At 44.1% G+C, this 72,089-nt stretch overlaps 1 protein-coding gene across 4 annotated transcripts; it reads left to right on the top strand.

Annotated features, from left to right (window-relative positions):
* Positions 1-18,403: 18,403 nt before the first annotated feature.
* RAD23B (RAD23 homolog B, nucleotide excision repair protein) lies at positions 18,404-66,449 on the top strand. Of its 4 annotated transcripts, none has more exons than XM_053297372.1 (10): positions 18,404-18,765; positions 42,185-42,266; positions 49,224-49,303; positions 50,734-51,008; positions 52,177-52,232; positions 55,542-55,663; positions 58,485-58,626; positions 61,683-61,810; positions 62,096-62,278; positions 65,106-66,449. In XM_053297372.1, exons 1-10 carry the CDS (start codon positions 18,700-18,702, stop codon positions 65,217-65,219), a joined length of 1,248 nt encoding a protein of 415 aa, XP_053153347.1. In that variant the 5' UTR covers positions 18,404-18,699; the 3' UTR covers positions 65,220-66,449. The 4 variants fall into 4 exon arrangements, with proteins under 4 accessions (XP_053153347.1, XP_053153346.1, XP_053153348.1 ...); XM_053297371.1 differs by having other exon boundaries at positions 18,406-18,765; positions 55,536-55,663; XM_053297373.1 differs by having other exon boundaries at positions 18,409-18,765; positions 55,536-55,663; positions 62,114-62,278.
* Positions 66,450-72,089: the final 5,640 nt, after the last annotated feature.

Genomic DNA, 72,089 nt, shown 5'->3' with positions numbered 1-72,089 from the left:
TTCAGGGGCTGCGTGTGCTCCCAATTTTCAATCATGAACTAGCAAACAACTAGGTAGGAGGAGAGGGAGTGATTGTGAGAGAGGAGCTGGGTAGGATGGTGCTGTCCTATCTAGCACTTGTACCCACCATTTTAATGAGGTAGGAGCCTCGGTGAGACATGTCCTCGCAAAGCAAGTTCTCTCCAAAAGGGTAAGGGGGAGAAGGGGGAGACAGCACCCCTCCCTCCCTCTTCCTCTCCTCCTGGCTAGTGCTCAGATTCAGGCCACCCCTCCCTCAGCCTGACTTACAGGCTTAACAGTGAGGGAAATGTTGCTGAGCATCAGCCAGTCAGCTGACTGGAGAGGAGGAGGGAAGAGTGCTGCCTGACCCTCCTCCCCCTTACCTCTTGAAGCAGAACAGAAGTGCTGCTGATGTTGTATGGATATATTTTGATTTTAGAAGGTATATATGTTTTGGAGAGACAGGAAATATGTATGTGTGAAAGCATCTGTGCATGCGATGAGTGTGTGATAATATTTGCATAGGAGCGAGGGAAAGGGTGTGGTGAGAATGTTTTGTTTTTCACCATGGCAGCAAAGGCGAGGGGAGGAGAATAAGTGGGTATTGGAGAGCAGGGGCCCATCTTCACTTTTTGTCCCAGGACCCACTCCGACCTGGCTGCACTCCTGGGTGAATGAAAAAAGGTTGACATTCCATTGGCTGTGAGTGCAGGTTCTTGGGTGCAGCAGAGTTTGATCTGGAATGTGACTGTGAATCAGGAAGCGAGAACATTGTAGTGTTCAACAAGCTGAAAGGGGAAACAAGCTGAAAGGGAAAATCAGGAGAGTCACCTTTTAAAAAAAAATTTGGACGTTGGGTAAAGCAATGTCAGCTGGTTGCTACAGATAAGACTTCAGTGTGGATACAACCACCATCACTACATGGTGCTTGGTCCACTAAAACAGCCCTAGGATTTTTGAGAGTGCAATGTGATGAAATAATATTCCATATTATCCTCTCTAATAAAACTCTTGGTGTCCGTCCGTGGACGGACACCAAGCGTGCGTTAGTGCCTGGCCTGTTCTGGGCATGCCCAGAACAGGGCAAGGGAGGCACGAACGGCAGGACCCGGCGGCCATGTTGGGGCCGGGAGAAGGAGAAGTGGCCGCCGCCTACGCCAGGAGGAGAGTGCAGGAGAGGCGGCGGCGCAGCCGTGGCCACGGCCAGAGGTGGCGGTGGCCGCGACGGGGCAACTGGCGGCGGGAGTGCGGGTGAGGCGGCGGCGGGGCCAGAAGCGGCCGCCGCAAATAAAGGAGAGAGGCGCCGGGGGAAGAGGCGGTGGGGAAGCTGGCCGAGGTGGCGGCGGAGCCGCTGCCGAGGCCTGGCGCCGCCAGTAAAGCCGGGCGGGGGGGGAAACCTTGGGGCCCGATCCCACCATTCCCGTCCCCCCGCCAAATTACTAAGGGCCAAATTGGCCCTGAAAAATGCCGCCGCCGAACCGCCCTCCCAGCTGCCCGATCCCACCATTTGTACAGGAAAGAGGAGCTTGCTAGCAGAGCTCCTCTTTCTGCAAAGGCTCTTCTCAAACTGGCGCTTTGAGCGGAAAGGACGCCCTTTCCGCTCAAAGCGCCAGTTTGAGAAGAGCCTTTGCAGAAAGAGGAGCTCTGCTGGCAAGCTCCTCTTTCCTGTACAAATGGTGGGATCGGGCAGCTGGGAGGGAGGTTCGGCGGCGGGGCCGAAAGCATTACTAGCACCCGTTTTTCAACGGGCTAAAATTCACTTGTTGTCATAATATTCTTCTAACAAACTACAAACAGCAGATCACATGGCACAACTTGATCTTGGACTTTATACTACTGCAGCTGGAGGATTAACATGACTGGATGCCCCATACTTTAAAAAAAATAAAATTCCTTGTATAAAAAACCCTAAACATCATGAAGTAAGTATAACTTTCTCCCTACACATTCAGAACAAGCATTTCGGAGAGCTTTTTTTTTTTTTAAAGGAGCATTGAAACATGGCTACATGCAATCTAAAGTGTTCTAGTCCAAAAGCAGGTTTTACCACATGATCTGCTGTTTCTGAAGACAGGGCTGAACCTCAGGATATTGTTGATGCATTGTGCTCCAAAAGACATGACAGGGACTATGATCTAGGGAAGGGATTGCTTTCTTTTAAGTAAGAAAGAAAGGACCAGGGAAGCTATACATTTCAGCCTGATCCCCGATGAACTCACAAAAATTGCAGTCCAGCTGGAAAACTACCTCTATGCTAAGAAAACCATCTATTTTAACAACTGCATTATTCCATAGCAGATGGTGTGTACTGTTTGTTTAATAATGTGAGAGCAGCCCTAAGGCACATCACATTGTTCTGTATTCTGCAGTCATTACAGCCATGATGTAGAAATATGGATGCCTAGAGCAGCACACCTATATCCATAATTAGGCTCCTAAATATAGCCACATCTCTCCCTCAAAGTTAATCACCCTGTTAGGAAATTTTGACCTCTGCATTTGCTCAGAAATACATATAAATAGCTTTCTTAAGACAAATAGATATACTCCAGGCATGTTTTTAATGGGCATTCGAAGACTAACATAGTCTTCTTCTTCTTCTTCTTCTTCTTCTTCTCCTCCTCCTCCTCCTCCTCCTCTCCTCCTCCTCCTCCTCCTCAATTTTCTTTTCAGAATACAGGCTGTTGCTGTGATCCTTGCACTGCCTGACTGTGTGCTTTATTGCTTGCTACCTGCTCAACATGCACATTCATAAAGACATCTCCAGTATTCTCTCCATATTCTCTTTATGAAGAAACTGACCCTGTAGTCTGTCTCTGAAAAATCCTAAAGTTCAGGGAAGTATGAAACACTAAATCAGTGTTTCTCAACATTTTTGGAGTCATTGACTGGTACATTCTTTGTGTGTAGTTTCTCGGACCAGTAGTTACTAAAGGAGTCACACACACCCTTGCACCCACCCCCAGACACTCCCTGAAAACAATTTTGAGCCGGTGGGGGCCACTGCCTCTGGGACCTCTCCAGAGCTCATTTCTAGACAGGCAGCCCTCGCTGCTGGGATTACATTCATTAATGAACATAAACCCAGCAGTGAGGGCTTCCTGCCTAGAAATGCACTCCAGAGAGCTACCGGCAGTGGCGGCCCTCACCAGCTTGAAATCGTTTGGTGGGCGGGGGGGCATAGGTATAAATTGGCCACCTTTTCCATTTAAAAAGCGCAAAAAGGCATATAGTGTGTTATGAGCCAGAGAAATACCGTGTAGCTGCTGCGATTTCCAGTTCAAATTTGATTGAAAATAAATCCCAAGGTATTTGAACTTGGTGACCTGTTCTATACTGGTCTGGTTGATCCTCCATTTATAAAATTTCCTAGAATTCGAAAATACCTTTGATTTATCAGTGTTAATGGAAAGTTTATTTGAATTACAATACTGGGCAAACACCTCCAAAAGTCTCATTAAATCAAGCCGAGACTGAGATAGAAGCTCCGTGTCATCAGCATATAACAACGCCGGTACTCGTACATCTGTCAATTTAGTTACATGCTGTAGTTACATGCCCTGGAGTATAACTGCAATAGCCAGGAAACACACAGCTTGGGATTCCAGTATAAGCAGAACCTGGGGCTATTCTCACGAGCAGCAAAAACCGGGCTAGGAGATCCTAGCCCGATTTTTGCTGCTCGTGTAAACCGCCGGGCTCGCAGGCGAGCCCAGTGGCTTACAAGTGGCTAGCCTGCTTTTGTAGCCCTCCCCTAAGCCCAGGTTTGCGGAGCAAGGGCTTCCTGATCTTGAGTAGCCGCGGCACAGCACCAAACAAGTAGGCCCCCAGAGGGGAGGTGAAAAGCCGCCTCGCTGCTCCGGGGATCTCCCCAGAATGCCCTGCGTGCTCGCACAGGGCATACTGGAGCTTCCAGGGGCAAGCTCCCCAGCCCCTGTGGCTCTGTCACGGAGCCAGCAATCATGTGGGTGGCCGATTCGGCCGCCCAGGGCTCCGGCTCTGATCATGAGCAGGGAAGAGTGGGCTTAGCCCACTCTCCCCGCTCTGCTGCAGAAACCGGGTCTCACTGATCATGAGACCCGGCCCCCTATATAATATCCCTGCATGAAGAATTGCATTCAGTTTGAAAGCTTCTTACCTTAGGTCCAACAAGAATAATCAGCACCTTTTACATTCCAGGTATAAGACTAACATGGCAACTCTTCTCGCTACTATAATTCTCTTCTCTTCTCGAATTATAGCCTGCTGTAACAATGTTGTTGTTACACAATGGACCGGGTCTCACGATCAGTGAGACCCGGTTCCTAGCGGTGAACAGGAAGAGCGGGCAGGGAGCCCTGGGCGGCTGGATCGGCCGCCCACACGATGACCGGCTCCGAGACGGAGCCGGCGGGGGTTGGGGAGCTCGGTGGCTGCGCAGCCCCCGGAAGCCCCAGTATGGGGAGACTGGGGAGACCCCCGAGCCGGGAGGCTGCTTTTACGCCTCCCGGCCGGAGGTCTACTCACAAGTAGCCACGCCGCAGAGCTGCGCCACAGCTACTCACAAGCAGATAGCCTGGGTTTGCGGAGCGCTTGCTCCGCAAACCCGGGCTAAGGGGCGGGCTACAGGAGCGGGTTAGCCGCTCCAGAACCACTGGGCTCGGCTGCGAGCCCAGTGGTTCTGACGATCACAAAATCCTGATTCTGATTTTCTGATTTTCACAAAATCAGGAAAATCCTAGCCCGATTTTTGTGATCGTAAGAATAGCCCCAATGTTGTTGTGAAGATGACATGGGATAACCCCATATATGTTCCCCTGAGCTCCTTGGAACAAATGTGGCAAATATGCTTATTCTCATTTTTGACAAGTAGATGTAGCAGTGACATCCCTTATCATCATATGTGCTCTCTCCTATTACACATTTACAGCCCAGGTCAGTTTTTAAATGCTTCCTTGTTGCTTTGAAATGCAAGTGCAATAATAGAAAATGATTTTAGGTTTGTTGTTGTGTTGTGCTAGAGTTCTCTTACGAGGAGATAGGTAAGGTTTGACTTGGAAGGGGCTATGAAAGGGCTTGCAAATGTGTCACTACTTTGTAAGGCTCTTCAAGATTCAGTACGAGTAAGGAAGATCCTCCTTGCCACACAAGTGTGTGCATTCATGGACACACACACACTTCTCCTGAACCAAGAAAAGGGCAAAGGAACTTCCCTCACTTGCCCTGAATTTCAGAGAAGATTGCAAAACAATAAGATGTCTCCTTGCTTTGCAAGCCTCTCCATAACTCCATGCTATAAGGTCCAGCTTGGAGCTCTAACACTGTGCCCCAAAGTTCCTCCTCCTCCTCAGAGATATCCACTCAAATGATACCCCCCCTTTTTCTGGTCTCCCTTGTTGTAATAAAATAAAATAAAATAAAATAAAATAACAATGGATTAGTACACTAAAGAAGTGCATTCATTAAAAAATAATAATAATTCACAGCAAGTGGTCTCTTCCATTATTTTTAAACAAAAACAATGGCTTCTTTTGTTTTGCATTTGCTATGAGGAGGCCATGGTGTGAAATTAATGGAGATATTGGAATATATTAAGGGCAGTGTGAAACCTCAACTATAATTCCAGCTGATCATGGAACAGTAATGCCTGAGCTGTGCTAAAAGGTTCTACTGTGAAAAGGATCTAAATTACATATTTCAGACTAGTAGGTCTGCTGGCCTGTAGCATCAATGTGGCCAAAAATACTGAGGTATCTTGGAGTTTAACTGATTAAAATAAATAAGTTATCATTTACAAATTTGCTGAGCTAGCCTGGCAATGGACTAGGCTCCCCTCAGCACGATCTGATCATTTTGTATAATCTTTATTGCCTGGTGTGTATGGTGACTTTGGGAATTTTGATCCATATATTGTAGATATGAATTTTGATCCATATATTGTAAATGTATATCAAGTTTGATACATATATTGTAGAGGCTGATTGCATGTTCTCTCTTTTCTCCTCTTATATAGGGATGTGCCGAAATGCGATTCGGCATCTGAATTGCCAGCACAATCCCTTTAAAAACAAGGGCTTCCACAGCCCCTTGAACGAGGAGGAGAGGAGGTCCATACCTGCTCCTCCTCCCACCCATCACCACTTCTGTAATCCTGGTGCTTCTCCCAGATATTTTCTTGCACTAGTGGGGCATTTCCTAGCTGAACCTGTATGCAATGCTGGTATACCTATGGCCTCTGCGCACGTGTGGCAGCCATTGCTGATCACGAAAATGGTCACCGCACATGCACGGAGGTCATGTGCATGCTAGAGTCACATGCAGGGGCAGCTGGGAGATACTCCGCTGGCGCGGAAAAATATCTGGGAGGAGTGCCAGGATTGTGGATATGGTGGCAAGTGGGAGGAGGAACAGGTATGGACCTGCCCTCCTCCTTGTTATAGGGGCTGTGGAAGCCCTCATTTTTAAAGAGACTGTTCTGGCGATTCGGATGCTGAATCACGCTTTGGCACATCCCTAATTCCATGTCTAGGTTGGATTGTTATATTCCAGCTGAGACTTCGGAGACTAATTTTCAAGTGCTGTATGCAGAAGATGAAGATCAACTAATTTATCATGAATTCAGTGTTGGTCCCTTACCTGACTGACCTCTTGTTATGGTATCCAAAATTACCAAGTTAGTAATTCAAATGAAATTGGGCAAGGCCCCTGGTGTTGATTATATTCTCTCTGAGTTGATTAAATCTAATAGTGAATGGTGGACTCCTGTTTTATCATCCTTATTTACACTCATTGATTATACTGCGTATCCCCAAGGATTGGGATCTGACTATTATTATCCTGATTTAAAATATATATCTGAAAGAGGATCCATCAAATTATCGACCAATTAGCCTCCTCAATGTCACTAGCAGGTTATATGCTAGACATATCTTTTGGAAATTGCAAGAGTAGCTAGACCAGGAAAACACATTGGCAAAGGAGCAGGCTGGTCTTAGACCGGGTTGCTCCACAATGGACCAAGGATTAGTATTACAGCATCTGGTTTAGAAATATATTAACAAGCCAAAATCGCTCTTCATGTAGGCTTTGTGGACTTGAAAAGTACGTTTGACTTCATTTCCAGAGATTGGCTTTGAATAAAACTGGAAGCTTCCTCAATAGATAGGCATCTATTCCTACTTATATAGTAACTTTATAATAATACATGCATATGAGTCAGGTGTAACGTGCAAGGGCATCTCCTGTATTTACAAGAAAGGGTGTCAAGCAAGGGTGTATTCTTGCCCCTCTTAATTTTTATATTAGCTCCCTAGTTGCACATTTGGATAAATCTGAACTACATCCCCACAAATTAGAGGAATAGCACATATCAATATTGCTCTACCTGGTGACGTGTTTGTTATCACAAACACCTATCAGGCTCAGAAGAGTACTTCAAGCCCTTGCCATGTACTGTGAGGAAGAGCAATTACTGATCAATTCTCTCTCTCTCTCTACCCGTTCAGTCATGTCCAACTCTTGGTCACTCTATGGATCAACGCACTCCATGCCATCCTATCTCGTACAGCTTCCTTTAATTCTGCCATGGTCATTCCAGTGTCATTTTTTATCATATCCAGCCAATGAGTACAAGGCCGTCCCCATCTCCTTCTCCCGCTGATCATTCCCAGCATAATTGTCTTTTCAAGTGAATCAGCTTGCATGACATGACCAAAATATGTCAGTCTTTGTTTTGTAATCTTCGCTTCTAGCGATATTATTGGTTTAACTCAATCTAAAACAACAACTTCCTTATTTGTAATTCTCGCTGTCCATGGGATATGCAACAGTCGCCTCCAACACCACATCTTGAAAGCCTCCATCCTTCTCCTATCTGCCTTCTTCAAAGTCCAAGTTTCACAGCCATATGCGGCTATTGGAAATATTATTGCATTAACTAATCTGTATTTGGTTAGGAGACTAATATCTTTGGTCTTCCAAATTTTACTCATGCTGATAATTGCAGTTCTTTCAAATGCTATATGCCTCGTGATCTCACGGCTACAGTCACCATATTGATCAATTTTAGAGCCAAGAAAAATAGATTGCTTTACTACCGCAATTATCTGATCAATTATCACAAAACAAAGATTGTAGTCTTTGCTAAAAGACCTAAGTTGTATAACTGGCATATTAATAAAATGAAGGTTGAGCAAGTTGAGTGCTTTAAATACTTATGAGTAGTATTTCATGCAACTGCCAAGGGGAAAGCCCACTGTGAATATGCAGTGCAGACAGCTCAAAGGAGTGCCGCAGACATCCTGAGATTCTACTGTTCTAGTGGAGGTCATGGTCATAAAATTATTTTAGGCTAAATCTCTTTCATGACTCTTTTATGGAGCTCAGCTCCGGCCATATTCTAATTTTAAATTGATGGAGATCACACAGACAAAGTTTAAAAGATAGATAGATTCTTTATTTCAGTCATTGACCAACAATAAACAATAACCGTAACTGTAGCAACCAATTAGATGGTGAGTTCTTTACGAGTTTTACAAACTATGTAGCAAAACTTGGCTATGTTACCAGAAACCAAATCATTAAAATTGGACAGCAGATAATCCAAATAAAACTTGTCAGTATGACCAGGAAACTCCGTTAATAGCGGGGCAATAAAATTTATACGAATATCCTTGTAAAATGTGCAATAAAGGATGACATGGGCAATAGTTTCTATATTCCCTGAGCCACAAGGACAAAGGTGGGCTGAATATGGCAATTTTTAAAATTTTCCCTATAGAACTGCAGTGGGGAGTGCATTTAGGCGAGCGAGAGTCATAGCTCTCCTGAATTTTGCTATTATTATTCTGTTTAGATATTCTGCAGGCTTTACATTTAAAGACTGATTGCCTAAATAGATCCCTCTCTGCAGCTTTGCTAGTTCAACTTGTAGTTCTATATCCAAGACATGCTGTTTAATAACCCACATGGCTTGATCATACCCCATCCTGATGAGCCCTTCCTGTGGGAGACCGTAAGATTGTAATTTGAATTTGAGCATCACCTTCCATTTCAGGGCATGGCTATCTACAAGTGTTAGGGGAGCCAAGCCTGCTTGGAAGATCGGCTTCAGCCAAAACCTAAAAATGCTCAGCCAGAATCTTGTTTCAAGTCTGAAAACTCCTGCCTCACGCCTAAGAACGATGTTGGAAACACTACAAGGAACCCAGAGGATTGTTCTTAAGAATTTAGTTTGTACTACTTCCAGGGGGATGAAATTCTTAAATGGGCCTAACTGGGCACCATATAGAAGGTGTGGATAAACTTTGGCCATGAAGAGTTTTATGGCAGCTGGAATAAAGAGAGCTCCCCTGGTAAAAAAGAAAAACCTGACAGCATTGTTTGGCATTTTGGATTACATAATTGAGGTGAGCTCTTCGGCCGCCAGTAGAATGTAAAACGACTCCAAGATATTTGAAATTTCTCACTTGCTCAATTGTATGGCTGTTCATATGCCAAAAGTGGGACTTGGGTCACTTAGCGAAGACCATCACCTTCATTTTCGAATAGTTGACTTCTAACACCTCTTCTACACAGTAAGCACTTAATGAAGCAAGCACCCTCTTCAATCCAATTGGGGTCTGTGCTAGTAAGACCATAACATCTGCATAAAGGAGAATCGAGGGATGTTTATTTGCCAATTTAGGTGGGTGGAAATCTGGCTCATTTAGGTGGGAAACTAGGGAGTTAATATAGAAATTAAGCACAATCAGGGCCAGAATACAACCTTGTCTGACACCCCTCTGAGTTGGTATTTCTGCCAATAGATGACCTCTGGCACTGCAACACACCCTCAGGCGGGAGTCTTCGTAAAGTTTGTATATAAGTAGCAGTAGGAGCTTATCTATGGTGGAATCCCTCAGTTTTAATCAGAATCTCTCCCTTGAGATAAGGTCAAAGGCTGCTCTGAGGTCAATAAAGGCTGAGTATAAGGCAGACCTTGGGCCGTGGGTGTATTTCTCGACTAAGTGGTGTAGAATAAGGGCCTGATCAATAGGGGAGCGCCCTTCACAAAAACCAGCCTGCTCGTCCACCAGAATGTTGTTAGATTCGAGCTAGTCTAAGAGTTTCCTGTTTAAATGTTTGGCATACAATTTACAAATGATGTTTAGAAGGCTAATTGGGCGATAGTTACCTGGCTCATCTCTTTCACACTTTTTATATATAGGTACTATTATGGCGACACTACAATCCTTAGGAACTTTTGCAGTGCGGTCTATATAAGTGAATAGGGAGGCTGGCAAGGGAAAATACCAAGAATTAAATTTAAAAATTTAACAGATGCTAAAAAAAGAGGTGGTCTTACCCTGCCTGATTTAAGGCTGTATTTTGATGCTGTTTGTTTGACGTGGTTGAAGGAATGGATAACATTAAAAAAATCCCAGAATACTTGATTTGGAAGGATTTGATAGAAGGTTTGGCTGGCATTCATATTTGTGGTATGATAAAAGCAAAGAGCATAAAGATTTTCTTAATCACTATGTAAGAAGGAGTCTGATGGGAGTATGGGCAAAATATAAAAAATGGCTTGAGTGTAAAACTCCACTATGGATATCCTCGATTGAGGCTTTGGCATGTAAAGAGATAAATATGCAATCTGAATGGGGTACTTACAGGGATCTGTTATATTTTCAAGAGAAGGGCTGTAAATAAAAAATTTAAATGAAGTACAAAATTTGGTTAGTAATTGGTTTCAGTATCATCAGTTAAATAAAATTTATAAAAAGAATCTTAAGGTTGGGTTTGTGGATCAAATGTTGAGATTTGAGAAGGAGCAGTGTGAAAATGATGAAAGATTAGTCTCTAAGATGTATAAGTTGTTGCTTTTGGAGGAGACAAGAGATGAAGTGGTCTAAATGTCTATGATAAAATGGGCTTAAGATGTGGGTCATAATATAGATATGGCTGCTTTGGAAAAATTATGGAAAACTGATTTAAAGTTTACTGCATGTTATACTTTAAAAGAAAATTATTATAAGATGGTGTATAGGTAGTATCTGACACCGAAAAAGAAACATTGGTAGACTTACCGTGAAAGATTCTTTTTCTGGGTATGGGGAGGGCATCCTAACGTGACGGGTTATCAAGCTCTGCATGCTCCGAGACAGGAGTGAGACAGTCCTGTCTCACTCCGCAGACAGAGCTTGATTCTCGCTGTAAGGAACGATTCACAGCCTTTATCTATTTATCTTCTATCAATTTATCTTCTGTCAATCTACTACCAGGTCAGTTCTTTTCCCTTCCTTTCTTCTGTGTGCCAGGGTGGGAAGGGAGTTGCTTAGTGCGTTTATCAGTTATTTTAGTTACCTTTATTTTAATTTCAGTAATTACCTGAGAACTTCCTCTGTTGACAAGGTGTGTCATTCTGATTATGGAGGCTGTCCATATGGGGGATATGTTGAAGGGTTCTCTTTCGGAGGGCCCCTTCACGGAAGCTGCAATTGTTCCCTCGGTCGAAGGGACAGCGAGCTTGAGACAAGCGACCATTTTGAATGGAGCCAAAAAGGAGGCTACTGTTAGCCAGGAGGTCGCTGTCTCACACGCCCTGTCACACAAGAAAGCCAAAAAGAAGACGAAACATCTAAAGGAAAAGGGCATGTTAAAAAACAAAAAAACAAAAACAAAAACGATCCCCGTCGCCAAACGGTGGATCCAGCGGAGTGGGCCCTGCATCCGGCAGTCTTCGAGGAAATTGTCCACAAGTGGGGTCGTCCACAGCTAGATCTATTCACGTGAATGAGAAACTACTGAGGTTTTTTGCAAGATAGCTAACCCCTCACGCGGAAGGAGCGGATGCTCTCACATCTCCTGGGCCACAAGGATTACTTTACGCGTTTCCCCCGATTCCAATACTGAGCTCCTTCCTAAGGAGGCTCATATTAGAAGAAGTGGAAGTCATTTTGATAGCTCCTTATTGGCCACAAAGACCCTGGTTTTCTGACCTCTTAAGTCTGTCAGTCCAACCGCCGTGGCCTCTTCCTCTAAGGAGAGACCTACTGTCACAAGGACCTCTTTCGGATCAGATCATTCGGATCTGGTCTGGCTATGCCTTCACGCGTGGAGGTTGAGCACGCTATCCTAGAATCCAAGGGATATTCCTGCCAGGTGCAAGACACTATCATAGCGTCGAGAAGGTCATCCACTTCACACATTTATCAGGTTACCTGGTCAGCCTTTTGTTCCTGGGGACGGAAGCAGGACTTTGTTCTGTCTCTGGCGGGGGTCACAGAGGTCCTGGGTTTTCTTCAAGCAGGTCTTGAGAAAGGTCTGCATCCCAGCACATTGAGGAGACAAACTTCAGCCTTGTCTTCTGCTGAACTTAGTGGTGCCTGGTTCATCCTCCTTGCACCCTCATATTAGATGTTTTCTAAGGGGAGCGAGGAACTTGGCTCCACCTCCCGTCCATAGGTTTCCCTATTGGGATTTGAATTTAGTTTTAAATGCTCTTACTAAGACTCTGTTCGAGCCTCTTCGTTCAGCTCCTTTGAGGATTTTGTCCTTTAAAGTGTTGTTCTTTGTGGCTATTACTTTGGCACGAAGGGTATCTGAACTAGCCGCCCTTTCTGTGCGCGATGAGTTATGCATTTTTCAAAAGGAGTGCGTTGTTTTGAAGTTGGATCCCTCCTTTTTACCCAAGGTTAATTCCATTTTTCATAGAAGCCAAGATTTAGTATTACTCTCCTTCTGAGAGAGTAATAGAGCCCCTGGTGGCGCAGTGGTAAAACTGTCGCCCTGTAACCAGAAGGTTACAAGTTCGATCCTGACCAGGGGCTCAAGGTTGACTCAGCCTTCCATCCTTCCGAGGTCGGTAAAATGAGTACCCAGAATGTTGGGGGCAATATGCTAAAATCATTGTAAACCGCTTAGAGAGCTCCGGCTATAGAGCGGTATATAAATGTAAGTGCTATTGCTATTGCTATTCTGTCCTAGTCCTACTCACCTGAAGGAGCGCGCTTGGCATACGCTAGATGTGCATAGAACACTTCGATTGTATATTAAAAGATCCAAAGCCTTTAAAAAGATGGATTCCCTTTTTGTTTCCTCTCAGCCATCTTCCCTGGGAGCCAAGGCGTCCAAGGTTTCCCTGGGTTGATGGGTCAGAGCTGCCATAACGTTGGCTTATGAGTCTCTTCATTTACCTGTCCCTTGGGACATTACAGCCCATTCCACGAGAAGTGCCAGCACTTCTGCGGCCTTTTCAGCTCGCACCCCTTTAGAAGAAATTTGCAAGGCGGCGACATGGGCATCAGTGTCTCCTTTCATTAGGCATTACAAGATTCCGTCCTTTCACGCTGCTCAAGCGGCAATAGGAATGACGGTACTGCAACTGTCTAGTCATCTGCTCCCACTCTTGGAATTGCTTTTGTACGTCCCATCACGTTAGGATGCCCTCCCCATACCAAGGAAAAAGAAACATTGGTAGACTTACCGTGAAGGGTTCTTTTTCTGGGTATGGGGAGGGCATCCGGCCCACCCTTGAATGTTTTAGGACAGATATTCAGGGAGGTGGGACAGCTCCCAGGGTTGCTTAGTTTCCTCGCTGTCACTTTTTTACTGCTCTATTTGATCCTTTGTGGCCTATTTTTTCTCTCCTGGTTCTCTGTGTTTTTTCTATGCTCTACAGTCCTGGAACTGGGGATGAGTGACAGCTGACTGGCTAGGCATAACTGACCTGAAATTTGATTGGTCCTGTCTCGGAGCATGCAGAGCTTGATAACCCGTTAAATTAGGATGCCCTCCCCCTACCAAGGAAAAAATTTGTGTTAATGTATAAAAATGTTTCAAACAAATGTTGGAAATGTGGACAATGTGAAGGAACTTTTTTCCATATGTGGTGGTCATGCGGGAAGGCAAAGGCCTTTTGGGATATGATATACAATGAGCTGAAGAAAATCTTTAAAGTGACATTTCTTAAGAGGCCAGAATCCTTCCTGCTGGGAATAACTGAAAGAGAGTTCTCCAGAAGAAATTCAACATTATTTATGTATGCACCCACAACGGCCAGGATAGTATATGCGCAAAAATGAAAAGACACTAAAATGCCCTCAAAAGAAGAATGGTTGATAAAATTTCTGGAATATGCCGAGATGGCAAAGCTTACAGCACTTATAAAAATGAAAAATTGGAATGTTTTAAAGAAGATTGGGAACCATTATTGCTTTACTTAAAGAATTATTTTTCTAATATGGACTTTTCAGTAGGGTTTGAAATATAGTAATAACAGCAGGTTGGGTTGGGTAAAATCAAGCAGTATTGTGGAGTATGTATGTTTTGAATTATTATAGCAACGGTTTATATGTATAGTTATTGTGAACCGCACAGATAGGCAAGTGGTAAGTCAATATTTAGATAAATGAATGCAATTTGAATGTAAAAGCTACAGGTGAAACTCGGAAAATTAGAATATCGTGCAAAAGTCCATTAATTTCAGTAATGCAAATTAAAAGGTGAAACTGATATATGAGATAGACGCATTACATGCAAAGCGAGGTAAGTCAAGCCTTAATTTGTTATAATTGTGATGATCATGGCGTACAGCTCATGAAAACCCCAAATCCACAATCCCAGAAAATTAGAATATTACATGGAACCAAGAAGACAAGGATTGTAGAATAGAACAATATCGGACCTCTGAAAAGCATAAGCATGCATATGTATTCAGTACTTGGTTTGGGCCCCTTTTGCAGCAAGTACTGCCTCAATGCGGCGTGGCATGGATGCTATCAGCCTGTGGCACTGATGAGGTATTATGGAAGACCAGGATGCGTCATTAGCGGCCTTCAGCAATTCTGCATTGTTTGGTCTCATGTCTCTCATCCTTCTCTTGGCAATGCCCCATAGATTCTCTATGGGGTCAGGTCAGGCGAGTTTGCTGGCCAGTCAAGCACAGTACACTGTATACTTTTCAGAGGTCCGATATTGTTCTATTCTTCAATCCTTGTCTTCTTGGTTCCATGTAATATTCTAATTTTCTGAGATTGTGGATTTGGGGTTTTCATGAGCTGTACGCCATGATCATCACAATTATAACAAATTAAGGCTTGACTTATCTCGCTTTGCATGTAATGCGTCTGTCTCATATATCAGTTTCACCTTTTAATTTGCATTACTGAAATTAATGGACTTTTGCATGATATTCTAATTTTCCGAGTTTCACCTGTATTGTAAAATCCAATAAAATTAAAAATGAAAAAAAAAAAATAGGGAGGCTAATACGGGAGCCCACCATTCCAAATTGCTATGAATTGCCTCGATTGTTATATGATCACTCCCTGGGGATAAAGTTTATAAGAGCAATTTTACAAGTTGCCTGTTTTGTGCCAAATGTGGTTTTGTGTTTAGAGACTGGGCTGTTGATGGTAGAGATCAGGGCATGGATCAATATCTTTAATTAGCTGATCTGGCACAGAGCATCTGCGCCCCTAGTTCTCCCTGTCTCTCCCCACCCGCTTCATTTCATCTTCAGCCCCAGTCTGTTCTCCCCTTCCCAGTCAGCTTTCTCTCACCACTCTCTGGCGGCACTTTCCCTCACCGCCCGTCCGCCCACTGGTGCTTTCCCTCACTGCCTGCTGTCCAGTCAGCCTGGCTGCCCCTTTCCCTCCCCCCCTGCCGGCTGGCCTGGCAAACTCTTTCCCTCCCCGCCATTCACCCGTCCCTGCCGGTATCTGGAAGCTGCTCACGAACTCTCGCAAGAACTGCCACGCATGGGATTAGCGATGAGTAGGTTTTATATTATATATAAATAAAGCTGATCTTTCCTCCCACTGGTTTAGGTTCACTGACCTTAGCCAATGAATTTCAAACCATCTGGAAATTGGTTGCAGTTTTTAAAAAAAACTACACTTGGTTTTGTTTGTTTGTGGCTGGGCATGATGGGAGCTGTAGTCCAACATATATGGGAACCCCTAGAGTATAGGATTCAGACTAACTTTGCATGCAAACACAGCACACTTACCTTTGTATATAAATCTTTGACAGGGAGCCCATACTCAAATGACATGTTGTGCAGCATGCACTAATCTTTCTAACCTCATGTCATGCACACAAGGGGGAGCTCTAAAGATGGGTGCTAGGGCAAAAGGCCATTTTGCACAAGGGAGGACTTTGCACAAACACCCTGCTTAGAACACACAGTTGGGAAGAGCACATTGCTAACATTCTCCAAACCCATACAGGTTACCCTGCCTCAAGACTGCAGACACAAACACCCAACTGGAGTTTCCACTTCAAAAGCCCAACCAGGGGTGCAAGGATGATGCACCCCACACAGGTAATCAAAAGGGCGAGGGCTGGAATGCCATGCCTTCAAGTATAAATGCTGCAAATGCTTATCTCCGGCTTCTTCAGAATTCTCAGCTGTGCCTGGGGGCTAAAATGTGTTGACTAACTATTCCTTTCTCCCTCAGTAGCTAAGCGTCATGTCTGTGTCTCCCACAAAGTGCAAGTCAATGTCAGGCATTTTGACTCCATCCATTGCTACTGTTGGTCAAACACTCGAGTCCTTTTGTGTTTCAGGGTTGTAAGCCTGCCGCATGGAGCCGAACAACCAGAGAGAAGGGTATTGTCTCTGTCACTGCACTCTCTCCCCCCTAACAGGTGGTTGGGAGGTTGGGACTGGAGCAAGGGCACTGCATGACACTCAAATGGTACCATGTTCACTTACTTACTCACTCATAAGCACCGAGGACTCCTCCAGATGCCTGTGGCCATGCAGGCCACATCTCTTTGCTCTCTGCTACTACTACAGGCTGTTCTCAGTGCAGAAGACAAGACTTTCAGTACATCAAGGGCTATGTGGACCACAAAGGAAGCACACATATGACCATTAGTAGTGCCTGGTGTGCCTGTTGTGAAGGGGCAAACTACTTGTTTCAGAAAGGCCCCTGTTGTTCTGGCAGCTCCATGAGAGTTATGCCAGGCCCAAACAACAGCGGTTACTCGTGTGATTCACAAGGGCACAGCAGCCCTGCTGGGGAGAGATAGTTGGCAATTCCATTCATATAGTATGTATTTTAAAATTCACTCTGTGATGTTGTTTGGTAAATATTTTAAATTTGTCTCTGTTGTCACATTGTTTGCTACTGTTTAGCAGAGAGGGATCCTATTTGCCCCACCTTAGTTGTTTCTTACCTCTGCTGGCCTCAGGATGGGACTCTGAAGGGGAAGGGGCGGTGACCTCTCTATTAGCAGGGCTCAGCATCTGCAATGTAGCCATTGATAGACCTGTCCTCTATGACTCTGTCTAAGCCCCTTTTACAGCCATCCAAGCTGGTGGCCATTATCACATCCCATGGCAAAGAATTCTATAAATTAATTATGCATTGTGTGGAAAAGTACTTCCTCTTGTCAGTCCTAAATTTCCCAACATTCAGTTTCATGGGGTGACCCCTGGTTTTAGTGTTGTGAGAGAGGAAGAAAAAATTTCTCTGTCCACCCTATCCACTCCATGCATACTTTTATACACCTCCATCATATCTCCCCTTAGTCACCTCTTTTCCAAAGTAAAGAGCACTAAAGTGGATTGGATCCTTCCACTGCTGGCCCACATGTGAATGTTGTCCTGCAATCGATGCATGCGTGGATGATGGGAGAGTGGTTGGTGGAGTTGTACCCTTATGGGATTTTTACTGCTTGTTTTTTTTCTCCAGGTAGTGTGCAGGATCCCAAGATACACCAATCTAGGTGGCACTGGTGTAACAGAGACTGTGCTCTGTCCTTTAAGGCGCCATACAGGACTCGTTTCTGCTGCAAAACTTGCACTTCTACCCTTCTGAAATACTACTACTAGTATAACATAATTATTAATAATAGCAATAATAATGCTTAGCGTTGCTAGCTACTTATTTCTTCCCTCATTTCCATCAAATTCAGCTCACAGACGACACATCAGCTGCAAAAGAACCAGGGAGTCCTAAATTCACCAATTTGTTGCATCAACTGCAACAAGACTGAAGCTTCACCACTAGGAGACCTCAGGGCAAAAGAAGCTCCGTCTCCCATTACTTTCAAAATCGATGGAATCAAAATAAAATAAGGCTTTACTGTGCCTTTTTTAAAAAAAAATGGTTCAAAAAGATCTGATTGAAAGAAAACTTTCATTTTGGCGCCCTGGAAAAGGTCACAGGCACTTAGGGCTGAATGCCGCCGTCTCTGTGACCCTATCCCGCCTCTGCTTTTCCAGCCTCCTTCATTCCTTTCACCCCCCCTCCCCTTTTCCCGCCTTCCAGCTTCTCCCTCCCCTTGAAGAATCATCTCCTAGCGCCCCACACGCATCGCGCAGATCTCCTTCCGCATTTCAGGACGTTAAAGGAGGGCGGAAATCCTCCTTTCCCGCCTGCGCACGTCACGCTCTTCCGCCATGTTCCCCTCCCCCCACTCTTGGCAGAGGGAGGGGCTGTGGCGGGCAGTCACGAGGCCTCCTCATCATGGCGGGTCCGTGAACCGCGCGCGCAGCCAGCGCGACAACCCTGTCAACGCGCGAGAACATTTTGCTCCCTCCTGACTCCGCCCCTTGAACTCCTCCCTCCCTTCTCCCCCCCCTGCTTTCTCCCACCAGATCCACCAGCCAAACTAGGCCGAAGCAGCGAGTGGAGGACCCAGGGGGAGCCGCCGCCGCCCATCGCCCTCCCGGAGGCAGCCTGCAGGGTCGGCCTTGCCGGGGCCCCAAGCCGAGCAGCCGCCATGCAGATTACTCTGAAGACGCTGCAGCAGCAAACCTTCAAGATAGACATCGACGGCGAGGAGACGGTGCGGCCGGAGGAGGGGGAGGAGGGCCAAAGGGCTGGGCCTGGGATTGGGGCGGAGGGGGCAACCGCTGGGGGACGGGTGGGAGCGCGGCACGGAGGGCTGGTAGGGATACTGAGGCCACGGGGAGCAGGAGCTTCAAGTGGGGGGGGGAGAGTAGGGCCTTGCGTGTCGTGGGGGCAGCTGCAGTGGGGGCAACGGAGGGGGGACGAAGTTGCTGGGGCTGGGTGGCAAGAAGCAGAAAGCGGGGGGTTGGGGGGGGGAAGCAAGCCTTCCGAGAGTCGGCCTGGCTGGAGAGGCTGCGGTTGCTTGCTTGCCTTTTTGCGCGCGCCCGGCCTTGGAGCTCTGGTTGCAGGGGGGGGGGAGGGAGGGAGGGAGGGGGAGGCGCCTCTCCCTTCTCCCCCCCTCGGTAGGAAGCGACTTGGGTAAGACTTCGGTCCGTCCCGCCTGTTCAGCGCGCGAGGGGTGTTCATAGTCTGCAAAGAGGGAGCTGGAAGAAACGTGGCTGGAGGGCCGGCAGAGGGGCTGGGTGGCTTCCTGCAGGGCCTTGGAATGGGCTTTGCCATGACTGTGCATTATTCCTTTTGCCTGAGGAAGGGGTGTGTGTGTGTGCGTGCGTGCGCGGGCCGCAGCGCGTGCGCGCGCTCTGGGTGCATGGCGCGCGATGGCCGAGTGTGCGAGAGGTAGGTGCCTCGGGACTGAACGGCTTGCTTACTTCAGCTCAGTGTTACCTGTGGGGGGGGGGCAGTGTTTTCCTGTACTGGTTGAATCGGAGGAGGACCTGAAGCATCGGCGTGTAATCTGCAGCGGGGTATGCTGCGAGTTTGGAGAGCTTGTGAGCTAGAAGAACAGGGTGTGTGTATGCACCATCATGCACTGGCTACCCCAGCGCCAAACCCTCTTCACACAAGTAGACTGGCAGAGGAGTACCGAAAACATTATATGAAGGGTGCCTGTTTCTTGAGGCAATAAGATGTAGGCCAGTGGTGGGTCTACCACTGCAGGTAGTGGCAGCTATATTGATCTCTTTGTACAAAAAGATGGTTGGAAAGCATGAATATAATAATCTGCAGCTTGGTTGGTCAAAATGCTTTTAATGAAATGGGGAGAGAGGCTTCATATCTTATGTTTGATACACTTTGAGATTTGGAGTTAGGCATGGGATATTGTCACCATTGGTGCCTGGGAGAGGCATCTCTTCAGTAGCTCCTCTTTTACTTCTACATCAAGTTTATCTGTGTTTCTAACAGATTTCTTGCCATTGTTTGTCTCTCTGATGCTGGTAGTCTTCTCTTTATCACTACATCTAGTTGAGCATCGTGTGGTTCACACAGTGGCCCACCAGATGGGAAGCCCAGAGGCAAGAGCTGAGGGGATGCCCTCTCTCCTGTTGTTGCTTCCCTGCAACTGGTATATCTTGCCTCTGAGGCTCGAGGTGGCCTATAGCCCTCAGACTAGTAGCCATTGATAGACTTGTCCCCCAAGAATTTATCTAAGCCCTTCTTAAAGCCATCCAGACTGGTGGTTGTCGCCACATCTTGTGGCAGTGAATTCCATAGGTTAATTATGCATTGTGGGGGGAAAGACTTCTTTTTGTCAGTCCTAAATTTCTTGGCAATCAGTTTCATGGGATGAAACTAGTGTTATGCAAGTGGGAGAAAAAATTCCCTCTATTCACTCTCTCCATACCATGTATAATTATATAGATCTCTATCATGTCTCCCCTTAGTCACCTTTTTTTAAATGAAAAAGCCTTGCTTTTGTAGCCTTACCACTTAAGGAAGGTGCTCTAGGCCCCTGAGCATCTTGATTGCCCTCTTCTGCATCTTCACCAGTTCTACAATGTCCTTTTTGGTGTACAAATGTCCTTTTTAATCAAATGCTCCTTTTATCAGCATCGTCTGATACGCCAGCTGCAACCTTACTTGGATAGAGATAGCTTGGCCACAGTTATTCATTCTCTAGTAACCTCTCGCTTAGACTACTGCAATGCATTGTACATGGGTCTGCCTTTGAAAATGGTATGGAAACTGCAGTTGGTACAAAATAGGGCTGCAAGATTATTAATTGGGACTCAATGTTTTGATTACATTACGTCGTTGCTTCGTCAGCTGCACTGGTTTCCAGACTGTTTCTGGGCCCAATTCAAAGTGCTGGTTCTAACCTTTAAGGTCCTAAATGGCTTGGGACTGGATTACCTGAGAAAATGCTTTGTAGGGATGTGCTCTAAATGTGATTCGGCATCTGAATTGTGGGCACATCCCTTTAAAACTGAGGGCTTACACAGAGCCTTTAACACGGAGGAGAGCAGGCCCTGTGTGTGCCGGCATAGGGAATGCCGCCATTACAGTATTACGGTGTAGGACTGGCAAATGGAGCAGAAGCAGGTATGGACCTGCTTTCCTCCATGTTAAAGGGGCTGTGTAAGACCTTGGTTTTAAAGAGATGTGCTCACGATTCAGACGCTGAATCACATTTCAAGCACATCCCTAGCGCCTTGCCCTATATGTACTGACTCGGACCTTAAGATCTTTTTCGGAGTGCCCCTGCCAAACGAGGTGAGGGGGCCTTTTTGGTCGTTGCACCCCGTCACTATAACTTGGTTCTTTGAGATGCCAGGCAGGTAAAGACCTTTCTGTTCACTTATAAAAATTTTTAAAATTATGTTGTAATGTATTTTGTATTCTTTTGCGGGGTGGGGGGGTGATGTGTGTATGTTGGATGTTTTAATGTTGTGTTGTGAGCCACCCAGAGAACAACTTGTTATGGGGTGGCTAACAAAAATTTATGGTCACACCATAGATCTGTATAAGGGCATTATGATATTAGCATCATATTTTCAATCCCCTTCCTAATGATTTCCAGCATGGAATTGGCCTTTTTCACAGCTGCCGCGCATCTTGTTGAAGGGCACCTGAGTCCAACAACTTGAAGGAGGGTGGTTGTATAAAATTCCATTCGAAACTTAATCACTAAAAGCCTAAAATGCTTTAATGCCTTTCAAGAATAGGTGTTCTCTCATTTTGGATACTGATATTTGTCTAAAATTCTAAAAAATGTAAGCAAGAAGTTGGGTTGAGAGAAGATATTGCAATTCATTCCTGTAAAATTGTGGGTTGTACTGAGAGAGGGAGAGAGAGAGAGAAAGGAACAAATAAACTTATCAGTTTGTATATTGAAATGCGTTTTCCTAAAACACAACATGTGTTCTAATTTGGTACCATATTTTTGTCCCCAAACATGTGTTGCATTTATATACTGCCTTTTGTTTGTAGGCCCCAAAGCAGTTTAGAGCATTGATAAAACACTGTAAGAATGTGTTTGTTTCTCTAAAGCTTGAATTTTCTTAAGGGGTATGAATACATCCCTCTTCTTTCCTCTTAACAGTGGAAGTGGTAGGGCACTCTTGTGGTAACTCTTGTGGCCCTTTGACAGCGACCCCCACCGGTGGGTTGGCTTCTGGGAAATGCCCCATGCCCTGGGAGTGGCTTTATGAGAACAAAAATGTCAGTTGTTCAGGGGGGTGGGGCTTTCTCCTGGGCCATGCTGTTTTGACTGTGCCCTCTCTTCCTGAGTCCTGTCTCCCTAGTGACAGCTGTGAGGGAAAAGAACAAATGGTGGGAGCAGTGTTCAAAAATTGTGAGGTAGGGTGGTGTGGTGGTGTTCTGCTGCAGCTGTTCAGGGGCATGTTAAAACCGTTAAAATAGAGATACCTTCTAAGCTTATTTTATCTGCATCTTAAACAGTAAACCAGCCAGTAGGACAGTTCATGTCCGTTCATACGCGCTCTCTCTCTCAAAACAGGATAATTCATTTGATTAGATGCTCCTTTGTGTTGGTTGTAGACTAAAATATGCCTGGCTTTTGTGACTGTGTCAATTTTCAAGTGTTCCCCCATAAATCCCCATTCAGCCATGATACTAGCTGGGTGACTCTGGGCCAGTCACTTCTCTCTCAGCCTAACCTACTTCACAGGGTTGTTGTGAAAGAGAAACTTAAGTATGTAGTACACCGCTCTGGGCTCCTTGGAGGAAGAGCGGGATATAAATGTAATAATAATAAGGATTATTGTTAACTTCAAAGATAAGAAAAGGTGCCATTTCCTAGACAGTTTCATGTTTTCTGAAGGCTTTTACATAGTCTTACATTAGTAGATTCATTATTAAGGAAAGAGGCAAGTGACTTTTCTTACGGACTCTGGGCCTATCAACTCTGTTCTTAGCTTTTGAAGTTGGTGGGTATACCAATAAGATCTCAAAAGATAACGTATGGTGTCATGGGGAAGAGTAAAGAACCATTTATACTTGTTTTGTAGACAACTTCAGTAGGCAACTTCATAGTTTTAATCACTCCTTAACCATGAATTCACTTGCTGGCAAGGTGCAATTTCTCAGCTTCATTGTCTTTCTCTAATATACAGTTTCATCGACCCACAGTTTGTAGCACTTTTTTCCTAAACACCATTATAGGATAGAGGTGCTGTATGCATGTTGTAATTTCAAGGTTGCATATACTGTTGGAGGGACTTTGCTTTAGTCATCAAGAAAACAGGTGACAAGTCTCATTTAAGTCAATTTGTGTATATTCTGTACAAGTATGCATACTAATTGCTAGAAAAGATCAAGCTACAATAGGTTGTAGAACCCTTATATTATATATACAATTATATGCTATGGGATAGTACAAGTAGAACCTTTATATTATCCAGTAGCATAATCCAAAATCTCTTCTTATGCATCAGCCCATATGTCCTTTTGCATTATATAGTTTATACCGGTGGACCTCATTATTCATGGGAGTTCCGTTTCTGCTGAATTCCGTGGATACAAGGCATTAAGTCTTTGGCAGTTGGGGAAGGGGGGTTTAGGTTCTTGCAGGGCAAGAAAAGGCTAACAGCTAAAATAATTGCAATAAAGTGTCATACCGTGCTCTGCAGGTCTTCAGCTGTCTAGCAGTGGTCCCCAGATGCCACAATTCAATCATGTTTCTGGGGGGGAAATTGTGGTAACTCCACATCCACACACACCCCCAAGCCACAAAATGGCTCTCCGCCTCAAAATGGTGGCCGGAAGTGATCTTGGAGGTCATTTCTGGTCACCATGAAACGGCAAATACATGAAATTTGACCCCCCTTTCCCTGCATATACTGAGGTCGGGTGTCAATTGCCTGACCGTGGATACGCAGAACTGTGGATGTTGGGGCCATGGACGGCGTGGTTTGCCTGTACCTGTTTAGAGAAAGAGCAATTTGAAAATCCAAGGGTTTTGTTTTGGCTCAATATACACATGCAAGGATGCTAAGTAAGATAACTTCCTGCAAGGCCGTGCAGAGCTTCCAGGAAGCAAGGAAAGAAGAGTTTTCCATGAGATGGAGAATAGATGTGAATGTTGCAGTAATAGTTAAATGTGCCCAATAATAAATCATCTTATATGTAACATTCTTGCCCTGGTTCATTCTTTCATGTAGAAAAGCAGCATCTAATTAGTTTTTCATCAAACTGTAATCTGTTAGATTAAAACAGACTGCAATATCTTTACAAAATTCAGATTTCTATCCAGGTTGTGCTAAATGTGTGCTAAATTTATTTTTCTCTACCATGATGCATAAGAACATATGGGCCTGCTGCATCAGGCCAAAGGTCCATTTACTGCTACAAAAGACATCCCAACCGCTTGATCACAGAAGCGCCCGCCATCTCAGAAGTGGCATTTGCCTCTTCAGTTGAACGCTGCTGTAAGCGCGAGTGGCAGGCTGAGGAGGTGAGTGATGGGGCCGGGCCAGAACTTCTGGCCCCGTTTGAGACACTGTACCTGATTAGTGTGTCTCTTCTTCATAGCGTCTTTGTAGGAGTCAAGTAGAGCCCTAATCTGAATTGGGACCATGGTGCATTGGGAAGAAGGATAATTTTCTCCTCCTCTGTGATCCTGTTTGTAGCAAATAGTTGATGGAGGGGTGCTTTTTGGTATGGCGCCTGTGGCTCCTATTTGGTATAAGAAAGGCATTTTGAAAGTATCATTTTGATAAGCTGTAGTTACCAAACAAACACAAATTATAAAATGTCAGCAATGTATTGCTGTCGTCATGGTTTTTCTGAGATGTCTGCTTCTTGCAGAAGTTTTGTGTTGGAGAGGAACATAAGATGATCATTCATGTTTGGTTGATAACTAGGAACAAAATAATCTAGGCTTGTAATTAAGCACTCACCTGGTTCTCTGTGGAAAACTTCAGGTGATTACATAAGCCTGAATTGCAACTGTGAAAGCTGATTGCAAGACACTCCAGATTCCTTAACTTTAACAGTTTTCTGATGACAGAAGAATTGCCATTATCACTGTGCTTTGTATGGACAATAATGGTTGTCCATCTTAGTGGAGGAAATGCTGCGGGGCATAATGTGAAGCAATTGGAGCAGAGTCAACAGCCATCCCAGAAATTACTTTATAGAGCTTATGTAGCTAGTGGCACAATATGAGATTTGTGTCAAATACACTTTAATTGTAGTAGCAGCAGCTCCTTGGATACTTGCTATAGGATGTGAATGGCCACTGGTGGGCCACTGTGCAAAACAGGATGCTGGACTAGGTGGGCCTTGGGCCTGATCCAGCAGGGCTGTTCTTATGAAGCAAGGTGTCATTAATTTGCTGTTGTGTAGTTTCATTGTCCTGCTGGCCAGGATAAATTTTCCTAATAAATGTACAGAACGAAAATCTCTTCATGAAATTGTTTAGGGTGGGCGTTGAAATATATACTAACTTGTGCTTAGTTGGCTAAAGCATTATTCTGCATGATAGTTTGACAGTTTCTAATGTCATTAAATTTGGAACATATTTTCTGTGATAAGGGTAGTTGAGACTGCTTTTGGGTAGTCAGCAGGTCCTGTGATGGATTCGTAGAATTCAACCATGTCATTAATAGGATTTGGCTTCCCTGTAGTCTTGGAGTTCTCCTGCATCCAATATTGTAGCTGTCTTTGAAGCTGCTGAGTGGCTTGGAATGTTTGTGAGCAATTCCTGGTCACTGTTTCCTCTAAGGCATTTGTGTGCTCACAAGTTTTCTGATGCCCTCTCAGTTAATTTTAGATCCCCTTAAGGTTGAATTAGGAAGGTCCCCCTCTGAATGCATGTGTGCACACACTGCCTTGATACTGCCGCCCAGAACAAAACTCATTCTACACAGAGATGGAAAAAATCCGAAAAGGACCACTGTTCCTGGTGAGAAAGTGGGGTCTCTTTCTGATTTGGACCTGTGGCTGTTGTTTTTCTGCCTTTAACTTCAGTACTAGGCTGTCTTTGCTGGTTGCTTTTCTGTCTGCCAGGTATTATGTCCTAGGCTCAGTAAATCCACTAGTCTGTGATGAGTGGAAAATGATGCCTGATGCATGAAAAAAGTCCTGATGAGTAATGTACCAACATGGCTTGAGGAACCATCTGATGAGTAAAATATTTTGGCTAGTGAATTGAACCAACATTTCTTGATCCCTGATTATGTCCCATCAAGTTCTTTTGGATCAGCTGAGATCAGTGCTGAATACTTCAACCTTTTGCCAAGTTCTGACAAGGACATGGGACACAGGCATTGAAAATGCCTCTAGCATGCCCTTCTTGTCAAAAATTGAATCCTTTTCATCAAGGGATTAATCAGGCCTAGCTTTTAGCATTGTTCAGTAGGAGTATTATTTCTGTTGGTTAACTAGGGGTAGATTTTTAAGGGATGCAGGTATCAAGCACACACTCCATTTGTTTAACACTTATTGTTAAATGTTTGATATGAATTAGAAATGTAGAAGCTATAAGTGGTGCAGTTTTCTTATAATGTGCAATGCTCAGATCTTGTATCTTAATGTATTTAACATCATATGCAGCCTTTAGCATAGGAGAGGTGAGATATAAATGTGTAAATTAGAACATACTTTATTGTTAAAAAAAGTCATAACTTGTGGAAATTTCAGCTTTGAGAAAAATGCATGCAAGCCCTATAAGTGCAGTGAATAGTGATTTTACTCAAAGTAGATAATTGGAAATATTTTTTAGCTGTAGTAGTAATAAAAAGATTTGTTAGCCCCTCTATAACTCGTTGTTTCTGGGCACCTCACAATAAAAACCATCCAATTAAAACACACAACAAACAAATTACAATACAAAATATAGTACAAAGCATTTTAAAACTTATTTTAAAAAGCCTGATACCTGGCATATAAAAGAAAAAGTGATGTCAGGCAAGCCTCATGGGTGGGGGCGGGGGCTTTTCCATCGATGGGGTGCTATCACTGAAAAGGCACCCTCAACCTCGATAGAATGGATTAATTTGGGAAAACATTTTCCTGACTGCTGTTTGTTTAAACTCAGACATGCTTGCTCCCTACTTTAATTTTATAGATTATGGTCCATTGTAACCTTGTGCTGACATGCTAGGATTTTTTGTCATTTGGGGGGTTGCCGTGATGTTTGGCAGTACTCCCTTCCCTTTGCATCAGCCTATGGTTCCTGAAACAGCCTGAGGCTTGGAGGTGAGAGGGTGGGGAGTGGGGATATGCTCAGGAACATAGTTCTGGAAGGCAAAGGCAGCTGCAGAGGTAAGGAGGGGTTTGCCAGAAATCTCAACTCCACCTTCATACAGTGGAAAGTCCTGGCCTGTCAGCAGTAGGTTAGTCTGGATGTCAGCAGTAGGTTAGTCTGGATGTTGGCAGATGTTCTCTTACAACTTTAGTAGTGGTTTTCATGACTTTTGTACATAAGCATTTTCATATAATTTTTCAAAAAACGATAGCTGTTTTTTGAAGTTGTACTTTGAAACTTCCTGTTGGATTAGTATCCAGTTTTCTGAGTTTGCTGAAGTATATCCTTATTGAGACCTCATGAGCATTTAGCTGTGTTCCTTTCAGGTAACAGTCTAAAATACAAGATTGTGACTACTGTAATTTTGGGTAAAAAGGATACGTTATTTAAAGTTTATTGCTGTCTGCTGTGTTTACGCTAGAATTCAGGAACAAACGGTAGTAAATCTTTGTGTTCAACACAACCCCCCCCCCAATGCATGATGTCCCCCCCTAAGTACAGCATTTACGCCGATGTGGCGTTTCTGCCATTTTTCCACCGTAATCGGAGCCCATCCTTAACATAGGGTAATTCCATTACGCTATCGGGATCGACAGGAAATTATCACAGCAGAGTTTTCCTGAAGGCTAGTCTGAGTGCTTATCCCCAGTTCCTTTTCCTGTCGCTTCAGGATTGGCAGCAGAGAGAGAGCTCTCGAGACCTTCCAACTCCGCTTCGTTATTTCTACCTGTTTTTTCTGCCTGTATTTCCACTCCTTCCTGGTACTATACTTTCTACTTTTTCTCAGCCTGCTCTCAGAGCTCAAATCTCTTCACTTAACAAACCTTTTTGAGTTTTCCCGCCAATGGAGCGCGCTCACGCCGCAGAAGCCATCATGGCTTCTTTGTCCGAGGGGGAGGCTATGACTCCGGTCGCCACCCTAGGAACGGGGGCAGATACTGCAGCTGGGCAGCAGAGTAGCCCCCAAAGAGCCACCCTTTCTACGGGGGCCATAGCTGCAATGAGGAAGAAGGCAAAGAAAGCTAAAAAGAAGGAGCGGTGAAGCTGCCGGAAGCCGCCGAAAACCTCCCAAGCCTCCGGTAGCCCGGCTGAGCGAACGCCTGCTTCTGCAGGCAGTTTGCCAGCAGCGTCAACCAAGAAGGATACCGTCCCCGAGGCTGCTAGCCCACCAGGGAACGGAAGTAACGGGGAACAGAGCCGAGTCAGCGACGGGCGCCTTACCACCGCCCGCGACCATTGCAGAGGAGCAACAGGGTGCCGGAGCTCAGGACGGACAAACCGCTCAACCCCCCTTACACGTGAGTAGACCCCCGCTTGGTTTGGGAGATACAGAGCCACCCATTTCGGAGGAGGGGGCCACATGGTTGAAAAGTTTCATTGCCAGGGAAATTAAGAGCCTTTTCCCTGCCTTGGCTAGGGAGGAGGGGATTCCCCCACCTCCCTTGGGGGCGGGAAATCGGAGTGATTTAACACCCTCCCCAGACTCGGTCATATACAGGGGCCCTATCCCCTAAGGGGAAAGAGGATGTTTTATCCCTAGGGCGCCCACGGCTAGAAGGCGGAGGCGCTGCCGCTCCCCCTCAGTGGCAGTCAGGCGCTGCCTATGGCTGAAACATTGGAAAGTGGACTCTAAGTCCAAGCTTAATCTAGCTTCAACCCCCTTCAAAGGGACAAAGCTCTTCAGGGACGCACTGGAGCCCGTGCTTGTAGACTCCAAGGACAAGAAAAAGGTGATGCTCTCCTCCAGAATGGAGGGCCTGAGACCATTTAGAGCGGGAACACACATGAGGTTTTCCCGCCCCGCCCTCAGACAAACAAGCTACTCCTCGGGTAGTTCCTTTCGTGACTCCCGGCAGTACAACCATCGTCCAGCGGGGCGCCCCCAGTGGCAGCAACGACAGACGGGAGGTCCCAGACAAACCTTCAACAAGCAATATTGCCCCCCCTTTCCACCAGCGCAAGCAATGACGGGGTGCCGGTCGGAGGCAGGCTTCAGGGGTTCAAGAAAGCCTGGGCCTCTGCCACCTCCGACCAGTGGGTCCTCCGGACGGTCTCACAGGGCCTCACTCTGGAGTTCTCATCCCGACCCCCCAACAGCCTCCGAGTAACACCCGTGCCCAGAAACATAAAGAAGAAGATCCTAATGACAGAGGCCATACATAATCTCAGCAGGATCAGAGCATTAGAGCAAGTGCCGAAGACCGATGCTGGGCGCGGTGTATACTCAATTCTCTTCTTGGGTCCCCAAGAAGGACAGATCTTGGCGGGCGGTCCTGAATCTGAAACCACTGAACCACTACATCAGAAAACGCACGTTCAGGATGGAGCCCCTCAGAACAATCAAGCAAGTAGTATGGGAGGGCGAGTTCTTAGCCTCAGTGGATCTGTCAGAAGCTTACCTCCGCATCCCGATTCACCCACAACACCGACCCTCAGATTCACCTTCGACAGCCAGGAATACCAATGCAGGGCAATGCCCTTCGGCCTGTCCTCAGCACCCAGAGTGTTCACGAAGATCATGGTGGCCCTGATTGCACACATCAGGGCCAAGGGAGTACGCGTACACCCATACCTGGACGATCTCCTCATATGCTTGCACTCGCTACCGAGGGCCAAGGAGGATGTCAGGAAGACGTTGGAACTCCTAGCCACACACGGCTTCGTGGTAAACCAGAAAAAGAGCCACCTGTTACCTACCCAAAGACTCAGACATCTGGAGGCGATCTTCGACACGTCCAAGGGTTACATCTACCTAGACTCAGAAAGGAGAATGAAGATATATCGGTTCATCTCTTCAATACTGGAAGCACACTCCTGCCAGCTCATGACACTGGCGGCGACACTGGGGTCCATGATAGCTTGCATAGAATGCACCCCCTGGGCCAGGTGGCATTCCCGCAGCCTACAGTGGTTACTGCACCCGTACCAGGACAGCATTGCAACTCGATCTCAAATGCACATCCTGATCCCACTTACAGTTCGGGTGTCACTGGACTGGTGGAGATCCAAGGCCCTGGCCAAAGGCTGGCCACTCAACATCCCCAGCAGAGTCACAATAACAACAGATGCAAGTCTGGAAGGATGGGGAGCACACTTAGGACACCGGTTTGTGCAATGAAGGTGGCACCCACGAGAAACCAAAAGTTCGATCAATCTGCTGAAACTCAGAGCAATACGGCTAGCGCTGATCCATTTCCGACGACACATCATTCACCAACATGTGCACATTCGCACGGACAACACGACGGCAGAGGCACATAACAACCAAGGGGGAACGAGTTCCAGACAGCTGATGAGGGAGTCAGCAAAACTCTTCACATGGGCAGAAAGGAACATTCTTTCCATAACAGCAGAGCACCTCAGCGGCACCTCAAACCACAGGGCGGATTGGCTCAGCAGAAGACAAGTAGATGCGGCGGAGTGGGCCCTGAACCAGGAGGTATTCGAGAGAATACCTTATGGTGGCTTTTACACCAATGGGGCCTTTCTGCCCAAAATTACCCTATTTAAAAATTATTCAGATAGCTTCCAGAAGTCTTAATTTACATCTTTCACTTGTGCTTTTGTGGTTCTTTCATGTACATAGTCTTTTAAGAGGCCGTTCGAAATATTATTTTCAAGTGTTCAGCATTCAACATATGGTCAGATTTGAAAATAGCTCATTTAATATATCAAAATAAGAGCTTGACCTATAATACTACAGAACATGCAGTCTTGCTGTTAAATTGCCTTTCTGATCATTATCAATAAAGATCATAGGCATGAAGAGGGAATAAAGGTGAGAGAAGTTCTTATGCTCATGTGCAGAACTCATCAACACAAATAAGCGTTCTTCATCATCATATGTTCGTTGTTTGCTGCATGATAGCTTGCACCTTTTGCTTTCTCTTGATGACTTTTAATACTAGTGTGTTGTACTTCCAAAAACACTTTTCTATATTCTGTTAAAGTACATTTTTGTCTTACCCATGGGTTACTTAATGTCTTAACCTTCTCTTAGGTACTTCATAATCACTAGGGAGGGATGGCCAATTTGTGTATTCTTGGGTGCCATTTGATTCTGTGTACAGGAGAACCTCTGTATTTGTGGCGGTTCCATTCTCTGCTGCTACCGCGGATATGGAAACCACAAATACGGGGACAATGGGATCACAGGGGTTCGGTTCACAGAGGTTGGAAAAATGTTCCAAAATAGGGGGAAGTGGCCGTAATGATGCAGGGCAAAATGGCCTGCTGTGATCCGCAGGTTCTCAGCAGCACAGCAATGCTTCCAATGCTCCTGATCTCAAGGGCAGCCAGGAATGGCCACCCCAATCCGCAGAGAAGCAAAAATTAACCCCTTCGTTGCCAATTCTTTTCACATATGCTGAGGTTGGGTGCCAGTTCCCTGACTGCAGATATGGAGCCCGTGATTAACGAGGTTCTTCTGTACACTAGTGTGAGAGCCATGGGGTGGTCATGCTCTGGTATCCAAGTAAGCAGAGTTAGAGGGTAGCAAAGATGTGGGTAAAATTTCCATCATTTTAGGCTTCACAGGTGTGACGCATGTGTAGTCAAGTAGTATTCCTGCCTCCAGAGATAGGCTGATAATGGCAAACTTTGATAGAGGTTCTATATCAAGGAGATTAATAGTGGGTAACCAACTTTTGGATATGAAATGTGCTAATTATTTAAATAAGCTTACAATAGCAAAATACTGTAGAGCTATGTTCCCTAAGTATTCAAAATAACATAGAGCTATGTTGTGTGCACTCGCACAAACCCCCAGGCCACCATGCAGCAGTTTCTGGCGGCCATACAGTCTCTGCTGTGCCTGCCACCACCGCCCAACTGCCCGGCACCCTGCCTCCTACCTCCCTCCCCCTCCCAGCCAGGCACAGCGGGCTTTGCCTCCTTTAACTTGTGAAAGCCCACTGTGCAGTGTGGTGGGATGGTAGCGAGCTCCTTCCACCTCCTCTCCTTTCAAATGACTTGTAGTGGATTTAATCCAGCCTTTGTCTTAGAGCAGCCACCTAATGGCGCAGTTGGAAATGACTTCACTAGCAAGCCAGAGGTTGCCAGTTCAAATCCCCACGGGTATGTTTCCCAGACTATGGGAAATGCCTATATCAGGCAGCAGTGATATAGGAAGATGCTGAAAGGCATCATCTCATACTGCACAGAGATGGCAATGGTAAACACCTCCTGTATTCTACCAAAGACAACCACAAGGCTCTGTGGTCGCCAGGAGTCAAGATTGACTCAGTGGCACACTTTACTTTTTGACTTAGAGCAAGCTCATGTGAGGGGAGGAAAAATGCTGAATCATTCTCACTTGCTTTCACCCACAAAGACTGCTCACCAACACTTTCCTGCTTCTTCAGTAGCTTAATTGCTGCCACCACCACCCCAATTACTACAGAGTTTGAACAACCCCTCCCCCCGGATTTGGGTGGAATTCCCGGTAGGGGTGTGTCCGAACTGGTCTGGAGGCCATTCTAAAGGTCTCTGAACTGCCGGACCGGTTCGGACCTGGCCGGTCCGGGTCCGGGTGGGGGGGGTCTTCCTTTAAGGGCGGGAGGGCTTGCTTACCCCTCCCGCCTCTTTGCCCCCGCCAGAGGCCGTATTCTACTTCGTAATTGGGGCGCTGGAAACCAGCCGCCCCCCCACCGCGAGCGGATTAGGGCCAAAAGTTAGTAAACTACTGCCGCATTGTTTCCAAAAAAAGAGGAGCCCGCGAACAGAGCTCCTCTCTCGGCAAAGTCTCTGGCCCAACTGGGGCCTGGGGCGCGCGCGCCATACGACGCCTATTGGAACTTCCACCGGAGGCTTGGTCTACCCGCCGGGACGAGGCCAGGTAGACCGGGCCTCCGGCGGAAGTTCCAACAGGCGGCGTTGGAACTCATGGCCACATCTCATCTTGAGATGTGGCCACTCATGTGGCCTCATGGCCACATCTCCTGCCCTCCAGCCAGCTCCTTCTTCTTGAGAGAAATCTCTAGGCTAGCTTTTGATCATGAGAGAACAAAATTCCCTTGCTCCTCACTAAGCCTTTTTGCCCGTGCTTCCCTCACCTTGCACCTAGCTCCTTATGATTAAAGACATGCTTCTCTTCCTGCCTCATGGCACTCTAGGTCCCACCCACCGTGTGCTGAGTGGCTGATCCCTAGCCTGTCAGTTAGGACAGGGTACACTTCCGGCTTACTCTTTACAGGAAAGCACAGGCTGTCTGATCGTTACATGACTGCACAGGCTCTGCTCTCTTCAGCCCATTTCTGGTTTTCCTTCTGCTTGGCTGCAGAGAGCAGAGTCCGTACATTCACTTGAGAGGAGGGTAGGTGAAAGGAGTTCACTGCCTGCCACACTGCACAGTGGCGGGCTGTCACAGGTTGAAAAAGGAGGTACTCTTTTTCCTCCTTGCCCCCCCACCTCCCTGCAGCCAGCCGCCCCATACCACCACCGACAGCAGTGACCTTTAGAAGGCAAAAGGGGAAGCCTTCCCCTGCACACACACACACACACCCGCATCTGCTGCTGTGGCTTTTAAAAAAATAAATTAATACCTGTCAAGGTGGGGGGAGATTTGAAAAAAACACAACTTAATGCATGGCAGAAGGAGTACATGTCTCAGAATTGTGTCCCTCCATTTTTGTTGCATGCATCATCCAATTCAATTCCTGTGTCCATAAAATATTACTGCAGTTTGTTTTCCACACCAAACTGATGCTGGATTTTTGTTTTCTTCCTGTTTTTGTATCACAAGGTTTTAGAGGAGAAGAGATTAGCTTAGCTACAGCACTGTAAATAGAAAGCTATATTAATTGCATTTTAAAGCTTACTATAAACAGCTGGTATGAAAGTATTCTATAGTATTATGAGATTATTTTGAGCTTTTGTTTGGGTTGGGGCAGGGAAATTAATATACATGCAAGAAGCAAGCAACTTTGACTGAGCATATTCTACCAATAGTTGAATTGTCTGCTGGTTTTTTTCTTTTGTGTACTGGAGGTGGTGGTTCTCCATAGTGCTCACCAAACAATCTATCTTCTATATATTTATTTCTCATAGGCGTACCCCTCGATAATCCCATGTGTGGCAGCTCTCATGAGAGCAGAGAGCAACAGGGAGACAATGGCTGTGGTGGGCCAGGCCAACTGGTGAGAGCAGGAGGCGGCGGTGGGCTGGCAACCGAGAGCAGGCAGCGGGCCAGCCTGGCCGCCAGGAATTGGGGGGCGGGAGGAGGTGGCGGGCCAGCCTTCCAGCCAGCCCACAAGCCAGAAAGCGCTGGGTGCGGGGTGGGGAGAATAAGCGAGCTTCTCCCGCAAGTGGGTGGGTGGCAGCCAGAGGGAGCAGGATGATGTGGCTGGCCCGCCACGTGGGGTGTGTGTGAGAGACGAAGCGGGGTGTGGGGGGGGGGGGAGAAGAAGGCCGGCAGAGGCACAGATGCTCTGCGCCTGGCCCAGCTAGTCGTCGTCTTTATATCATCATCATCCTTTATTACATTCATAGACCTGCATAAAAATACATGTTAGAGAATATGAGTAAATAAAAGTGGAAATGGAAGGTAGTTACATATGCAATGATGCATATTAACATTAAAAGAACTAATAGTACTTAGAATATATGAGGGTGTTAAAAATGTGAATGCTAAAAGTATTAAAATACCAAAAATGAAAATGCATATAATAATACTATTATTATGTTTAAAGGTCATAAAAATGCATAAAAGACATTAAAAAGGGACATAAAATAGTAGCGTTAAAAAAACATAAAAGCTAAAAAAGTCAGAGTAAAAATTATATTGAACGTTAAGACCAATAAAAGGAGTAAAAGGGGAGTCGTGAGCAATTACAGAATCAAATCAGGGCTAAACAGGCTCAGAGCCCATCATCCGCCGGTGGATGCTGATTGCAGCCACACAGTATCTGGCAGTACTATAAGTTATGGTAGGCTTAAGCTCAGAGAGTAGCAGGGAACTGTAGAACTGTCTCGGATGTCCCGGGAACTTGCTTAACAGTGGAAGAATGAGAGAGGCACGGATGTGTCTATAGAACGAGCAGTATAGGAGGACATGCTCAGTATTTTCAAACTGCCCTGAGCCACAGGGGCATAGACGGTCTGCAAATGGGATTCTTCTATAGTGGTCTTCTAGCACTGCTGAGGGGAGGCCATGATAGTGAGCCAAGGTGAATGCCCTTCTGTGGTTTGGGACCTCCAATTGATTGAGATATGCTGCAGGAGAAGCAGAATATCTAAGCCTGTCACTGATATAAAATTTTGGGACACTGCTGAGATCAGTTTGGCGCTCAATGTCTGTAATGCTCTGCTTGATGGTTGCTTTTGCCTGATCATAGCCCATGCAGAGCAGGATCAGGGTGGAGAGGCCCAGCGTAGCCAATTTGGCCTCAATTGTCTGTATCCAACTAGAACTGTAGTTGTCGTTTAGGGTTAAGGAGGCAAGGCCAATTGGGCGAGAGGATAATCTGAGGCAATAACAGGAGTGGTTGGCCACACCTTGGCCTCAATCTTGATCAGGCCTGTTTCCAGTTGCAGAGTAGCACTGGCCACTCAGGAATTTTGATTGTACCCATTTCAGAGTCGCAATGTTGGGAAAGGGGCCCAACTGAGCACCATAGAGGTGTTGAGCTAGTGACTTGGCTTTGAACAGTTCACGTGCTGCGGGTAGGTAATGGCCTCCTCTTGTCCTTAGCTACTGAAGAATAGCAGAGGAGCTTATCTGGGTATTTAAAGCTGCGCATTCTCCATGGGCTTTTCTAGAGCTGCCAGAGTGGAAAACTACTCTCAAGTACTTAAAATGGGCAACTTGCTCAATCTTATGACCTCTGATCCTCCAAGAGTAGATCTTGAGCCTCCTGGCAAAGGCCATAATTTTAGTTTTGTGGTAGTTAATTTTGAGTGATCCTCCTTACAGTGCAGCAGCAAGGCCCTCAGTGCTCTTCTAAGGCCGATGGGGGTCCTTGAGAGGATGGCTGCTGCATCTGCATATAACAATATGGCAATGTGCAATATGCAAGTTTTGGAGGGTGAAAATCAGGATTGCTAAACTGGCACACCATAGAATTAATGTAGAAGTTAAATAGAAGTGGAGCCAAAATACATCATTGTTTGACTCCCTTCTGAGTTAGAACAGCCCTTGTGAGATGGCCTTGTGGACTACGTCTCACCTTGAGTGAGATGTCAATGCAGGTTGTGGAGAAGATATAGCAGATGCCAGTTTGCTAAGGCATACCCGTGGCTAATCCCGTGTGTGGCAGCTCTCGTGAGAGTTCATGAGCAGAAGCACATGAGCAGATTCAAGATGTATTGCAAATTATTCCTCCCTGCATTATTCCCCATTCACATGGCAGCATTTTACTTCTGCAGAATATAACATTTTTGATAAAAACTTAGGTTAGTCCTTTTACAGAGTAGTATTTATAAAGGTAATAATCTATTTGGTTCCCAAACAATCCTGCCAAATTCATATCTTGAGTAAAACTGGCAGTTGAGTAGTGGAACAGAGTTCGTTTAGAGCAGAAGTACCTCCACGGATCAAAAATAAAGTCAGAGGAGTTAACATTTTCATTCATGACTTTGGTTAGGATGTTAAAGTGGAGGCTTGAGATTTGCTAGTAGGGATGTGTGAATTGATTCGGGGACAAATCGCTTTGTACTGAATCGAGCTGATTCGGATGTTTTGAAGACAGAACAAATTGCCCCTGTGGTCCATTGGCTAGATTTGGGTCCAAATTGAATTGCGCCAGAGTATATTCAAATGGATTTGAGATTCAGATTCCTCAATGAATTTCCGCAAATTCCCAGCTTTCTTTTTTCTTTTTAAAGCTAAGCTCTAGTTCTTGTAGAAGTGGAGTTATGAAGTGTTTAGACTCTTTGGTGTCAATTAACCTTTCCTCATAATGAATCCCTGTGAGGATTCATTATACACCAAAGAGTCTAAACACCCCAAGAATTCCTAAAATATAAACTGAGTACCCAGTGGCTTGTAGGGATGTGCACAGAACCACGGAGGCGTGGTCCGGTGCTCCCCCCGCTGCCGCTCTTCCCCCTCCGGCGCTGGACTTCCTTAAAATGTTCTTGGGGCGGCAGAGTTCCTCCCTGCCGCCCCTGCCCCATCGTTGTCTTTAAAGTTAGCAAGCTGAAAAAGCTGGAGCCATGCATGTGCCCTTCGCAGCACGCGCTCGTTGTTGCCGCCGGCGCACGAAGGGCACATGCATGGCTCCAGCTTTTTTGGCTTGCTAACTTTAAAGGCAACGACGGAGGCAGAGGTCCACGTTCAGGTTAGGATAGGGTGACTTCAAATACCCATTATTTCCTATGGGGAAGGAATATACAAATTAGTAAGAACTTTATAAAACAAAAACCAATCATTGAAAATCAAACAAGTGCCCCGCTGCCTTGAAATTTGGTTGGTAGGTGGCACCCATGGGGACCTACCCACCACCCAGACATGGTGCCCCAAGGACATTTATAAGTGGTCCGAATCAAATCCAAAAGTATTTTCTTTTGTAGAAGTTCCTGAAGATAATTTTGTTTACTTAACAGAGCTTATATATTAGTTTTTCAACAACTTTTAACAAAAAAAATTTACATCATAAACTCATACACTAATAATCAACAAACAAGAATTGGGGTTCTGTTACTTTATTAGTGATATGTGAAAACCTTTGCTTTTAGATATGTTGAGCCTTCTTCAGGAAACAAATATTTGGGTAATATATTACTTGGTTCTATGTATGCTTACTCAGAAGTCATGGAGTTCAATGACTTCTGAAGCCAATGACAGTTTTTGTCTTGTGTGTCTTTTTTTATTATGCTATTTACAGTCTACCAGATGTTATTGACTAGATTTGGTACTTTAATTATTGGGCCCTTTCCAAGGATCTAGGATAACTAAAGAAAAATTAAAGATAGTATAGTATTTGTGCTGTCCTTTGTAGTGTGGCCTCCTGTAGCTGATGTGTTGTAATTTTATTGATGCCCAAGATGTCAAGATAGTGTTCAAGTTCTTTTGGTACTGCACCAAAGGCACCACTACTGTTTTCTTTTTCCAGAGCCGCTCAATTCACTCTGAAGGTCCTTGTATTTAACTGTTTTCTCCAGTTGTTTTTCACCAACGCGTCTATCGCCTGGGATTGCAATATCAATTATACGAACCCAATTCTTCTCAATGACTGTTAGATCTGGTGTATGATATGCTAAATGCCTATCAGTTTGTATTCGAAAATTCCAAAGGATTTCTGCCTCCTCATTTTCTGTGACCACCTCAATTGAATGATTCCATGATTCTTGCTTGCTGGCAATTTGTAATTCTTACAAAGGTTTCAGTGGATCACCGCAGCAACTTTTATTTTTAAAAAATTATTTTTTATTATTCTTATTATTCTTTGGTGTTCTATGGTTTTTACTATTTAATTTATTTTAAGGTTTTAAATGTGATTTTTATGAAGATGGGGGAGATAAAATTATATTAATTCTATCCGTGTGTGTGTGTGTGTGAGAGAGAGAGAGAGCGAGAGCGAGAAAGAGAGAGAGTGCCCTTTCTAGCAAATTGCCCTGGCCACCCAGATGAATTCTATGTTCGCTATCTTTTATCTGACAGTGATGACCACATATCTTATGCAGTTGCCAAGTTTTGCCTTGTTGCCATTAGAGTTCGTTGTAAGAGAGTACCTGAACTGAACTGGCAAACTTCCATATGGAATTTCATTGCTTATCTTTGCCAAGATTGCTTATCTTTCCCTGATCTTGATGTTTTGCTTAGCTCTATGCATTCTATATGCTGATGAGACAATATGCTTTTGTACTGTAACTAACACAGACTTCTTGTGGTAGCAAGTGAATTGCATCATACTTAATAAAAAAACTTGGCAAGAGATACCTTTTTTTTTTTTTTTTGCAGGAAAGCATTACTCTTAATGTTAATGAACATTTCTGCCATTGTTAATTAGTTGTGTGCACGAAGTGTTACTGCACCTCTAATTTGAGGTGCTGAAACGCTTTAAGCTGCCCCAGCCGAATCATTTTGGCGGGTGGTGAACGGGCACTTTCAAAGGAGGAAGGTAGGTCTTATCTCTCTAGTTTGATGGGAATATATGGCTCTCATTTACTTGTGGAAGAGGGTGGAGAGGAGTAAAACCTGTTTCACTGGATGGTTTGCAACATCAGCAGTGAAGTAACCTGACAGTCGTTTCCAATTGTAGGACTGGAAACATTCTGGGAACCTGACTGCTTGGGTGACTTAGAACAAACATGAATGTAGGCACTCCACAACATGGACATCTGAGAAGCAGCCCAAGCTGAACAGTGACTAGAATAATTTGAAAAACCATGTAGGCTTCCAGAAGTAGAAACCTAAACTTTGAATAACACTTAGCTCTAATACCTTCTAAAATTAGGTGCCTTTCACTAAAGCATGTCTGCTTTGATGGGTAGAGTGTTGGATTTGGATGCAAGAAACCAAAGTTCAAGTTCCTGCTCAGCTACAACGTTTTGCTGAGTAGTGTAATTTGCCTCTCAGAGCTGTTAGGATAAAATGAGAACTGTGAGCACTCTGGTGGAAGGTTTGGACACAAATGTGGTGAATAACCTATTTCCTGTGTTACATGATGATAGAATGTGCGCAAAACTCCTACTATCACAAATATTAATATACTGCTTTGAAAGAATCACCACTTTGAAAGGTACCTCTGCTTAGTTAGTAGGTGTAACTGAAGGTTGTAATATTTAATAAGCATGTTACTGGGTGAAGATAGGAAGAAATAGTTGTAAACTAGAGGCAAATCTTGGATGTGAAGAAGTTAGTTGTGAAACTGATAGTTGCCCTTATGTTTAAATCAGCACAGCACTGCTTGATTCTGGGGGAAATGTTACAGTATCTGAAAATTTAAGTAATAAGTTAAGTACAAATTGATATGAAAAGTTTATGGATAAGTTATCCAGTGTAGTAAACATTTAGTATTGGGAGTAGGCTGATTAAAAAGCCTTTCAGTCAGGGTGGATTAATTTTTTAAAAAGCTTTTCTTTTTAAAAGATCTACTTAAATTGACAAGTGCCCAGAACGTTCCAGAAATACAGGGCCGGTAGTTAGTTTGCAGTTTGTTTCTCCATAAGATGGAAAGTAAATGTGTATGCTGTTCAGGGTAGATTTGTTTTAATCACTTGTTGTGAAAGTTACATTTAAGCAATTTTTTCTTGTTTTGCAGCTACATCAATAAATGCAATGATTTGGTCAGTTTAACCAGCTAATCAAAGATATTTGGAGGATATTTTTACCACACTACATTAGAACAACCACTATTACCAGACAGACTTTTAAATTGTAATTAGCTTATATATTCTAATTTTTTCATCAACCAATAGGTGTAATTATTTTACTGTTTACATTTTGCACACATGCCAGGTAGTGAAATGTCATTAAAATTTTCCAAAATGGGGTTGGTCTCTATACCCAATTGCCATGATAGGTTTTCCTTTCTCCCATTCCCTCCAGTAAGTCACAAATCAATGACACTTGGAGTCAGAAACTGATCCCTCAGGACTTCAGGAATATTCTGCTCAAGCAGTTTTGTTTCACTTTCTTCTATCTTTCCTCCTTGCATTTTATCTCCGGAGTCTCCTTTCTTGCCCAGATCTAATTCACCCCAAGCAATCTTCTATTCATGAGACATTGTCCTTGCACTTTGAAAGAGACTAGGATTGGGTGGTGTGCACACACTTGCAGCGGCAGAGTCACTGAGCTGAACAAGTCTACTATCTCTTATCTCCATATACTGCTTTTAACAAGCGTGCCCATAGTATATAATTAGAAGTTATAATCACTATTATGATCTTGAATTAGAACTATATAGGTTCATTTTCTTACAAAACATGTTTCAACAAACAAAATTAGATTTAAAATTTTAAAACTTGTTTTTTAAAAAGCTTGGATAGTGGCTGACAACTCAGTATTTGCACGATAATAAATGCAGTATACTGTCATATTTTTTAAAAAGTGAGGCATTCCTCCACCCCAGTATTTCCTTTTCATTGTATGTTCTGTTTTAAGAGAAGGCACTCAAATTTCATTTATAGGGTGTTATTTTTAAAGACACTTAAATGGGTTGTTTCCTGTCTTCTCATGAAGTGCAGCTCTGTTGTCAGAAGCACTTTCTGCTCACAAAAGATGTACTCATGCAGTGAATCCTTCCAAGAGTGGGAAAGGGTGACTGTGCAAATACCTCTTTCTTCCTGAGCTTCTAGAGAAGCTGGGGTGCAATCCAATGAGTGGCATCCTAGACCCTTAGCAGGGTGGTGCTCTGTTGTGGTTAGCTCCTTGCATGAACAGAAAGAGAGTTCTGTGTAAACAGGCTCCCCTTATAAATCTCCTGACATGGATGGAGCTTCTGCTAACGGAGCACCTTTGCTAAAGGTCTTGAACAGATAACTTCTCTCTACATATGTTTTTAAAAATGTATTTCAAATACACTTTCCCCTTAAATGTATAAAGAAGTGTGTCTTATTTTGGAACATCAGAACTACTTTGAAGTTGAGTGTTCTTGTTTTTGCACTTTAATCTCTCATTTGCCTCATCTACATTTATAGTGAAAGAACTTTGTGCAGTATAAATCATTGATATAATTGTTATATCAAATGCTGTTTTCCCACTGAAGTGTTGGAACTGGCTAATTGTTGAAGAATTGCTTAGCACATAAAATGGGTTCAAATACTGTTTCCAGTAGAAGATCTGAATAAACTTTGCTTCAATACAAGGGATGCCTCCATTGCAGCTGCCACCTTGATGTATTAGGTTTTTAAAAAAACAAAAAACCATACTGTTAGTAAAGATTGAAGCTTGAGGTTTTGTTCTAACGAGAACTGTTTGTTGTAGGTAAAAGCATTGAAAGAGAAGATTGAATCAGAAAAGGGGAAAGATGCTTTTCCTGTAGCTGGCCAAAAATTAATATATGCAGGTAAGGTGTATTCATGTAAAAATGATATTGGGGGAGAACACCTCAGATCAATTCTTGATTGACCAAATAAATGACCCAAGCATTTTTAACTTGAGTTTACCTATTCCATTACTCTTTTATGTACACTATGAAGTTTTTCTTTTGATTAGCTAGGAAAACCTCTTGGATTGGATCAGTTTTGTTTTGCTGGAAAGATATTAAAATATCAAAGGCTCCTGAGTGTTTAGCTTGCATGTACTTGGAGGCAAGCCTTACTGAATATTGTGAAACTTACTTCTGAGGAAACATGCCGAGCCTTGGTCTGTTCCTTTCTTTTGCTGGTATTAAAACTGCTGGTCTTGAAGTAGTTTGCACACAGTCTTCCCTTGCAGAACAGATGGGACCTACTTGGGCTGTCAGTAATCTGTACCTGAAGTGAAAAAGCTGGTGAAATGTATAGTTTCCTAAGAAGCTTAACTTTAAAATATGCTGTTAGTTGGGATAGGGAAGAGGAGAAAAAACAAACATGACAACAGATGTTTGAAGTCCTGTGCTGCTTACCCCTTCCTTGTTGAGTAATGCATTTGGACTACCTTAAAGCTCTTTGTTTTTAGTACTGAAACACTCTAGTTTGACTAAATGCAATGAACTCCACTTACTTGGGACACCTTCCCAGATCTGTTTCACATTTTTTACATGGCAATGGTTTACCATGGCTATTGGAGTGTTACACTGCAGTGTAAACATAATGTGGGTAAATGTGTGTTAGGAATGTGCATGAGCAGTTCGTGCACTCCCTTGCAGGGGAGGGGTGCTTTTTAAAAAACAGGTAAGGCATTCCTTACCTGCTCATTCCCTCCCCGCCTGCACTTATTTTAAAAACAGCTGCATGGGGCTGCAGCGTCCCTTCCTGGAGCCTCAATCGGCATCGGCACACACACTGGTCACTTGCATGGTCAGCATCGTGTTGCTGACCATGCAAATGGCCAGTGCATGCGCAGCCCTGGCTATGTGCATGCTGACGCTGATTGGGGCTGCAGGAAGGGACACTGCAACCCTGCACAGCTGTTTCTAAAACAAGAACAGGTGGAGGGAATGTGGTGGAGAGGGGGCAAGCAGGTAAGGAGTGCCTTACCTGTTTTTTAAAGGCACAAACCAGCCCACCCTCCCACTCACTCCTGCTGCCAATTCGGTGCTCCAGAAAGGGAGAGCTGAACCTGTCCGTGCACATCTCGAACGTGTGTTCCTAACTACATTGTGGACACATGCTGGGAAGCTCTGATTGGCTTCAGCTCCCTGGATTGTATTTCCCACCTCTGTAAGAGGGCGTGTGTGCCCTTAAAGCAGGCGTGCTCAACTTAGCCACCCCCAGCTGTTTTTGGACTGCAACTCCCATAACTCCTAGCCACAGTGGCCAATAGCCAGGGATTATGGGAGTTGTAGGCCAACATCTGGGGGGGCTGAAGCTGAGCAATCCTGCCTTAATGCTTGATGTGTTTACTTAGGAAATGGTGATTTACAATATGGCAGCTGTTTGTTATACTTGTGTTAAAATGTCTCTAAATCAGTTGAAAGCTGTCTTTTTTTCATGAATCTCTAAGACTGGTTAAATCAGGACTGCACAAGTTCAATCCTCCAGCTGTCGTTGGATTACAATTCCCATCATTCCCAGCCACAGGGCTAATAGGGATGATGGGAGTTGTAGTACAACCAACAGGAAGGCTGAAGTTCTGTGGCCTTGGGCTAAAGTTACCTGATGTTGCTGCATATCTGAGCCATTTGTGTACCTACTAGCTGACTTTAGATAATCTTTGCTCTCCCTGTTAACATTAGAAAGCAGTTACATTGGCAGGCGTTAACATGGTTAAAATATTATGTAGCAATGGGTACCCAGAGGTGAAAAGTAAATCAAAATGAAATTTTGGAGTGAGGGCTTACAGTGAAACTGTAATCAAATGGGCATACTGTGGAAACAACTGACTAGGACCCATGCAGCAGTTACTTAATAATTTGCAGCATGGCATCTACAACCATGTAGAATCTAATGTTACTGCACTATTCTTACAGTCCAGAAACTGAGGAGCGTGGAAATTGAGATCCTTTTCCCCCTGGCTGGAGCTCATCAATATGGGTACGATCAACTGTGCATGCTCAAGACAGGCCGGAAATCAATTAACTGTACTTCCTCCCGTCGGAGGGTGCCAACCCCAGTTCTGGTCCTGTCTTGCTCAAACTTGAATGCATAGGTTTGGCTCTGCTGGAATTTGGTCTAATTGGTTTAGCCTTTGTAATTTTTCTTGCCCAAAAAATCTCAAATTTGTTTTTCCCTTCTGTTTGGTTGATTGGCTCTTGATTTCTCTTTGGCTCTTATTATTTTTTCTCAACCACTTTCTTGTTGAGTGGGCTCTTGTTATGTATATATGCTGGCTGAGGGGCTACATCGGGGATCTCTTCCCTTAGGGTCTAGAGGCCCCGTTACTCTGAGGAGGCGCATCCAGCTCTAGCTGGCACTTCAGCAAAGAAAAAGCCTCTGGGACAGCCTAACCCGCTCCGGCGGCGGCTTCAGTCCCCATGCCCCCCCACCCCCTTTCCCCCCGCGTAAGACACTATGCACAGCAAGCAGGCTAAAGGGGAATGGCGTAAGACACAGCGCAGCAAACAAGGTGCTAAACGGAGCAAGCAGGCGGAGAGAGATGGCTACAGAGAGAAATCCTACAAGTTTAAGAGCCAAGCGTCTCTCCCATTTCGTGTGCTCCAGCGAATGCCTGTTATTCAACAGAGGCAGGCATATTAATAGCCACTAGAGGAGCCAACAAATGGGAGAAGGATGATCTAGTGTCTGTCTGTCCTCCCCGGTGGTTGGGGCAGAAGGTCACCCAGCTGGCTTGCGCTCCCCTCGCCTGAGCGGCCGGCACACCGAGGATCCGTCTGGTTGAAATGATGGGAGGCCCTCAGGTAACCGGCTCCCTTGCATTAATGGGCCCAATCGACGCACAGTGGGAGGGAAGGAACTCCTCCCCGTCTTCCCCGTGCCAGCCCTGGGAAGGAAGTCATGAAGCTCACAGAGCATTGGCAGGCGTTTTCTCCAGCCTCCTTGGGCGCAAAAGACTCCCTCCCGAACTGCCTTTTCTCTGTTCTGATTGGGTCCTAGGCCGCTAAGGCCCTCGTGTTCGCTAGGACCCTCTTTTCTGGCTTCTACCAGTCTAGGCTCCCCCTCCCCCCCATCCTTGCCATTCAATCTCCTTCCGGATAATAGGCTGATTGTCGTTCTCTGATGTCCCTGCATAGAGACTTCGATTAGGAGGGGGTGAGCTTTCCAATGCAGAATCAAACAGTGGCTTTTGCACTTCTGGTGGTGCGTGTGCGCGCGCAAGCCAAACAAACAAAGATTGAGAGAGAGTTTTGTCTAACAAACAGGAGGTAGCCTTGAGCCCCTGCTGCTATGTTCCCCATACTAGGGGGAAACACTGATGCCAGCCAGCAGCGATATGTGTGGATGCTGAAAGGCATTTTCTCTCTCTTCTCTACAGGAGAGGGCATGGCACCCCTCCTGCAACCTTTCCCAGCACACTTGTTTTGTTCTGTGATCTTGGATGTTTCTTTTTTCAGGAGTAACAGTGTAATTAGAACACAGCTTCTCCCCCCCCCCCCCCCCCCCCCGCATTTACTTCTGCTCAGGTTTCTGCTCTAAGGCAATATCTGGCCTTGTCACTGTGGCAATGTTCGGAAGCTCCAATTGCCTCCCTGTATTGCTTGTTGGTTGGTCAAGGCTTGCTGTCCCCAGCCTATTTCCAGATATTAGCATCCATGGGTTCACTGACTTATTGGATCTGTCAGTCCCAGGCATCCCAGCAGTGATGACTGCAAACTCATCATAAGGAAGACAGTTTATCTTCTGCCTTGTTTCTAAGGAATGTCATTTTCTCCTCTTCTATTGGGATGCCAATGTTTTAGGAGAGGCTTCCGGATTCCTTTGCCTCTTTTTCCTTGTTCAGGGGCTGTACGGTCTCAAGACTGTCTTCTCATGGCATGACTCAAATCTCCAATAGGAGTCAGGAGGCAAGCCCATCTATTGTCTCTGTGTCTAGTATCCAGGCAGGGGTCAGCCTCTGCTTCCGTGAACCCCTCCTTAAGTAACAGTCGATCCACATTTCCTCCTTGCTGGCTGCTTCTTCTAGACCTGGATGCTCTTTGCAGTTTTGCCTCACTATAACTGCCCAGAGACGAAGGTTTGGGCGGTATATAAGTTAAATAAATAAATAAATGAGTGATGTTCTGACTGAAGTGTGGTTTACAGCTGGTGCAAGAACTTCTTCAGTGGGCATCCTTTCCATGTCTTGACATGTAGCGGAGTCTTGCACCTCTCCTGCTTTCGCCATGAGTGAGAGTTTAAGCGGAACACCCCCTGTTGGCCCTCTGGGAGCGCCTCATAAGAACAGCCCTGCTGGATCAGGCCCATGGCACATCTAGTCCAGCATCCTGTTTCGCACAGTGGCCCACCAGATGCTCCTGGAAGCCACCACAGGCAGGAGTTGAGGGCCCTCAGTTCAGTTCAGGTTATGCAGTCACTTCTGAATCTGGCACTGATTCCTCAGGATCGCTGTCTGACTCCATGTTCATTTGAGCATTCACAGGGCTTCCCACTCATCTGCATTGCTGGTTAAAATGTATACACTTCCCCTTTTTTGGCCTTCGTTTTTCTTCAAAGTGACCATCCCTCTTTTGTCTTTGGAACATATGCATTAGCTGTTGATCTAAATACTTGGATGTGTTTCTGGAAGGTTTTCTGCCTTGCCAAAGTTCAATGATATATTTCAGTGGGGAACTGCTGGACTTATAAGCAGAAGGTTGCTGGTTCAAAGCTCGTCTCTTACTGTATTGGAGGAGATGATGGTAAACCCCTCTTGTTCTCTACCAAAAGAAAACCACAGGGCTCTGTGGGTACCAGGAGTCAAAATTGACTTGACGACACACTTTATTTTTAAAACCATTGTCTGATTGCTCACACGGGGTTCATTTTTTCTCCCAAAATTTGTTGTTCACCAGTGCAACTTATTCTTAAATTCCTCAATCTGGGTTTTTCTCTCTGAGTGTGTTCATGGCATACTCTGGAGAAGTCATCAATAGAAGTCATTTGGAATTTCTTCCAGCCAAGCTTGGCTTCAGTGGACCACAAATGTCAGAATGGGCCACCTGCAGCACGCTCTTTGGCTCTTCTCTTCTCTTCTCCTTGCAGGGCTCCAAGTCATTACTTTCTCTTATCTCATGCTTCTTGAGAGGAACAGCTAACCTGACTCCTCTTTCGGTACTTCATTCCCAACTTGGATCTTCTCCGGGTGCTTAGGGCACTCACAGTGCCACCCTCTGAGGCATTGAGTTTGGTCCCTCTGAGGATCTGGTCTTCGAGACCCTGTTCTTCGTAGCCATCTCTCGGGGCAGAGAGAGTCAAAGTTGGGGGCACTGTCAGCCCACAGTTTTCACCTTTTTTGCTGAGATCATGATTCTCGGCTTGGGTTCTACTGTCCTTCTCAGAGTCAGTCCGATGTAAATTGACCCCAGGACATCGTCTTCCTTCCTTCTGCCAGGACTCAGACCATCATCAGAGAGAGCCCCTATGGCTCAGTTGGACGTCCGGTGCGCCTTGCATTCCTATGTCCACCATTCCAAGGTGCTTTGGGATCTGTTGCCCTGTTCATTTCGTTTCTCCTCTCACAATCTAGGTGGAAGTGTCTGTTCTTCCTTGGCAGCCTGGTTTAGGCCTGTTTTCATATTGCTTCCGAGTCTCAGGTTCTCTGGCAGGGTTTTCTGGCTCTTCCTACGTGTAGCGCTACTTCTCCGCCACCTGTCGCTGCTCCGTTCCCTTGACGGACATTCTGATTTCACCTCTTGGTGTTCCTCTACCTCCTTCCTTCACCACTTAAGCCGCCATCCTTCACCTCGGCTCTAAGCTACCTTCGGTTGAGAGGTACTGTAGCTAGTAGTTGACATCCATTCCCACCCCGCGTTGGAGGGTTACTGCTTGGCCATGTCCCATACTGATGAGCTCCAGCCAGGGGAAAAAGGAACATTGGGTCTTACCTGTGAAGCGTTCTTTTTCCCTGGAGCTGGAGCTCATCAGGCCCTCCCTGGATGCCTTTTGCCTTGATACAGCAGTGCGGGTGTATATTTGAGTGGTAAGTCTCTTTGGCAGGGGCAGTCTCCGGGGTTATGGTGCCCTTCTGGAGTTAGCTGTCTGCCAGTTATCTTGTTGTTGTCTGATGTTTTTTCTTTCTACAAGTTTTCTTTTCACAGCAAAGCCTCACTGATAAACATCTCGCTATTCACGTCAGTCCCGGAACTGGGGTTGGCGCCCTCCGGTGGGAGGAAATACAGTTAATTGATTTCTGGCCGGTCTTGAGCATGCACAGTTGATCATACACATACTGATGAGCTCCAGCTCCAGGGAAAAAGAACCCTTCACAGGTAAGACCCAATGTTCCTTTCTCTGAAGATTCTGGATAACTGATTCCCGTGTTAGGAACATAAGAATCTGCCATATACTGAGTCAGACCATTGGTCCATCTTGCTCAGTATTGTCTACCCAGACAGGCAGTGGCTTCTCCAAGGTTGCAGGCAGGAGTCTCTCTCAGCCCTCTCTTGAAGATGCCAGGGAGGGAACTTGGAACCTTCTGCATGTGGATGCTCTTCCCACAGTGGCTCCATCCCCTAAGGAGAATTCTCAGACATGTAGTCTCCCATTCATATGCAATCAGGGTGGACCCTGCTTGGCAAAGGGGGCAAGTCATGCTTGCTACCATAAGACCAGCTGGTCTTCTCCTTGTTATAGGTGCCATGTGTTAAGCTTTGAAGTAGCTGCTGCATGGTTCTAGGTTGGTTGCCCCCTGATAAGTAGTCAACATACTACTTATCACATTCATGTGATGATATTAAATGCTAAGGAAAGCTAATGTCATATGAAATGCCTGTCTAATTTTCTAGGTAAAATTCTTAATGATGATACTGCTCTTAAAGAATACAAAATTGATGAAAAGAACTTTGTGGTGGTTATGGTGACAAAAGTAAGTTATTGTTCATAACTTTTACCCTGAGGTTTTCTGGGTATTGTAAAACTAACAAAGTATTTGTAATATCAAAATGTAAAGCATATTAAAACTTGTAATGTATGCTGTAGCTCAGGTGTTTGAAAATTTGCTTATTTGTGGAATGCATGCAGTAGTAGTAATGAATACCTTCATTAAAGTGCAGAAACAGCTAAACTTTGCTAGACTGTTTAATCCAGAAGCTATATATTTTCCTTTCTCTCACCGAACCTCTTAGCCCCTGCTGTTAGTATTACAGCCCGTTGACTTACTGTTAAGCATGATTTTCAATATTTCAAACATATTGGAGGCCTTGCTCCACTTCATATGAAACTGGAGTGGATGGCCGTTTGACAAAACTGAAAACTGTGCATCCTCGGGGCATATTCAATACACTTATATCTGGCTGAGTGGCAAAACAGTTACCTGATTTTATGTGAGAAGTGTCAAAAAAGCTGTAATGAAGTGAAAATTGATCGGACTGCAATAGAGCTCTGACTGCACAGCCAGCTCTGATGTGCATTGAACTTGCTGCATTACTAGCAACCGTCTTTCATCACTTGTCCCTTGTGGCTTGCCCAAGGCCATCAAGTGAGTGCATACATTGCTAGAAATTGAATCCAGGGCCAGATCTTGGTGTGACTGCATTAATTGTGTGTATCTGGATAGCTGGCAGTTCATCATGTTTTGGATGAAGAGGGTTCTGCTGATGGTGTTGCAACTAAAAAGCTGAAAGAGCAAAAACATCTGATCGCTGACAGGTGTTTAGCTTATTGTAGCAAACTACCCAAGGAGGCATAGGATTCCCTGAAACTCAGTTTGAAAACAAAGATTCTGTTAACAGCTTAATTGCATTTATGTGATCATGTTTTGAACTGCATTGGTTAGAATAGAATAATTGCGTGACAGGTTACTCTAAAAAGGTTGAGAAAACTAATCTGTCAGTGGAGCATGCAGTGATACCAAATAACACACACCTGTGTGATGGTATTCTGGTCATAGAGTGAACATGCTTTTATACATGTCTATTGAATTGTTCACCTTCATGTTGCAGTCGCCACATAGTGGCAGTTCTGAAGAATTCCACATAGTTATGTGGTAAACCTTTTTGTGGGAAGGTTTACCACAGCTTCCTCCATGCTACTGTAAATCTTCTCTTTGAACGTCTTGCTCAGTCAGAAAGAAAATTGCCCCAAGTGCATGGCAGGCTATTGCATGTGAAAAGTGAATAACAATCAGCAGCCAAGTGGTGCCACTTTCAAGCAGCATATGTATGGTAGCTATACCTTCAAGATGAGCCTTGAGTGAAGTGTATAAAAGAACTGATCACTGGAACCCATAATTAGATTATAATAAAAGTCAAGGATGATTTGAGAATTTGACTCACTGGGCCTCTTTGATTTTTTCAGCCCAAAGCAGCAGCTACTCCAGCTCCATCCCCAGCTGCAACACAGCAGTCCAGTGCTACTACCACAACTGTTAGTTCTTCTACGATAGCTGCTGCAGCCCCCACACCAGCACCTGTCTCAGCCCCTGCTCCAGTTTCAGCTCCTGCACCAGTTGCTCCAACACCAGCTGCAGTGGCTTGTGAACCTGCGCCAGTAAGTGCCCCTGTAGAAGAAGAGAAACCAGCAGAGAAGCCAGTAGAAACACCAGCTGCCACAAGCCCAACCTCTACAGATAGGTATGGCTGATGGAAACCAGTTTTTCTCTTCCTCCTTACAACTTAGACTAAATCTGGGTTTGAGACTGCTGCTGCACACTGCATACAAAGAGACCTATATAATAAAGGCCAATACAACCATTTTAATGCAGAGTACCAGTAAATTGTATTTACCTCACAAAAGCTTTTTTACTCTTTCCTGAAAATTCACTTCCGACTAGTATACTGCATTGTACAAGTTCAATTTGTGTACGCTTGTAGAGATGGGAGCTGTTGGCCATCATCTGGAGCTTTTAACACACAGGATTGTCTCCAGAGAACCCTTCTGTGGGCTTCTTTCTGCTCACACTTTGGATACAACCCATTAATGGTTGGGAACCTGCAACGTTTCTTGCTCAAGATGTTTCTGAAATAGGCTTTAATCAAATGTATTGATGCAGAGTTTCTCAGCACTTCTCAGTCTATTTTGTTAAGTTCATGTTCTGGTTGTATAAAATACGCAACTGTATAAATTTACTTATTTATTACATTTCCGAACCACCCTATCCAAAGGCTCTGGGTGATGTGCAACATTGTCATTGTTTATTCAGTTGAATTGTTTGTTCAACATGTCAAATTGACATGTGAATAAAAATATTTAATTTTTTTCTAGAAAATGGTCAAATGGGTTGTTGATTGATTTGGGACTGTGACTCTTGCTCAGTCAGTTTCAGTAAACAGTGAAGTAGAGTCTGTTTAAGTGAATGTGACCCTTGGTCAGAAGTCGATAGAACCAGACTACTGAATGTGTGAGTTGCATCAGTCTGCATCTCATCTTCATATCCCTGGCTGAACTCTCATTGTGAGCAATTGAACTCATTTAAAAAACAAACCAGTTTCTGCTTGCCTCATAGACTGCATGAACAAGGGGAAGAATTTCTGGACAACTTCTATAAGCAGTATTCTAATTGGGTAAAGCAAAAGGGTTAGATTGTAAGCCTACAGAAAAGATATATGTGTGTGAGTGTGTACGTGCCTAGGAACTTTATAACCAATATGTATAGAAAAACGGAAATAAGTAATACTGTGCTTCTTGAATGCAGACTTTATAATACAGTCACTACCCTGGAAGCCACATTCTAATTAGCTAAATGTGCATGATCTTCTTTCAGGGAAAGGACATCTATTGATTATTTGTGTTTTGTTGCAGTACAACAGGTGATACTTCACGATCAAATCTCTTTGAAGATGCTACTAGTGCACTTGGTAGGTGGCTTTCTGTTTGTTTGAGTGGATATCCTAGAATACTAGAGCAAAGATAATTGCTTACGTTCCCCTACTCTTGCAGCTGCAGAACTGAGTGTTTTATAAGTCAACAAGTGGACATTTTAAGATAGCATGAGGGCATGGTCTGAGGGTGCATGCTATAGCTACCTTGCTCAAACTAAGCTTGTTGGAGTTGGCCGGTGCGTGGATGGGGACACACCTGGGAACCTCACACTTGCTGTCTTGAATTCCACCATGGAAGAAGAAAGGTGGAATGTAAAAGTAACAAGTAATACATACAGCTATAAGTGAATAATATGGCAATTGTTTGAGCTAGCCTACAGAAATGTGTCTGCTCTTCAACTGCAACATACTCTTCTTGTACCTCTTCTTTGTTTCTCTAGCTTGCCTTTTGGTTGTAGCTGGGGTACAAGGGTGAGGGAGAATCAATGCAAATAATCTCTGAGCTCTTCATCAAGGGCAGAAAAGTGCTCTTGAATTTCAACTCTGTTCATGATGTGCTAGCTTACCCAAATTTTTTAATGATTTGGGAACGACAGCCTTGAGTCTCATGGCCCAAAGCAGCAAATCCTCTGTTTTAAATCTTGAGCTATAATTGAGCAGTCACATATTCTCGCCACTACTGTTCAGTAGCTAAAGGAAATCCCCGTTGACTTTCCTTTCAGTAATTCATATTGAAGTTCATGCTGTGTGAATGGAGACTGATGTGATGCCTTGTGAAATTGGCAATAGTTTAATTTCTTGAGAAATTTGCATTGTGTTACGAGTGTTAAATATTTTAATTGGGCCACTTGGGTTGTGTATGAATTATGAAATGCCCATTTAACTGCTCCTTAGGTTTCATCCAATTTTTCCTCTAGGTTTATTACTGAAGCTTTAAATAGGAAGATTTTTTCAGTCTGGTTTCCTTTAGGGTGTTCTGTGCATTGGCTTAAACCACATCTGATTGGTATGGCCACAGTGAAGAAGGCTAATAAAAGATACTTTAAAAAGAACCCCCAGTAAACATCTTAGTGAAACAGCTCCAGATGGCACATTTTTTGCTTCACATCTAGGTGTTTGGAGAACAATATTGTTGCATGTTAACTGTTTCTGCTGCAAATGCCTTTAATGACCATATAATATGGGCTTTTGTTCTAGAAACGTGAATGCTGAACAAAACAACCTGGTACTGTTAAATGTACAATGATAGCTGGCATAGTTAATTAAGGATTGTTTTCTGGGTGGTGTGGGTCAGTGTTTTAAAATCTGAGCTGTGATTTGAAATTTTGTCTCTGCCTTGGTCTCTCGCTAGATGGCTTTAGAAAAGCTACTTCCTTTTACCCTCAGCTCCCCATTTGCAATATGGGCAGTGTTCCCTCTAAGATGGATTCCCAGATGTTGTTGACTGCAACTCCCATCATCCCCAAGCAAAAGCCATTGCAGCTTGGGATTCTGGGAGTTGTAGTCAACATCTAAGAATCCCTCTCCACACTGAATATGGGGATGATGATGCTTATCTTACAGGATTGTTGTAAGGATCACATCAAGATAATATATGTGAAGTGCTTTAAACACTCAGTGGCATTAATGGTGGTGATCATTCAATAACAGATGTTGAATAAAATTACATTGCTTCTTCAGCACCTTCCAAATCCAGCATGGGAACAGAGACAAAACCCTGCCCATTTTTCATATTATCTTTTGCCAGAATCACTTGCTGATGGCAAGCACATTTGTGAACCTCTAGTCAAGAACTGTAGCTATAAATATCATCTGGCCCAAGAAAGAGATACTTTTCACATTGATCCAAAACTGCGTTCTTTGTCACCTCTGCCAAAGTTCTTCAGATGTGCTGTCAGAAAACAGGTGTTCAGGTCTGAAGGCTGTCAAATAAGTTCTGTTTGTCTTCTCTGCAATGTCTTGGTTTTCCTTCAGTCCTCATCTTGTGCTGTACCATTGTTTGTCAGTTGCATGCCTCTCTGGTTGGTTTTCTGCATTTTAATGTACTTGTTTCTGTTTCTTTGGCTTGTTAAAGCTTAACCTCATTGTAAATTTTACATTTGGTTTGCGAGTATGCTGGTTTTATTTTATTTTTTCATTTGGCAAGTGTTTCACTTCTTAAAGAAGTCCTTCTGCTTATAACCTGCTTTTCCTAATCAGTGGTATACATTTATTTGAGCTTTTAGTACAGTTTATCTTTAAAAAGTATATCCCACCTTTCAGATTAAAAACCTCACAAGGCAGCAAATAGTAATCCATTGAACAATAAATATAAAAATGCAATAAAATATGCCTTTGAAAAACAGGTGTAGGGATGGAGCAGTTAGTGACAAAATAACATTGCGTCTGAACATTTTATCACATTGTATTCCTATATCTGTACTCAAGGGAAATTGCCAGACAGATTAAACTCTATATCTCACTGTGCTCAACTAATTATATGTATGGAACAGCCAATTTGTAACTTGTGATCCACATGAAGAAACTGAACAATATATATTTTTTAAAAAAATCATTGGGTATGCCTGTGCACGAGGTGGTCCATAGACATGCCCATTCCTCCTCGTCAGCTCTTGCTAGAATATAGGTAGTCCAGGAAGAGGCGGCAACTGAAGCTGAGTGACTTGGGCATGGGTGGCGTTCATTAGGGTTGGGTGACTAGGGAATGGGTACAGAGTTGCTAGGGAGAGGGAATGGGGAGGATTGGTGGGCAGCAGTGATGGAATGTAATGATGGAGAGCTGTGGGGTCACGATTCAGCCATTTGAGAATTTCTATATTAGTTGTTAAACGCTGCTAATGGCGACAAAAGCTTAAGAGAACTGTAAAATCTGTTAGAGGTGAGGGTTGGTTAGGAGTTGCTCCTGTTTGTTGAAACCTGTCTGCCATTGATCTACAGGTATAGACAGTGTAGTGGAGCTGACCGCCCCCAGCAATTAATAGCGGCTAGCCTTGTTTACACTTGACCTGCACAGCTATTTGTATTAATTGGCAGCAGTTTGACTTTTCAAATTTTTAATCTAGGAAACCAATTTCCAGCCTTGCACATCAAGTGGCTTTAAGCAGAAATTATTATAGTTGTTAATAAGAATTCTTTTAATTAATATACTGAGTGTCACAACTGTATTTAGCAACCTGGAATGGGAGAGCATATTGTTTTTTTAATCAGGATCCTGAGTGCTATGAATGATAGAAGCTGCTTTGTTCTCATTTCCTCTTGATTAACTATACTGTGTTCAGACATCTCTCTTTTTATCTGCACATTGTTTCATCTCACCCGGTGCTGCTGTGGTCTTCCTAGTTACAGGTCAGTCCTATGAAAATATGGTGACTGAGATCATGTCAATGGGTTATGAGAGAGAGCAAGTAATTGCTGCATTGAGAGCCAGCTTCAACAATCCTGACAGAGCGGTGGAATATCTTCTAATGGTGAGCATATGCTCCACTTTCCTGGTTTACTTGACTGTCTTTCACCCATTGGGTTTTTCTGAATGTGGCTTTCTCCTTAAGAGAAGGGGAAGCATGAGGCTTGGAAGTTAAAGCCTTGTTTCAGCAACACACTTTAGGAACACTCTGTAATGAGTTGAAGCCTTTCCCCCCACTTGAAGACTTTTGAATAGGAAGATTCTAGAATAAGAGCCACTTCACACAGGGTTTTCCGACATAGATCTCCATTTATGAAAAACATACACACTGTCATTTCTGAAGTGCAGTGTATTTCTTTTGCCACAGTTATTCAGCTCAGGAAGCTATGTGCACTGCTCATGTCTGTAGGAGAAATTGTGTGAAGCTAAACCCTAAATGCAACATCTAAGTCTGGCACTGAAAAATGTCTGAGTAGTATTTATTACATAAAACTGTTGGGCTAGGCTCTTTCATCCTGTATGGAGACCACTTGTGTGCTAGTGTTAAAATAGCTGCCTTAGTAGTAGCCATGGTAAGATAGCTACTTTGTTAAATTAACAGCCACAATTTGAGCCTGTTCGTGGCTGTCCTAGATATTTAAATATCATATCCCATGTTTTGTTTGGAATACTGTTTCATTCTTGGTTCCAGAGCAAGAATAGAATTGACAGGTGAAAGCTTAACAATACTGACTTGCCTAAGATCTTGAACAGGCTCACTAACATACAGTTATGACTCTGTGCATTGCATTATTTGTATATAGGCGTTTTCATGGAGAACATGGCAACATGGACTCTTCAGGAAGAGTATGCAAGTCAGAGTCAGCTGCTCAGCCTGCCCCCTCTTTTAGTCTTGGACTCCAGCAGCTTCTGCCTGTTTGTTTTCTAGTCTGTTCAGTCACGAGGTTGAGAAATTTGGATAGCTGAGATCTTCGATATCTGTAGAATTACCATGTTTGTGGACACTAGCTACATTTCCTGTGTTGCTGTACCATGGCTTTGCAGTTTTCTGTACACAAATCAGTTGTGGCTTGGGACAGTGAGTAGCATCATTCGGCTCCCTGTAATTTGCTGTTAGCTGCTTAAATTCTTTTGACACAAGAATTCTTAAATTCTTTTGACACAACATGGGTTGGACCTTGTACTCCTCCTTCATGGCTTCTGCCTTGATGTGTCTTTGGTTATTATTTTTCTGGCAACGCTGGTGTGAGGGTAACATTTTCAAATTAAGTGAAAGGTGCTTAAAACATGAAAATGTGTCTCATCCTTGTTTGTCTACAGTGTGCTTGAATCCAAAGAGCTACTTGAGGTGCCCCCCAAAAGCTTGTGCATGCCCACCAGGATTTATTTTATTTTATTTGTCACATTTATAGACCTCCCCATCTAAAGGCTCATTTGTTGCTGAGAAGAGGCTCATGTGCTTCTTACTGCTGCTTTCGCTCCCACTCACTCATGGGTGGGTGGGGCTTCCTCACATGGTGCCTTGCAGTCTGGACTTTGGTGGTGGTGGTGGTGGCAGCAGCGGCTGTTGCTGCTGTGATCTGTGTGTAAGGGTAGGAAGGGAGCCTCGTATGCATGGGGGAGGGGCATGAAGGGAGAGAGAGAGGAGTCATGGTGGAAGTGGGTGAGTGGCTGCTCTTTGGAAAGGGGGTAGGTGGATTCCTTCAGCTCTGCTGCATGGCATTCCGAGCCATAAATGTGACTTTCTAATTAAAGTCCCTCCGGCACAACACACTGATTCCAGGTTTTCTTGAGTTGGCCAATCTCTCCAAGTAAAACCCCTGGACCCAGCACTTAAGTATCATAACGAATGATACTTTCTTCTGGGGGCAGAGTATCCAGTAGATTTCCTGTTTTTTAAAAAGAGGCAGGGCATATATACCTGTTACATAATCTCAATGAATCACTGGTTATGTAATTAGTAAATACTATGTAATTAGTTATGTAATTAGTAAATTACATATATGTAATTAGTAAATACATCTGCTTATTAGAGAGATTGGTTTAATTAATTTAATTAACTAATTTTTTCTATCCCGCTCTTCCTCCAAGGAGCCCAGAGTGGTGTGCTACATACTTAGGTTTCTCCTCACAACAACCCTGTGAAGTAGGTTAGGCTGAGAAATAATATTTTTGTGTATGCCTGTTGATTTATAAAGAGTGAGCCCAATTAATGTGTTGAACACTGAGCTATTTAATTTTATTTCTCTAGCCTTCTCTGACTAGACATGAAATTATTCAGCAGCTGAGATTTCCAAAACCACTAGTTACATACATATTTACTAACTTTTTAAAAAACTACATTTATTTCCCATTCTTTCAAAGGGCTCAAAGCAGTGTACATGGTTATGTTTATCCTCACAACAACCTTGTGAGGTAGGTTAGGATGAGAAATAAGTGACTGGCCCAGAGTCACCAAGAGAGTTTAATTGAACAGGGAATTGAACTCAGATCTCCCCAATCCTAGTCCAACACTGCAATCTCTTTAAAAGTCTGCATGTATGTATTCATCACTCTTGCACTTTTAAAAGAAAAGTATTTGTTCTAGTACAGAATATCTGCTACACAATATTACACATGTCCTTAAAGCTCTGTGGCAAAGACACTGGGGAGGGGAGGGGAAGGAGTGCAAGGTGATGAGTTGCATGTTCAAACCTTTTCCCCAGGCCCACTTCAACCTTGCTATGCCCCGGTCTGCATTCACATATGAATGTCACCATTCACCAGATTCCAGACACTTGCTGAAACGCCTATGTTCTGGTGTTTCCCAGCAGCATTTGGTACTGTGTGCACTGCTAAGTAAACTTTAAAGACGAGTTAACCTGAATGCTTTGTGCTCATTTCAGGGTATCCCTGGCGACCGAGAGAGTCAAGGTATGACTGATCCTCCTCAGGCAGCTAGTACTGGTGCTTCTCCATCCTCAGCAGTGGCAGCAGCGGCAGCAACTACAACTACTACTACTACAACTACAACTAGCTCTACAGGAGGTAAAGTAGTAATGTTTCAGAAGGCCTTTCTCTACCATCCAGCTTGAGTAATTTCTTTCACTTTATTGCAGCTTACTAAATTTCTGGCTCGTAAAGTCAAAAGTATCCACTCAATCCCTCTGAAATTGTACACACATCAGCTAGGGGACAAGAGAGACCACTTCTCCAAATTTGGTGCAAATCCATTAATATAGCAGTACAAACCTTTACCTCCTAAAAAAAGGAATCTAAGTGTTGGCCATGATTTTTCACCACAGATAATGTATATTTTAAAATGTTTGTCTTTCCAGCATTCTCCAAAAATTTGGGTACCTTTTTGCTGGTTTGAAAAGCATCAGTCCTAGTGATTTTTGAGTAATCACTGTTCGAAATCCTCATAATAGGGAAAATAATTAAGGGAAAGTTAGCTAAGAGCATAACTGATTCTGCCCACTGAGCATTCTGAAGCCAAAGTTGGGAGAGGCAAGTCCTGGCAATTTTCTAGCAAGTGACTTCATGGGTCAACCATTGCTCCCCCTCCCTTTTCTGGGTATTTATTTTCTCACCCTGCGCTTTTTCTCTCACCCCCACCAAAGGGAGAAAGCAGAGGTCCTCAGCAAAGCTTGGAGTAAATTACTAGAAAGTCAACTGATTCCACTGGAACTTACTTCTGAGTAAACACACAGGAATCAGGACCAGCAGAGCTCCTAGGCAAGAATGTGGGCTCTGTTTTTTCCCCTTCCTCCCAGCCCCTCAGCAAAGCATAGAAGTGGGGAACCTCATTTGTTTCTTTGGGGCTTACTTCTGAGTATAATATTGGGCCAAGGACCCCATGCTAGGAAGTTCTGAAGAAGGAACCTCAGATCCTAAAAATCATTCCCACCCAATACCAAGAAACCATCATTCCAGTATAGACTCTTCTTGAGCATGGAGGTTCTACATCTGAGCCAAATGACCAGTGAATATGGAAGCTTCACTTGGCTGTATGTAAGAAATGTAGCCTCCATATTCACAGGTGGTGTGGCTCTCAGGTAGAACCTCCCTGTTCAAGGGCAGTCTATACCACAATAATAGTTTGTTGGGCACTGGGTGGAAATAGTTTCTGGGATTTCCTTGCTGCCCTTCTTCGCAGCTTTCTGGAAGCATGTAGCTGAGCACTGTAAGAAAGAATGCTGGGCTGGAGTACACATGCCTTTTCCAGCAGCATTTTGATAGCAGAACCTGCAACTCTCTGCACACCTAGAAGAAGTAAACACTCTTAAACTCAGTGGGACTTGCTTCCATATAATGAGGGAACAGTTAAACAATCCCTGAAAAGTGGTCTTAGGGGAGGGGAGAAAAGGAAGAAGATACAAGGGGCTCTTCTAAGTTTCCATCCCTTTAAAGGTTTCAAGATTGGGGGGGCTTTTGTTCTTTAGGGGGTCATAAAGTAGGGTAAGAGTCCCTATATATATTTAAAAGGGGCAATTCAGAGGCCTACTATTTCAGTCAACTAATAAGGCCTACTATTTCAGTTAATTTTGGCCTAAGGCCTATCACCATTTTGCCGATGACAACCATCCTTGAAGGAAATTAAATCAAGTAGGACAACTGTGAGGTTTATGGGAAACTTCTGGGAAGAGAATCTGTAGTTTTGTATATGGTTGTGAAAGCATTTGTGTGTATGTGTGATTAAAAAAAATAATGAAGTGCAGTTTTAAACAACACAAATTACCTGCTTCTTGGTGTGTCCTTATTCACTGCTGAATAGTCATGAGGTAGGGTCACACCGTCCATACCTGCCAACATGTCCCTATTTTCCCATTCAGGTGGCAAATAGGGTCATGTTGGCAGGTATGCACTGTCACTATTACTGAATTTAATTGTGTGTGTTCAGGTGGGGGTGGAAGAGTATGACTATCTTTGTTGAAGGATTTACAAAGTTTTGGGTGTTCAACGTCAGGAACTTCTACCTTGTGCGTTGGGTAAGCTCTTCCCCATAATGTCTAATCAGATTTCCCTTTTTAAAATGCCTGGGAATTCAAGGATCCAAAAACCTTTGGTTTAAGATGAGAGTTAAGATGCTTTATATTTTCACTCATGCTCTAAAAAGAATGGAAATGGCCCACACTTTGCCTTGATCTTTCATTTGGACATTGGGCTGGGGAGGGGTGCATCCAGGCAGACATTTAACAGGTGCCGTTTCCTTAATCACTTCCTAGAGATGCTCCAATGAATTTCTGCCTGATGCATCTCTGATCAAAACAAAGTCTGGGTGAATGGAGCCTTCTTTCTAAAGCCATCATCATATACCAGGCTGCACAAAGTATTTACCGCTTATATGACATGGCTGTTAAGATGGGCACCTTAACTTGCAATTTCCATTTGTGTTAGAGCGCGAGTGAAAATTTAAAGCATCTCTACGCTCATCTTAAACCGAAGGTTTTTGGATTACAGGTAGACCTCATTATCTGTGTGAGTTCTGTTCCCGCATATTACTGCAAATAACAAGTCATTGAGTATGGAAACGTGGGAGGTTAGGTTCCCAGATTTTTAAAACCCCACAAAAATAGGCCAAAGTGCTCTATTATGCTCTAATGGGTCTCCTGGCATCCAGCATTGCCCCCAAATGGTCCCAAAAACTGTGGACCCCCCACTTTTCTGAAATGAACCACAAGATAGCTCCCAGGGACAAAATGAGGCCTGGAAATGACCTCCACAGTCACTTCTAGTCATCTAGGAACCATGGATATGTGTGTTTTAACCCTTTCATATCTGTGGATAAGGAAACCGGTTGTCAGACACCCATGAATACATGAAACTGCAGATATAGAATCTGCATATAACAAGGTTCACCTGTACTGAAATAATTGTGAGCTAAAACATGTCACCTTGGGACTGGTGGACTCCTTGTAAGATTCAAGGCAGCATAACTGTTGAAGTCTGTTTCCCCAAAAGAACCTTGCAATTATTATATCTCTTCAAATATTTAACCAACACGTTCATACTTTAATTTTATTCTGGGTCTGTTGACTATAATCAAAGAAAAGTAAGACATTGATGCCTTTTTTTAAAAAAGTACCCCTTTCCTTTTTCAGGACATCCACTCGAATTTTTACGGAATCAGCCTCAGTTTCAGCAGATGAGACAAATTATTCAGCAGAATCCATCTCTCTTGCCTGCGCTGCTACAGCAAATAGGGCGGGAAAATCCTCAGTTACTGCAGGTGACTTTTAAAGCATCCTGGGTTGTCTTGGGTAGTATGATTGCTTTCTCATGGGATGTTGGAATGCTTGATGGGAGAAGAGGGGAAGCAGTAAAGGAGATGGATGAATGACTGAATGAACTGCCTTAGCTGTCAATTAAAAAAAATAAAAACTATAATTCTAGCATTGTTGGACACTCTTGTCACCCTTATTTTTCCCCATTTACATGATGTAGGTTCCCAAATAGTCTTTGAAGCTGTTGGTAGAAATGAATATGCTTTATTTCAGTGTATTGTTTGCTTTTGTCCTCCCATGCACCACAGCAAATAAGCCAACACCAAGAACATTTTATTCAGATGTTAAATGAGCCTGTTCAGGAGTCGGGTCAAGGGGGAGGTGGCAGCGGTGGTGGAGTAGCTGCTGAAGCTGGAAGCCGTCACATGAACTATATTCAAGTAACACCTCAGGAAAAAGAAGCTATAGAAAGGGTAAGTTGAGCTTTGGGATAGTACCCAAGTGCAGATACAATGATCAGCAAGCAGATTAACAGATGCAATACAAAACCTCCCCTTCCCTTCCCTCTTACTTTGGGGTGGGCATTAACCCAATGCTCACCAAGAGCTTATATGTGTCAAAGTCCTTCCTCTTGAGAAAACAAGTGTTGAAGTTTTTAGATACCTTTCCCTTTCAGAAACAGAAAGAATGGTGACCATTTTGAGGGAGTTATAAATATCTCTGGTGAGATATTACCTGCTTTTTGGGGGGTGGTTGTTCAAGTCATCTTCCTCTCCCCTCACCACATTGACTTTGCCCACTTGGTTGTCTGCTTCCCTCTGAGTATGTGGACCTTCCATCCCATTGAGTCACATTGGGGCCATTTGGGGGTTATTTGGCCTTCTTAGGTATGTTAGGTATTTATAAGAGAGCCAGTGTGGTGTAGTGGTTAGAGTGCTGGACTAGGACCGGGGAGACCCGAGTTCAAATCCCCATTCAGCCATGATACTAGCTGGGTGACTCTGGGCCAGTCACTTCTCTCTCAGCCTAACCTACTTCACAGGGTTGTTGTGAAAGAGAAACTCAAGTATGTAGTACACCGCTCTGGGCTCCTTGGAAGAAGAGCAGGATATAAATGTGATGATGATGATGATGATGATGATGATGTTCTCAAGACTTTTGTGAAACTGTTTCCAGGTCTTTGAGAAATAACAAATAGATAAGATAATGCTGAACAATTGTATAGCAGTTTGTATGCTCAGAGCACTTGAGATATTCTCACAATTCTGTGAAGTGTCAGCATTATGTCCCCCAGAGTAAAATTATGGATTTGTACAGAAATACCCACTCTTCCTGATCAACTGCTTCAAGCCCCCCCCCCCAGCTGTTTTTGGACTACAACTCGTATGATCCCCAGCCACAGTGGCCAGTAGCCAGGGATTATAGGCACTGAAGGCCACCATCTGTAGGAGGGCCGAAGTTGAGCAGCCCTGATATAATCCTTTACCCTGTTGAAAGCCACATTGCTTAGGTGGTTTTGGTTGCCAAGCCAACATTGTGGTTGTCTGCTCCTGTTACCGTATTCAGCTAAATGGCAGAGCCTCCTTCTCCCCCTTCCCTGCTGCAAAACAGGAAAGGCAGGCATGGCATGCCAGGGTTAAGGCAACAAACAAGTATTTGTCTGCATTGGACCTATGCCTTCAGTATTCCTTAGAACATACAAATTTCATGAACTGAAGGATATACAGGTGAAACTCGGAAAATTAGAATATCGTGCAAAAGTCCATTAATTTCAGTAATGCAAATTAAAAGGTGAAACTGATATATGAGACAGACGCATTACATGCAAAGCGAGATAAGTCAAGCCTTAATTTGTTATAATTGTGATGATCATGGCGTACAGCTCATGAAAACCCCAAATCCACAATCTCAGAAAATTAGAATATTACATGGAACCAAGAAGACAAGGATTGAAGAACAGAACAATATCGGACCTCTGAAAAGTATAAGCCTGCATATGTATTCAGTACTTGGTTTGGGCCCCTTTTGCAGCAATTACTGCCTCAATGCGGCGTGGCATGGATGCTGTCAGCCTGTGGCACTGCTGAGGTGTTATGGAAGACCAGGATGCTTCATTAGCGGCCTTCAGCAATTCTGCATTGTTTGGTCTCATGTCTCTCATCCTTCCCTTGGCAATGCCCCATAGATTCTCTATGGGGTCAGGTCAGGCGAGTTTGCTGGCCAATCAAGCACAGTACACTGTATACTTTTCAGAGGTCCGATATTGATTAAGGTAATCCACTGCCTCCCTAGGATCAGGTGATGAGAGAGAGAGCCAAGTGTCATCTACATATTGCTGATGACTCAGTCCAAGTCTGTCCAGATGATTTCTCCAGCGGTTGCATGTAGATGTTGAACAGCATGGGGGACAAAACTGAACCCTGTGGGATCCTACAAGCAATCACCCTATTATGAGATCACCTGGCATTCCGTCCGTCTGTCTGTCTGTCCCTATTAACTCTGCAATACCAGGACCAATATGAAGCAAATCGGTTACAGTTGTAGGGACACTTCAGTGGTGTAGTTTGTGATGTCATTCACCCCGATTCAAGATGGCAGACATGTGAATGTTTACTTGTGGACCGTATGATTTGAACTTAATTTGATACAGTTGTAGTGAGTGACACATAGGGACACCTCAATGGTGTAGTTCCTAATGATGTCATCCACCCCGATCCAAGATGGTGGATGTGTGACCATTTGAGGAGCAATTTGAGAACCAAAATTTGCTACAGCTGTAGGTACACATAGGAATGGCTCGAGGGTGTGGGTTGTAATGATGTCATCCACCCCGATCCAAGATGGTGGATGTGTGAATATTAGTGGGTACTGATCTGAACCATATTTAGTACAGTTGTAGGGACACCTCAAATGCATATTTGTGATGCCAACCACCCCGATTCAAGATGGTGGACACATTAACATTTGAGGTGCAGGTGGGCTAACTTGTGAACTGCCTAACCAATTTGGACCAAATTTAGTCCAGTTTTAGAGACAGTGAAAGGAAAGCAGGCAGATAAGTTCTTAATAGAACAACTTGTTGTTATTGTTCACATTACTCTATATAACTTTTGACAAGCTCCAGGATTTTGTTACAGGCCGTATTGTGTGTCATGGGGATGAAAACACTGATGCTCCTTTTAACTTAATGCAGCGACAGAAAGCAAGAACCACAAGACTCGGAACTGATTCCAGTTAAGAGATTTGAGCTTGAAATGTGAATTCTAAAGGTCTTCCCCCCTCCCCCCTCTCTTTCTGCAGTTAAAGGCACTAGGATTTCCTGAAGGACTTGTGATACAAGCATATTTTGCATGCGAGAAGAATGAAAATTTGGCAGCCAACTTCCTTCTACAACAGAACTTTGATGAAGATTGAAAGGGAGAGACTTTTAAAAAAAATCTCACATCACACCAGTGCATTACACTAGCTGTTCACTGGATTGTCTGGGATACTTGGGCTCCTATCCATGATACTTGGTATAAGGTTTTTGTTTTGGGGGGGGAAGGGGGAGGGAGGGAAGAGGAAACTCTTGAAAGGATATGAGGAAAGATGAGCACATCTGCTCTAAATCAGATCAAAAGTGTAAAATACTATACAACCAAAAATCAGCTTTTTTGCAGATATTTAGTTCCTTCTATGAAATGTTTATTTCCCTCCCAAGTTTTCACTCTTTTAGTGTACTAGTTCCCAAAATTAGTGTGGTGCCCTGCTTTGTTTCTTTTTAATTAACATTGGTCTTGGAGATAGCCTTTGCTACCTAGAATCGACAGTCTGTATTTCATGGTAACACTGGATAATGGCTTTGTAAATTGAAAGGAAAAATATATATTTGAGCAACAGTAAAACATTAATGCCAAAAATGTAGGTGGTGGGGTTTTTGCTGTTTCAGACATATCTAACTGCAAGAGACCCATTATTCCACATGAAGTGCTAGATTTAAAATTATTCAAATTTAAAACCACTCATTGTTTTAGATTATTGATAATTGATTGTGAGAGATCTTTTCCTACCCCCCCCCTTCCATTCTTCCTTTTATAATCTAAATGGAGAGGCTATATATACATACAGGAAACATTACACTTTTTTCTTTTGGAAAAATACTACAAGATAACCTAATATTGAATACTTCAATGTAAGGTTACAGTAAAAATAAAAATTAAAGCAACCTTTGCATGTTTGGGTTTGATGTATCCCTTTTTGTGAATTGAGCACTTTTTATTGCCAATGAAGAAAATATAAACTCTCTCCATTCTAGTGAAAGTATTTATGAAGAAATCGGTTCCATTCTACCTATATTTTTGTTTAAAGCAAAATTGATCTGATGAATACAGCTGCAAGTATTTCAAAACTAGGTGTCTTAAATGCTTGTAATCTTATAGTTTTCAATCTCTGGGACTCTAAAGGATATTGTCATTTGTATTGCTTTAAGAAGGACTGTAATGCTCCAGTAACTTGCCTTCTCTTCTGTTTAAAAGCATTGTGAAAATATTTTGCTCTTGAAGAGACGTTCAGAAATGGGACAATAGATGAACAATCACGTTATTGGATCCTTGAAGATTATGCACATCCCTTTACTTCCTATTAAAAGTAACATCTAATTGTAAAGTTTTGAATCTTCTTTCTTATTATCTCTTTTGTCAGTTACTTTGCGTGGTGTGATCTTTACCCCAAAGTGGGTTTGACTTTTTATTTTGAAGGTATGACTTTGTTTCTACAGTCTACTGTAAAGGTCAGCAACTGGAAGTCACTGGGGTAAACTAGTCCCTTGAAGAAATGTTGGGTTCCCTAAATTGCAAGACCAGGTGTATGAAGGGAGTGGCAGGCTGTTGCTCTAGTGTGCGCCTAACTGAGGGAGCTGGCTTCACACAGTAAGCTTTTTCTGCAGACTAAGGTATGAGAACTCAGGACTGTGCAGCTCCACTGTAGGTAGAGCTCACATTTTCATTACTCCTCTGCATCAACTCCTATCTGGCTTTAATGTGAAAGCTTTTGGCATCAGAAAGCAAAGGTACATGCATAGCAGTTTCTCTATGGCAGGCCTGAACAACCTATGGCCTGCAGGCTGGATTCGGCCTTTCCTGGCCTTCGAGCTCAGGCCTTGTTGAGTGAGCAGTCGAAGAGGTGGAAGGAGCCGTGGTGAGGTGGGGGCAAGGGCTTGGGTGCTGCCATGCACTGCCCACTGCTTCCCTACTACTACTCACCCTTGCTTCTGAGCCCCTCTGCTGTTCCGGGGTGGGGGGTGAAAGCTAACCCTGGTGAGGGGCGGCAGACATGGTGGCAAGGGCGGGTGTGCTACAGCCTTGTTGTCTGCTGCTGCAACCACTCTCCTAGCTCCCAAGACCCTTTACTGCTGGTGGGTCTGGGAGTTTTCAGGGAATGAGGACCCTGATGAAGACCGAGGGCACATGTGTGTCCTCATTCCCATGAGTCTCCCAGCCTGGATGGCAGCAGAGGGGCTCAGGAGCAAGAGTGGCTGGTGGCAGCACCCCTGCCCTGACCCCAGCCAGGGCCAGCTTGCAGCCCGGCATCCTATGGGGCAAGGGGACAGGGGCTCCTGGGGAGGGAGGGCAAGCCTAGCTGGAAAAAATAGTTAAAAATAAAATCAACATCATTCTAAATTATTAAACTATTTGCAGATTAGTTATTTAACTTTTATTTTAAACTTGATCTTGACTTCCACACCCCAAGTCATGGTTTTTTTCAGCTGCCTGGGGCATATGAGTTGTGCACTCCTGCTCTACAGGAATAGGGATTTTGCAATTAATATTCTGTTCTTTTTAGAGAAAACTATATATGTCTGCATGGAGCCTTCTACTGGTCAGCTATACAATATACTAAAAAAGCCCCACTCTGATTAAATGTCTACATTTTAATTTGGAATATCCACCCTTGCCAAGTGGCCAATACAGTGGCATGAGGTAACAGTCTCTCTAAGCATCCTAGATGGCACAGATTAATGTGCTCCCTTAGTAGCTGGGGCTGGTTCACATTGTATTCCTCTACACATTGTGTATGCGGGTACACCACCCTGTAAGGACTCTTGTGAACTTGGCTATACACACAGTTGTAAGGCAGCCATTTCCATGATCACAGCTGTACATATCCAGCAACCATGATGGGTGGAGAGCTGCTGAATCCCTGCATGTAGAATCTGTTTCACACTTAACTTCTCTATGCAGTTGTTTGCATCAGGGTGGGATTTAAAAATACATATAAAGCAGGAGTACATATTTGGGATCTCAACACATAAGCAGTATATAAACACTAACTCATAGGAAGTTGCCTTATACTGAATTGCACCATTGGTCCATCTAGCTCATTATTGGCTACACAGACTCTAAGGTTAGAGACAAGAGTTTCTCTCAACCTTGTCTTAGAGATGCCAGGGAGGGAGGTTGGCAACTTTGCATGTATGCAGGTGAGACGAAGTCTCCCAGTCAAATTCAAACCAGGGCAGATCCTGCTTAGCAAGAGGCAGAATGCATGCTCACACTTCTAACAGATTAGTTAGGCTGTATTGGGATCTCTAGCTGCATATCTTTAACAGAGGCAGCACAGTTTTTTCCTATGAGTATCACTACTGTTTATGTACTGCTTTCCCACACAAACATTCTCAAAGTGGTTTATATGGCTCCCTGTCCCGAGAGGGTTTGCAGTTGTGCAGCATATGTATTCACATGGGGCAGTGTGTTGCCCTGAAGAAATGTGTCATAAGGAAATGGCAAGTTGCTGTGTTTCCTGTAATGGGAAGTAGTGCAAAGGACTTTCACATTTTGTATAGGAATAAATCCACCTTTGTTGTGGGTAAATAATAAGGAGCTGCTGCCCATCTCAGCACTTGGGTGTGTTCCTGAATGCCATATTTTCAGACGCTTGTTAGAGCACACTTCTAGGAGAATGTCCAAAGTTTATGAATGGGTGGTAATAGAAGTTTATATATGGCTAATGGTGTGGCTTTGGTTCCACGTGGTGGTTCTGTTTTAAATGCTTTGGGCAATATCCAGCTAAATTAGTCATGACTAACCCATTGGCATTATGGGGACTTAAGTTATTCCTGAGTAACTTGTCTCATTTATTTAAGTGGTGGCTAGTCATAGGGAAGCTGTCTTATACTGAGTCAGACCATTGGTTCATCTAGCTCAGTATCTACACAGACTGGCAGCATCTTCTCCAAGGTTACAAGCAGGAGTCTTAGCCCTATTTGGAGATGCCAGGGAGAGAACTTTGAACTTCCTGCATGCAGGCATGCAAGAGGTGTGCAGAACTGGTTTGATTCGAACTGACTCATTCAAACTCAATCCGAACTGGGCCTGGTCCATTTAAGTTTGGTTTGACAAGCTATACTTGTAAAGGAGAATCCGGTGAAAAGTCCCCTTTACAAGCAATGGGGAATCTTGCATTTAAAACTTTTTAAAAAATCATGTTTGTAAACCGCCTAGAGCCTTTGGAGTCAAGTGGTATATAAATAAAAGGCATCTTTGGCCGGGGGTGATGGTGAGAGGGCATTTTATTGGTGCTGGCAATGGCTTCTCTAAACTCTGGTGCTCCCCCCAGCAGTGTGGTGGTGTAGTTCCAGCCTTTGTGCATGTGTGGAGGCTGCACAAATGGCCTCTGTGCATGTATGGAGGCTGGAACCACACCACCATGTAGGCCACACTGCTGAAGGGAGTGCCAAGGTTTAGACTCTAAACTTTAGAGGAGCCGGCACCAATAAGGTGCCCTCTCCCCAGCTTCAAGGGAGGATTCTCCTTTACAAGCATAGCCTTCCAAACCGGTTCATGGAACGGCAGTTCAGTTCGAGTGGTTCTGTGGACACCCCTAAAGCATGCAGGTCTTCCCAGAACATTCCCATCCCTTAAGGGGAATATCTTAAGTGCTCACATGCACACCAGGTCAGACCCTGCTTAGCAAAGGGAACATGACTAACTGGAGGATATTAAGTGTTCAGAATGTAGCTTTGTTATATGAATGAGTAGAGTTATTCAGTAGTTCATGACACACATCCCTTGACAGCTCTAATGGAAGAAAATATTGCTCAGAAAACAGTATTTTATCAGAACAGACTGTGGTGGGCCCACTGGGGGTCATCCCATGAAACTGATTGCCAGGAAATCTAGGACCAACAAATGGAAGTACTTTTTCACACAATGCATAATCAACTTGTGGAATTCTCTGCCCCAAGATGTGGTGACAGCCAACAACCTGGCTGGCTTTAAGAGGGATTTGGATAACTTCATGGAGGAGAGGTCTATCATCGGCTACTAGTTGGAAGGCTAACAGCCACTTCCACCCTCAAAGGCAGGATGCCTCTGAGTTCCAGTTGCAGGGGAGTAACAGCAGGAGAGAGGGCACGCCCTGCCTGTGGCTTCCAGCAGCATCTGGTTGGCCACTGTGCAAAAACAGGATGCTGGACTAGATGGGCCTTGGGCCTGATCCAGCAAGGTTGTTCTTATGTTCAATACTGTGACCCAGCGATTGTATAAGCTGGATCAGGTGTAATGATATTCCCATTTCTTTAAGGCAATTCCAGAGCTTATCATGATCAACACAATCAAAAGTTTTTGTATGGTCAATGAAGTACATATAGAAGTCTTTTTGATATCCCTTCGCCTTTTCTATGGTATCATCCATCGAAGACTGGCAAAGTGATCACGTGTTTCCTTTTCAAAATCACGCTTGTACATCTGGCATTTATCGACAGTTGGATTCATACGTTGTTGAACTTCAAAAGAATTGTACTCACATGTGATATCAGGGCTATGGTACGATAGTTTGAGCAGTCTTTTGTATCACCTTTCTTTGGTATTGGTATAAATACAGACCTTTTCCACTGTTCTGGCCACCGACAAGTCTTCCATACACTTTGACATAGCGCTATCAATACCTTTATTGGTACACATGCTCAATAACTCTAATAGTACTCCATCAACTCCAGGGGCTTTGCAGTTAGACTGCTGACTGAGTGCCTATACAACTTCCTCCTCCAGAATATCTGGTTCCAGTGCTAGAAGGTCGTCTTCCCATCTTATAACGTGACTTTGGTTTCCCATCTTATAACGTGACTCACCAGCAGGTTTTTCCATAACAGCAGGGCCCCATGAAAGAGCAGGTTTATTATTAGAGAGCTCAGGAGGGAAGATTTCTTTAAGTGCCCCTGCGGCAGTGGAAGTGCACAGGTGAGGGAGCATGGCTAATTAATATTGTCTGGAGACAGTTCCCAGCTGGCGTTACAGTGTCTTGATGCAGCTCGTTCTCCCAGAGATTGGACATCTAGGATGGGAGGAGATCTGGTCTTGTGGTAACAAGCATGAATTGTTCTCTTTGCCAAGCAGGGTCTGCCCTGGTTTGCATTTGAATGGGTGGCTGCATCTGTTAGCACTATAAGATATTTGTTGGAGATGAACTTCCAGTGCATCGACCTTTTGCACTAACTGTCCTAATGACCACTAGGGGCATTGGGAGTAGAGACAGTGAGACTCCCTATCTGTCCCTACTCTATGACCCCTGAACTGACTCTGCAGCACTTCCTGTGCTGAGTCACATTCCTTCCTTTCCTCCTAGAGAGCAGATGGAAACATCTCTCTCTCTCCTTACCTATCCACTATGTAGTCCTTTAGATTAGATATAGGTCTTTCCTGTCTAAGTGTATTTAACCAATAAATGTTTAGTGTTTAGTCACACAAGGATCTCCATGGGTTTTCTCTAAATAGCTGCAATATCCAAACCATCCTCTGCTACCTACTCTGTAACTGGAGTGTGTGCTCATTCCATAGTGCTCTGCTGTTTTACCTATTGTGGGTAAAAATCAACAACCTCTAACAATATTCCACTTAGAGAAAGGGGCCGCTCTGGGAAGAACACCTGCACGCTTGCTTGCAGAAGGTTCCAAGTTCCCTCCCTGGCATCTCCAAGGTAGGGCTGAGAAAGGCAGCAACAACAAAAAATATGTATATACTGCTTTTCAACGAAACGGTTTGCAGAGCGGTTTACAGAGAGAGAGAGAGAGAATAAATAAATGGTTCCCTGTCCCTATAGGGGACACGTAAGGTAGACATCAGCAACAGTCACTGGGGGTATGCTGTGCTGGGGGTGGATAGGGCCAGTTACTCTCCCTCTGCTCATTAAAGAGAATCACCACGTTAAAAAGGTGCCAGTGCCTGCAACCTTGGCGAAACCACTGTCTGTCTGTGTAGACAATACTGAGTTTGAAGGACCATTTGTTTGACTTGGTATATGGCAGCTTCC

Source organism: Hemicordylus capensis, chromosome 2 (assembly GCF_027244095.1).
Source record: "Hemicordylus capensis ecotype Gifberg chromosome 2, rHemCap1.1.pri, whole genome shotgun sequence".
NCBI lineage: Eukaryota > Metazoa > Chordata > Lepidosauria > Squamata > Cordylidae > Hemicordylus > Hemicordylus capensis.
Note: the sequence above shows the minus strand (reverse complement) of the source record. Positions and strands in the feature narration are given on the sequence as shown.

What these genes read in the sequence shown, in the direction of transcription:
- RAD23B (XM_053297371.1), top strand. Translation starts at nt 18,700, where the DNA reads ATGCAGATTACTCTGAAGACGCTGCAGCAGCAAACCTTCAAGATAGAC. An exon ending in ACATCGACGGCGAGGAGACG is followed by an intron (nt 18,766 to 42,184) that starts GTGCGGCCGGAG and finishes TGTTTGTTGTAG; the next exon opens with GTAAAAGCATTGAAAGAGAA. An exon ending in AGCCCAACCTCTACAGATAG is followed by an intron (nt 51,009 to 52,176) that starts GTATGGCTGATG and finishes GTTTTGTTGCAG; the next exon opens with TACAACAGGTGATACTTCAC.